This window comes from Cryptomeria japonica, chromosome 11 (genome assembly GCF_030272615.1).
Source record: "Cryptomeria japonica chromosome 11, Sugi_1.0, whole genome shotgun sequence".
NCBI lineage: Eukaryota > Viridiplantae > Streptophyta > Pinopsida > Cupressales > Cupressaceae > Cryptomeria > Cryptomeria japonica.
In genome coordinates, this window is record NC_081415.1 from 386,248,213 (window position 1) to 386,320,301 (window position 72,089).

At 37.0% G+C, this 72,089-nt stretch overlaps 2 protein-coding genes and 1 long non-coding RNA gene across 5 annotated transcripts; 2 read left to right on the forward strand and 1 right to left on the reverse strand.

The window, feature by feature from the left end:
- Nucleotides 1-26,159: 26,159 nt before the first annotated feature.
- Nucleotides 26,160-26,896, forward strand: LOC131071619 (thioredoxin-like protein YLS8). Its single transcript, XM_058007543.2, has one exon. It carries the CDS (start codon nt 26,303-26,305, stop codon nt 26,729-26,731), a length of 429 nt encoding a protein of 142 aa, XP_057863526.1. The 5' UTR covers nt 26,160-26,302; the 3' UTR covers nt 26,732-26,896.
- Nucleotides 26,897-31,915: 5,019 nt separating this feature from the next.
- Nucleotides 31,916-35,400, forward strand: LOC131860217 (uncharacterized mitochondrial protein AtMg00810-like). The gene is made up of 4 exons (XM_059214599.1): nt 31,916-32,118; nt 34,261-34,402; nt 34,645-35,064; nt 35,164-35,400. Exons 1-4 carry the CDS (start codon nt 31,916-31,918, stop codon nt 35,398-35,400), a joined length of 1,002 nt encoding a protein of 333 aa, XP_059070582.1.
- Nucleotides 35,401-36,174: 774 nt separating this feature from the next.
- LOC131071565 (uncharacterized) lies at nt 36,175-51,541 on the reverse strand. 3 transcript variants are annotated; one of them, XR_009359452.1, is made up of 6 exons: nt 50,837-51,541; nt 48,847-48,950; nt 36,967-37,059; nt 36,723-36,887; nt 36,457-36,597; nt 36,175-36,337 (listed from the first exon to the last, which is right to left on the reverse strand). It is a non-coding gene; the product is annotated as an uncharacterized LOC131071565 (long non-coding RNA). The 3 variants fall into 3 exon arrangements; XR_009359453.1 differs by having other exon boundaries at nt 50,700-51,541; XR_009359454.1 differs by lacking the exon at nt 50,837-51,541 and adding an exon at nt 50,253-50,285.
- Nucleotides 51,542-72,089: the final 20,548 nt, after the last annotated feature.

A 72,089-nucleotide genomic window follows, 5' to 3' on the forward strand; every position in this document is an offset into this window, starting at 1 on the left:
ATGATAATGCCCCCTCGGGAGATCGTTCGTGCACACAAAGCATGAATGATCTCTCGAAAGAAGAAGAATGTTGTTTGAAAGATGGAAGAGTAGATAGTGATGGCGTGCATGGGTTTGATAAGATTGATTAGATTGATTGGAATGAGAGCAAGTCTTGTTTCAGGTATGACACCTCCTGTATAAGACATGGATGATCGAGCATCTGGTTTCAAGAATGATACCACCTGTATAAGATATGGATGATCAAGCATTTGGTTTCAAGAAGGATACCTCATGTATAAGACATGGATGATCAAGTGTCTGGTTTCAGGAACGATATATCCTGTATAAGAGCTGATAGAAGATAGTTTGGAAGAATGATGAAGATAGTTTAGAAGAATGATAGAAGATAGGCTGGAAGAATGATAGAAGATAGTTTGGAAGAATGATGGAAGATAGTTTGGAAGAATGATGAAGATAGTTTGGAAGAATGATAGAAGATAGTTTAGAAGAATGATGGAAGATAGTTTGGAAGAATGATAGAAGATATGAAAGTGAAGAAAGATTCCATGATGATGTGATAGATATGCATGCGAGGGATGCAATGATGAATGATGAATGATATTTTGAAAATGAGATGTATGATATGATATGCAACTAATTGTAAAATGATATGCAACTATGTTAAAATGATATGCAACTAATGCTTTTTTTTTAATTTTAATTTTTTTTTAGAGCATCCTCGTCCTGCATTTGCCATCCGATATAGCCATTTGTTTGCTTTCTTTGTAGATATCATCATTGAGCATTGATTTGATTAGGATATGTTGAAAATTTATACAAGCATAATGGTATAATTGAACCATAATGACCTGAGAAAAATTTACATGATATTTGATTTTGCAAGATAGCACAAGCGTCAAGGTATAATTGAACCAGGACGACCTGAGTGCGTATTGCGTAAACATACAAGAGTTAACCTTTGTCCCATACAAATCCGAAACGTCCTCAGCGATATGCCACCGGATTTCTTCATAGGACAAATTTGCATGGTAAAAGACTTCACTCACAGATAGAAGACAAATAAAACATCACATTCCTTCCTTGCTTCTCTAGTCGTAAGACATCCTGGAGGTGCTCAGGAGATATGACGTACAAAAATTAACAACCATAAGTAATCATGCATGCTATTGGAAATGTATTCTTGTCAATTAAAACATCTTGCAAAATAGATCTTTGTTCAATTGAAATCAGTTCAAGTTCGTGATGTTTAGCCTTCTTGCATTGTCGTTTGACATTTGTTGGTTGTTTTGATCCTTGTTGTCTTGCTACGTTTTTGGTCTGATGTTGAAAATCTTGAAGGCGAAATGCCCCTAGCGAGGTCAGGATTTTCCCCCTTATTGTTGATACTAATTTGATATGGATATGTATACTGATCACCAAGCCATGGTGGGATATTATTTGGATAATTGTTTCAGATAAACCAAGGACAGTGACTACACTAAGTATGTCCAAGATTGATAAGCATTTGTGAATTTCTGGTGATGTCTCAGATGGGTGGATATGATATGTACAATATGATTTGTGAACCCTGTACTACCATCAATTGATAAAGATAAGGCTAACTATAATAAAATCCAGCAGTCATATTGATTGATGTCATTGTTATGATGTGGTTGATGATTGATGTATAAAAATTTATTTCTCTTGATGAATTTGGAAAAAACTAGGTTGTTGTTTCTTCAACGTGATGTTACGATAGAGGTTCTTTCTTCTCAGAATAAGGAGATTAGTCATGCATGAGTGATCAATGGTTTCCTTTGATTGGTTTGGATTCAGTTGATTCTTGTTTTTGAAAATTTCAAATCTTACTTTATCAGAGTGAAGGTTTAGCTGTCCCTTCACGACAAAGCGTGTCAAATGATATGGATAAAAGCTTCCCGATCTGGAAACTGGATTTGACAATTTGAAAGTTTTAAACAAGTGTTTTTGAGATAAAAATCCGTAAGATGGTAAAGGATTCTGTTGATACTGATGATGAGATTTTCCGGATTATGATAGGAGAGATGTCCTTTATCGTGCGATTCATTTAGGATTCTAACAACTTTTGTTTTGACACAAATTTAGCTCGAGAAATAGTTTTAATGGTTTGTTTGTCACTCTGCTTTGATGAAAAATGATTTTGATGGATGGATTGATTATCAAGACTTGATGATTGATAGGAATGTCTGGATTCAAAGAGTGAGTACCCCGTATAAGACCGATCTATCTAGTTTTGAGTGTACCTATCCCTGTATAAGACATGTTTGATGTTGATGTTGATTTCAAGTAATGAATTGATTAACAAGACATGTGATAAGTTTGATTGCAGACTTTGAGAGTTTTCCTGTTGTTGATCTGATTTGATGGATGGTCCATGTGTTCATGCTTTGATTTTTATTTTTTTGATTTTGTTGATTTTGTTGATTTTTTTGATTTTTTGGATATTTTGATTTTTTTGAGTTTTTGGATATTTTGATTTTTTTGAGTTTTTGGATTAGAAGAAAGATGTATTTGGTTGCCCCAATGTATATCAAGACAAGGAATGGATGAATGGATGACTGAACCAAAATAGATTTGTTGTCCATAGTTTTGATCAAGATCAAGGATGAAAAAGGGTATATGGATAGAGATAGGATATAGATAGCACTGGATGATGGAAGCAATGAATAGATAGGATAGATAGATATGAATTAGAGTGAAGCAAGATTGTAGAAAGAATTGGATGATAGAAGAAATGAATAGATAGGATAAGGGATATGGATTAGAGGATTTGGATGAGGTGAAGCAAGATTGTAGAAAGAATTGGATGATAGAATTGGATAAGGGATATGGATTAGAGGATTTGGGAGATATGGTAGGAAGAATAGAGTAGATGAACTTTGCCCCCAAGCATAGAGGTTTCCATTTGCAAAAATGTGATATGTAAGATTGTCATAGTATTTAGCACCATTTGAATAAGTGTTCGCGAACTTTTCAAAGATAGAGACCCAACCCACACTTGGAACCTCTGGAAAATTCACCTGAACATTTCTAGCAACTAGGAAGCAGACTCAAAAGGGAAGAAGAATCCCAAACTAGATCAAGGTACTTAGTCTTTGATTACCCATGTGTGTGCAAGTGGGTTCATTCTGGCTCATATGATCATTCTAATCTTCAGAATCCAACATGGCTAGCTACATGAGTTACCTTGACTTCAAAAGCATCCTGGATAGAGCCTCGCTGCCAGCGAGCGTCCATAGCCCCGATGAGGTTATCGCTGTAATCTCATAAATATTGCTCCATTGCCAGCCAGGCGTCCATAGCCCCGATGGAGTTACTTGCATGTTCCCATAGCCAATCATTTTGATATTGCATTTCATTGCATTTTGCTTTTCTTGATATTCATTTTCTTGCTCATGCTTTTGATATTTTTATTTTTTATTTTTTATTTTTTCTCTTTATTTTGCATTGGCTTGTAAGTGATGAAACTTACATGGGTCTGATAATTATAGTGGCGCTGAAGCAAGATTTTAGATTTTTCACTAGCCATGTCTTCAATTTAAGAGACCACAATGATTTTTAGAGCAATCAATTAAGTGTATGAGATATAGTAATCAAAAGATGTCGGTACCAAGATACGATAAGTGGTTCTTTTCTGGATTGAGTGTGTATCCCAACCAAAAGAAAATGTTAAAAAGGAACAACCTTGGATTCTGAAGCATTTCATGAATAGATATCTAGGAAAAGGACTGAACATGAGATTCGAGCATGGGAAAGTATGTGACAAAATGACACAAATGCCTATCTCACAGATGAAGGATGTATGCAAAGGATTGAATGATAGGGATGGAAGGATAGAAAAGAGGTGTTGGATATTCAGGATGAGTGTTGGTACTCGAGAAGTGATGAAGAGATGGAGGAAAATTGAATTTTGGGACAGAAGGACCCAAAATAGATAGAGGAAATGATAGAAGAAGTTTTGGAAAGATGTTTAGATAGAGGATTGAAAGAATTTCAAAGATGTGCTCCTCATTGATCTTTCTGATGGATCATTTGAGGTGATGGATTTGTGGATGGAGGGAAGTAAGGACCCAAGATGGATGAAAGGGATGGAGAGTTCAATTGTGGAATGAAAGGACCTAAGATAGATTTGGAGGATGAAGAGATTCCTTGATCTTGATCTTGACTTGGAGTAGGATCATTTGAGTTTGTGCTTTCCTCGAATCTTGTTGGATGAAAGTCTTTCCTAAAGATAGTTGAAATGTTGATAACCATCTCAAAAGATGTTTTGTTGGATATGGAAATCTTCTCCACTTTATGATTCTTCCTTGTTTGAACTGACTTTTGAGTTTGATTGTTAGATACTTTGCAAGATATTTTAGCATTTGTGACAAGAATACATAGCACACATGAAGACAATGATCATCCTAATGCTAAACATTGAGTGTATATTCGTTTGAGGATGTGTTCAAATCCTCGATGTTATCACTGGTTTGATTTACAACAAAAGACACATCAGATAGACTCTTTATTCAAAGGTCATTGTCAATATCATAGCCCACTAGTCTCGATACTCCGTCAGCTTAAACAGCCTTGTCACCCCCTAGAGGGCGCCCATTTTTTTGCCTTTTGCCAGAAATTAACTCAAAGTGAATTGTTTCACAATTGAGTAGTTATCTTGGGAGATATATGGTGAGTAATCTTGGAGGCGGATTCTTCCCCACCCTTGCACTATGATGTTGCCAATGTTTGGCGACTGACTCAGCTCAAAGTTTCTAATGCTAAGGTTCTTAATCAGGCTTCCTGTTCGGCCGTCAGTGATAAACTCCCTCAGGAGGCTTCCCAACCTTTAGAACAAAGGCTTTACGTATCTCAAGGATACTGGGGGAAGGCTAATCGCTGCGCGCAACCGTTGAAAGGGACTTTCGTCACCCTCCACTTTTGATTATAGTGGGTTGGAACACTTGGCTTTAAAGTCTTTCCCCACTTAGGTCGTTCCCTTCACACCGGCCAAAGAATGGCTTTAAGAGTTTTTCAACCCCTCGGGAAGGCAGACCTACTAAAGGATGTAAATGCTTGAAGTACAGAAAACTTAAGAGTGGTTTGGGTTTTTGATCACCCAGTTATGGGGAGAGCATATACCTTCCACTTTCGAGACAAAGCAATCAATTTGTTCTTTTTAGCCTTCAAGACAATGATTTGCTAACTTCTATTTGGAGATGTTGCTCCAACAAGCATGATGTTCTTTTTAACCATTCATAGCAAAGTGTGTATTTTCAAAACTTTTGTAAAACAAGCCTAGTCAACAAAGTAAATCGCGATGTTTGGTCAACAAAATTAAAGTCGATAGGGGAAAACTTTCCCTCTTTGCCTTGCACAAAATGAAGATGAGGTTCTTTTACTTTGCAAAATGAAATGAATCCTTTTAAACACCAAAGGAAGGTGAGGTTCGTTTTAAGTTTTGCCAAAGTAAAGATTGTTTGTCTTGTTCTTTTTAGAGCTTCCAAAAATGAAGTGTTTTTCCTAACTTGCAGGAATGAAAGGTTTGTTTTGTTGTTCTTTTTACCATGCAATAAAGAAAAGATGAAGTTTCTTTTAAAACACCAAAAAGGAAGGCATGAAGTTCATTTTATGCATTCAAATGAAATGATGAGGTTTATTTTAATTTGTGCAAAAAATGAGAGAGTTCTTTTTAACCAACTTTTGTTGAAAGAAAGTAAAAAAAGAAACTTAAAGCCTCTAAACTTGCTCCTTCCCCTGCACAAAAAATATTAGAACCTGCACACAGTCAGTGATCAAGTGTTAGTGTGGGCTTACACAAGCCTAAATTCTGATCTTGGTTACAAATTTTACAATCCTGATCCTGAAATGCCCTGAAATTTGACTAAGTCTGAAATTTGGAAGATCTTCCAAAAACTAGATTTTGCATTACAACTCCTAGAGGTCTGAAACCCCTCTCAAACATCCTGAAAGTATATATGGAATATAACTTAAAGTATAAGAAAGAAAAAAGATAAGAGGAAATGTCACTTATACTTAAATGTTATATTCCATATATATTATGTCTCCCACAAGCCTAATTTTTGACTCTGTCAAATTTTTTTGGCTCTGCCAACTCTATGCGCTAAACTATTGCATGGATGCGCTAAGAAAAAGCACCCACGCGCTATTATGTGCCTCCAATGCGCTAAGCTGTTTTATGGATGCGCTATTCTGTTTTTCTCCCATGTCGAGACCTACAGAAAAATATTAGTGAAATTTACGCGCTAAAGAAAGGACTCCACGTGCTAGAGTATAGACCCCACGCGCTAAACAGTGAGCGGGATGCGCTAGACTGTTAATCAGATGCGCTACTCTGTTTTTCTCCCGCGTTGATACCTACAGAAAAAACTTAACGGAGGTCACGCGCTAATGTTTGAACTGCACGCGCTAGATGATGGTCTCCACGCGCTGAACAGTGGATTAGATGCGCTACTCTGTTTACTGGATGCGCTAAACAGTGTTTTGTCCGCGTCAATACCTACAGGAAAATTTGTTAAAGATCATCATGCGCTAAGTAAAAGTGTTTACGCGCTAAGACAAAGAGCCCACGCGCTAAACAGTAGGCTAGAAGCGCTAAACTGTTAGGCGGATGCGCTAATCTGTTAGGTTTATGCGCTAATGTGTGTTTCGCCGCCGTCGACACCTATAGGAAAATTTGTTAAATAGTATCATGCGCTAAGGAACAGTGTTCACGCGCTAAGACAGAAAGCACACGCGCTAAACAGTAGGCTAGAAGCGCTAAACTGTTAAGCGGATGCGCTAAAATATCTTTTCGATGCGCTAATTCTAGTTTCCCGCGTACCTGCAAAAGTCATCAAATTCAAAAAACGATGTGTTATTGGGGATCGAGCCCCACGGTGGGCGCCAGAAATGTATGTGGGAAAAGTGGGCAAGTAAAACTAAATATGTAAAAATTATGTTATAAACTAATCCACACACACACACAGGACTTCTTGATGCAAGCTATGGAGTAACGCAGTGTTACTCAGCTTCCCAAAGAGGGTCCCATGGTTCTCTATCTCACAATGTCCCTCAAACCAATGTTTTGCTCTCAGAACACTGAGCAAAATGGTTTAGGGATGACAAATATGAGAACGAGAGAGATTTTTAACTGATCTTAATATGAGATGAATGTTAAGCTATATGTGATACTAAAATGCAATAAACTAAATGATAAGATGACAGGGTTAGTATGAATACTATCCTAGCATACTATATTTAATCTATGATTGAACTAAAATGATAAAGAACTTATTCTAAACATGCATATTCATGATTAATTCTGATCTAAAGAGAGGCTAAATGATGAGCATAAAATGATATGAAAGCTTGAAATAATTTGAGCATAAGTGTGATGCTTCAAATTTGAAAGATGATTGTTTAGAATGGAGGAATGAGAGCTCTATTTATAGCACAAACAGGGCAATGGATGGTCAGGATTGAAAGGTTTAATCAAGGGCCAAGTTTGAAAGTTGGGGATCCATGTGCACAATTTGCACCAATGAAATGGTGACAAATGTCCACACCAGATTGGGTTGAAAGAAGAGGTTGGAGGCATTAAAGGCCTGAGGAGACCTCATGGTTATCTAAAGGCTAAGGGTCAAGTCTAAGTTAGGTTTACCCAATGAATTAGGATCTAATCCAAAGATAAACCTTTTTGCAAATGATTAAGAGATAATCATGGTCAAAGCATTAATGACCCGATGAGACCCTTGGGTTGGATAGAGGTTGAGTCAAAACAAATGTTTTAACCATGTGGGAGGGTTTGAAATAACCATTAATGGTTATTGGAGACTTTGGGGATTAAGTGGTTGAAGGTTGGAAGCCTTCAATGGTTTTCAAAGACTTTGGGGTTTTTGGTGGTTGAAGGTCGAAAACCTTCAATGGTTATCCAAGACTTTGGGTCATTTGAGAAGTGACCTCCCTTTGCTTAGGGATGTGACAAAGTTTAGAGGGGGTTTAGGTTAATTAGAATTGGTTAGAAGATTCTAGAAGGGGTTAGGAAGGGGTTTGGGATTTTGCAAGTGGATGGGGAATTATAGGATTAAATTGAATTATTTGATTTTCATTCAATTTGGTTGCAATTAAATAAATTTGATTTATTCAATTTAGGATAACTATTTAATTAAATTTGAATTTAATTAAAAGTGGCTAGGGGGATTTAATTGAATAAAATGATTTATTCATTAAATGGTATAGTGAATTTAATCAAGTGATTTACTTAATTAAATAGAAGAATGTGAATAATTTAATTAAACTGGATTTAATTAAATAGAAAAATGAACATAAAATATTCATTTAGGAATGTGGTCATTTTTATACGTCTACAGTATTGTAAAATGTATTGTGTGTGCAGACCTAGTGTGTGTGCAAGGTCCTTAAATGCAAGAAAGCAAACTAGAGCAACCTAGAAAGTAAACCCTAATTGCTTGTAAATGATAATGTAAATGCTCTAAATCAAGATGCAAAGTGATCTAAAGCATGAATAAAGGATATATTGAAGCTTGTGCAAAGACATGAAAACAACATGAAATCATACCCAACCCTCAAGGGAGGAGTACAAGCCAATCTTCAGTCGGTAATCTCCTATTGTTCTTCAATGTCTCCCAAGCCCTAAATGAATGAAATTGATGAATGCTTGATGGATGGATGTTGAATGTTATTGAAGTCTTCAAAGATCTGCTCTTTCGCTACATAGAAGGTCCTCGAAAGCCAAAATTCTGATCCTTTCAAATGAAGAAAGAGAGCTCTTATGTATGAAACCCTAGGTCTTAATTTCAACTTTAGGCCGACTTAGAGATTGAATCTCTCGCTAATTTCTTGGGGTTAAGCTTTATTTTATGATTGGATCACGCTCTTAAAATTTCGGGAAAAATGTCTGGGACCATGTTGCACTCCGGGCGCCATGGTCCCGACAACTTTTCACCAAATTTTCAGGGCCGTCGGATATGATGATTTTAGAGAGAATCTCGAAGTTACAGCTGATTTCGAGATGTTTTGACCCCCGAAATCAAGCCCCCAAGTTCAAAATAGGACCTAATTAGGGTTTTTGATTAAATGATGTATTGGAGGAATAAAATGAAAAGGGCACGCTTTAACGAAAGGGCCCAACTTTATGATGTGAAAGATGATGAAATAGAACCTTAGACCTAATTAATTTGATTAATTAAGTGCTAAAGGGGAAATGCAATGCAAAATACAAAATGCGCCAAGGCGGGTGCCAAACTAGGTGTGAAATTGTACCACCCTAGCAAGTGCGTACAATTTACGACGCTACATGTATCATTGTTGTTTGTAGTCTCCATGTGCTCAACATTTGGAATGTTTCTATAGGCATCCATGTCAAGTAATGTAGTATGATTAGAATTGAAAAAGATATCATTGTCATACTCATAGGAACTCATGTTTGCGGACTCTTGAGCCTCTTTAATTTCTCTCCTAGATTTTTGGGAACGGGTTTCAACCATGAACTAGGTATTGACCAAGATGTGTGAAACTAGGTGAAATATGGAAAAAGTATGGAAGACCAAGAGTTTGGATGGAATGTAAATGAATATGAGGTGTACTTGCAATGTCCAAAGTGTAAGACCAAGTATGTATGTAGTAGAGTAGGTGTGACTTCCAAAGAGATGATACTTTCTCTTGATGAGGTAAGTTGACCTTGACTCTAAGTAAGACCAAATAAGACCCAAAGGTGATAGACCTTGATGAGGGACCACTTAACAAAATGTTGTTTGTATGTAATGTGTTGACAAAGTATGATGAGGACAAGCAAGTGACCTTTTGACTCAAGTTTAGACAAATGTGAATGTAATGTAAGGTGTAAAGCAATGATGGACTTTGTGAGACCCAAAGATAGGTTGAATGCTAGATTAAAACCTGAAGAGATAACTTAGGAAGCTCAAGTATTTTGAAACTGATTGCTCTTGTTTGTTGGATTGTAAATTTTTCCAATTTGTGAAGTTGTTTTGTTGTGACCAAATCTGAATTTGTTTGATTGTTTTTCGTGACAAGAGGACACAATGTTGATGAGGACTCAATGTTTGCAAGTGTTTAGACTCAAAATGACTCAAAGAAAAGTGTGTTGTTTGATGTAAAATTGTTTTGCATACACTTGAAGACACAAAAGACACAATGTTTTGGTGTTTGGTCTTAAATTTTTGATTGTTCAAAATAAGACAAGCACAATTCTTATGGTTGGCCAGGACAATAGTTGTTGATCCCACATGGAGTTTTCCCCCGAGGCTACACTATTCAGAGTGGATACTTAGGTCCTTGACCCCACTGGCTCCACCCTCGGCACTCACTTCTTGGGGCAGCCAAGCATCAGTCCCCACAAAAACTCCCTGTGGCAAAATTTGTATCTCTACTAAGAACCGTATGTGTGTGGGCCGCTACCAGAGGTCCGACCTCCTGCCCCAACAACTATAAGGATTTTGGCTTCTAAAACAAAAATGTGCTAGTAAGGGCATCCGCTCGTGTGGCCATACATGCGACACTTTCAGCTCTGTAAATACAGAAGGCTCTCAGCCGGTAGGGGTTACGCCCTACAAATGATCAAATAAATTTGATCAAACGGGTTTATGGGGAGACATAGTGTCGGTATGAACTAATCAGCACACGTTATCCATAGTTTTCACCATGAATACAGTTGTTTATAGTGGTTTGGAAGAAGATGGCTTTTCTTTTACTACCACTTGGGTCATTCTCTCCTCACTAGTAGTCCTAATGACCACACGGGGAGACAGGCCCTCTAAAGATTAAACAAAAAGAGTCTATTGCCCAAGACACAAAGGACACTAGTTCAAATTTAGTGCACCAATTGAAGTGTTTGATAATCTATGAAAACAAGGCACACAATAAAGATCAAAATAAAATCCTTGTCAAGGTCCTGCAACAAAGATTTGTTAGTAGTTTGGATTGTTTCAAATGATCACCCCTTCCTGCAAGCACACAAGTTAGGTAAATTTTAGATCCAAAAGACTTTGTGAAATAGGGGCCTTCAACAATGTGTTTTGTTGACCAATTCAAATATCTGATTCATCATAAAAAATGACCATCTGTAAAATTTCAAGAGATTTCCAGATTTGTAAGAAAATCCAAAAATTTTGCTAATTTGCTCCAAAAATGAATTTTTTATGAAAAATCATAAAAAAATCATATAAAATGCAAAATCGATCCAAAAAATCTGAAATTTTTACTGGAGAGTCCTGATGGTCTTCCAAACCATCACATGTCCAATAGGGTTTGGATCTCCATTCTTCCTATCTCCATTGATATTTCTTGATATATTTGCTCTCATATTTTATATGTGCACAAGAGCTCAACAAAGAACGGAAATGTGGTTGCAAGTAGGCTTGATTGCATATGCAAGTTCGAAAGCATAGTCGGGCGTGCCAAAATGTTTATGGTGAAAATGGATAAGAACAATGTTGAAAGACTAAATGAATTCAACCACAAAACCCTAGCCTAACAACAACAAAGATCCACCATAACATATGGAGATTACCTAAGACAATGCAAATCAAATGAAATCACAAAGATTATACTATCACATGTCCAATAGGGTTTGGATCTCCATTCTTCCTATCTCCAATGATCTTGCTTGATATATTTGCTCTCAGATTTTATATGTGCACAAGAGCTCAACAAAGAACGGAAATATGGTTGCAAGTAGGATCGCATATGAAAGTGCAAAAGGCGTAGTGTCATCAATTGATCAAATAGTTAGGGTTTGATAATGAAAGAAGCATCTCCTTATATAGAAGACACTATATGAAATGGAGGGATAAGATTGAGAGGTATAAAAGAGGTTGGCTATGATTAGAGGGTAGGTAGAGGAAATAATAAAATAATGAGAGGGTAGGTAGTGTAGGAATTAAGAGATGAATGACATGTGTCATGGGTAGAAAAGGTTAATGAATTAATTAAATAAATAAAGATTTATTTAATTAATAGAAGAAGTGGGATCAATTAAATAAATAAAATATTTATTTAATTTAGGAAAAGGATAATTTAAATGAGAAATAAGGCTAGAAGAGAATAAATGAATTAATTAAATAAATAAAGATTTATTCAATTAATAGAAGAATTAGGCTAAAATAATTAAATAAATAAAATATTTATTTAATTAGACTGGACAATTTTAGGTGTCTACAATAGTAAGTCATATAATAATTGAGCAGCAAATTAAATGCACACCCTGTGAACATGATAATGCAATGGAACCAAACATAGTCATGGCCGCCATCATTCTCTCGTCGGATGAGCGATCATGGCCGTCGTCAGAAGAGTCCTGGGTGCCATCAGAATTTTGATGTCAGCTAATAAAACATTTGACGAGGATGTTGTATGTCCGACGACATTCTGTTGTAAGATGGGAGTCCGAATTCCGACGTCCACCCAGGAAACATCCGATTAGGATGTTGTATGCCTAACGATATTCTCTTACCGAATGAGTGGTCATGACCACCGTCGGAAGAGTCTCGGGTGCCGCTGGAATTCTGACGTCAATTAACAAAACATCTGACAAGGATGTTGTATGCCCGATGACATTATCTCGTTGGCTGAGCCACCATGGCAATTGTCAGAAGAGTCTCGGGTGTTGTCGGAATTTCGACGTTGGCGAGCACCGTCAGAATGTCCAATTACAAGTTTTCGATGACTGCATTTATCGGCAGTCCATCGAAAAATAATCAAAATTCTGACGAGCGATCGCTGGAATTGAGCCCCAAATGTACTAGTGTAGGCTAGTCCTCCATGCATGTGACTGCCTTGACCATTTGGACATATGACTAGTGCCACTATAACAATCATCAATCTCCTCACCAATGGACATCACCTGTCAGTTGTAGTAGCCATCGGATAAATATTTGACCCCTCGTCTCTCTAGGTGTCGCTCTCCTGATAGTATATTTGATCTCTCCTCATATCTACTTGTGATCGATGAGACTTATATCTCACAGTCCTCCCTCTCATTGGTTATTGCAAGATGTGATATATACATCCTTTAGCATGACTACCATCTCTCTAATAGGAAGGTAGAAAGTATATGTATCAGGATCCCATCTCTCCATTAAGGCCATCAACATTGGGCCATGAAATTTGATTGTTGATATGCAACATAACCACCATAAGCCAACTACATAGCGAAAGCCTATGCTCATCCGATGTAAGGTGATGGATCTTACTCCAAAGATGGTTGTATATGTGATCTGAGGTATGCTCTCATAAATACGGTAACTCCTGGAAGAATCAAATGTCATGTATTAGTATCATCATTATCAAAAATTTTCCTATCCCCATGAGTGCCACTTGGTGCCCCTTCTATAGGACCATGGCACCCAAGTCTAGGACCATGGCACCAATTCCAGGTGGCCCATGTCAAAATTAGGGCTTTGGACAACTAATCTAACCAATCAAAAGACAACAAATCAATAGAGTACAGGTTGGTCGTCCTACCTCGTCCAGTGGGATGTCCTTTTGGATTGATTGCCTTAGTTTCTCGATCCCGACAGGCACTTTAGGTCATCGACACAACATTTCTTACTCTGTGGGCTCCTCTTCTACACTATGAGCCGAAAAGGTGAATAAGATAAATGAATAGTGTTCTTATCACCATTTAAAGTTAAACTCTTTTCAAAACCCTAGTTCTGCATTTGACTCAATTTTTGCTAGAGAGCTTCTATTCTTGCCCCTTTCGGTTACGTTGGAATAGTGTTTCAGTTCTCTTTCTTACCAAATGATTCTCCATTAGTTTTGAACTTGTATCGAACCTTGTTGCAAGCATTTGTCATCAAATTTCTTTCACAATTTCGAAGTGGTAAACATGATACCCTATTTCACAATACTAATTAGCAAGCCAAAACGAGGGGGCATATAGCTACCCTTGAATTTCATCACTCTTAGTAAGCATTTTAGGGGATTTTGTGACTTCAACTAACAATGTGGTTTTGTAGAATGTGGTTTCTAACATTGTGCTTCATATACTGCTGGGGGCTTCACTCGACATCTTATGGACATATCATTTTTCCCATGAATGTTTACCTTTTTGTACTTTAGCTTGCATATGCACGTAGTATCACATGACCACTAAAGTGGGGACTAAATGTAGCATCATAAATTGTACACCCTTAATTAGGTTGTCCAATTCCATGCTTAGGTTAGCACCTATCTTAGTGTGTCCCATTACATTTTGCATTATAAAACTTCTTTAGACATTTAATTATTGATTTAATTAAACCTAAGTCCGTTATCATCAATTTGCATATCATAAAATTGGGCCCTTGATCCTAAGTGCAACCCTTTTTATTTAATCCTAATCTTACCCTAATTTTAATCTTCAAGCTATATTTCACACATCTACACATATTGGTTTGATCCATCAAGCTAGATTTAGCATTAAAATCATGCTATCTCACATCCCTAGAAAATAAAATAAAAATTGATATGACTAGGTAGTATACCACTTGATCCTGAACTTTTCCCCCCAAATTTCATGAGAATATTAAGGTGGTCTTATCCTATTCAAATCATGTTTGGTGTCAAATTTCATAAATTCTAAGTCGACCTTTTATCAAATTTAAATTTAGGGTTTCATATATATAGCAATTCTTTCCCTCGTTTGAGGATCCATAATCTAACAATTTGGTAGGAGATTCTTGTGAAGTCTTAGATATGCAAATTCATCCATTAATCAAGTCTTCAACAACCATGGAAGCTTTAGGAGATATTGGAGAATAATAAGGGAATCATTGACTACTGATTGTCTTGTACCTCTTCCTTAGGATTTGGTATGATTACATGTTGTTTTCATATCTCTATATTGAGCTTCAGATCCACATCACATTAGTTTTCAGATTTGTATTATTGATTTATATTTGTATTTACAATCGTGATTTAAAACATTGTCATTACAAGCATTTAGGGTTTGCTAAAAAACATAGGGTAGAACTCTACTTTGCATTTAGCTCATAGCAATCTTACAAACACATAAGATTCAAGAGAACATGCATATTTTTAGCTACAATATCAACTATTTGTGGTGGTGGAAAAATCACCAAAATAAGAGGGTTGACTATGGCAAACCCCTATATGGCCACAAGACCACCATTTTTTCAGATTGTAGGTACAATTACAAATTTCCGTCAAAGCAGACAATTTTTAGAAGATCTCAACAAACATGTATAGACCTTTTATTAGATTTTGGGTTTGGTTTCCAAGGACCAAGGTGCCCCATACCCTAGTCCTCCAAAACCAGGGCACCCCATGCCCTAGTCCTTGTTCCGCACTAGATTCCCAAGATGAGCCTCCGAGATTGGACATCTAGTTTCCAGCTCATCACAATTTCTTAGACCAGGGCATACAATGCCCTGGTCTTATCAATTCAAGCTCAATTTTTTATCACAGGTGCACAACAAAATTCCATTCTTAGATTTGTACTTACTGTCTTAGTTATGTTGTCAATCAGTTTATTGTTCTTGTTGTTATATTCGCTTGCATTCTCATCAGAGTTTTACATTCTCTTATATCTTATATATTCTCTTTCATAGAAGTGAAGGAATAGAAAATCTAGAAGTATCCCTTGACTATCTTTCACAAGAGTTAGTCAAAGAGGATCACTCCTCTAAGTGCTTCCTATTCCAATGTTTGAATGAAAGTGGAGTTAGGTCCTAATACTAACTGATTCCATTTTCACCTTAAACAATGACATAATACCCCTAAGAAGAATACATCCTCAATCATAACATAGTTTATGTCACGAGAATATCAAGGATTGAAGGGAGTTACAAAAGATAAGAACATATTAAAATTAGAAATGTATGCATACATATCAAACAATGAAAGTGACCTAGAAAGAGCCATAATAATGGGTTATCCAAAGGTAGGACAGTGAGATCGAATATGTATATTACTATGTATATCTAAACCCTAATCAAAGTAAGATAATCATATTAAAAGAATAGAAATAAATCCAAAGACTAGGTAATGATAAAATCAAAATGATGTCAAATCTAAAAACTGTAAGAGAGGTGAAGGTATAGCACTAAGGTCAAATCCTAGGGGGTGTAAGAGTAGATGTGCTCAGCAAAAGAAAGTAAAATAAATAAATATCATCAATGTTAATCTAGGAAAATTAAATGAATGCACATTAACAAACATAAACCAACCTCAATTGATTATTATTATTTTTTGAATGATAAGTTGAAATGATTAATTATAAATTAAATAGGAATGACCAGAAAATAATAATACATAGATTCTTAGAGGGCTATAGAAAAGCTCGGATTGGTTGGAGGGCGCTGCCATGGGAGTGCTAGGGTTTGATCATGGAACCCTTATGTTGCCACTGTTTGCTCTGTATACTCATTGATATGGTGAATACATCTGCAGGTTTTATGTAAGATTAAGGGCTCAAAGAAATGAGCTTTAGCTTTCAAGATACATATCTGTCCAGATGAGGATTAGGAGAAATTCCTACCAAGTAATATTAATTTGGCATTCGATTAAACAGGTCATGTGCAAACTCCAATTTTCCCTCCTGAATATAACCTACAAGCATCATGGTCCATGAAACCACATTCTTCTCAGGCATTTGGCTAAACATAATGCAAGCTTCTTCGATCCTCCCATTCTGTACATAGCCAGATAACATTGTAGTCCAGGAGATTACATTCCATTAAGGCATTTTGTCAAACAGATTGCGCACATCATCCACCCTTCCATTCTGTGAATACCTGGAAACCATTGCACTCCATGTGATCACATCTCATTCAGGCATTTGGTCAAACAATTTGCGGGCATCTTCAATCCAACCCTTCTTGGCATAATTTGTAATCCTTGCATTGCACGAACTCAGATTGGCATTTATCATTCCTAATCTGATGTTATTGTTTCAAGAGGATGGCAGACGGTGATGGCTTCCAGGGATATTCAAAGAAACCCCTAGGAATGGCGGATAGGCATATGCGATGGGCAGATGAGCCATTTGATGACCATGATTTGGCTCAATTACAAACTTCTAATCATTCTCCTCAATGGGTTGTCAAGGATGATCACTGGCGTGACTTGGCTTATGACAAATTCCTGCCAGCTTCGTCATATTTTCACAAATTTACAGGTAATTCTGTTCCAAAACCTTCACGTTCTTATTATAAATCTTTTGTTCCCAAGGCATTAATATTTCAGGGCATTCTGGGTCCTTCTCCTGTTGATCACCCAAAGACTCCTTTTAAGATTTTTCATTCCTTTTTTGGTTCTAAAAAACCTAGGAAGCATAGATATGTTTCGCCTCAACTGCCATTCAACATTTGTGATGGCTCCCCGCATTCTGATGGTTTTTCCCCATTAGCTTCTTCTGGATCTTCCTCCCAGGATTGTAATCCTTCCCTCCCCTCTTATGTCACCTGGCCAAATAACACTTTGGTTTCTAACCCTCACTTCCTTTCTTCCCCGAATGACATTCATGTTTCTAAACGAGCTCCCTTCCATCCAAATCCACTTCCCCATAACTCTCCCTCTGCATTTTCCAATTCGATAAGGAGTAATTCACATTCTTCTGTGCAGTATAAGGTTATATTCCTCGATTACATGATTCAGGACTCTGTGAAGTTATTGCGTTCTACTGCCCTCATTGGTAAGCTTCTTTCTCCAGTTTCTTTTGGTAAATTGTTAACATGGGCAAAGTCTAACTGGGATGGTATGAAGGATTTATTTCTATTTGATAAAGATTCTCTATATTTCACTGTGATTTTCGATTCTGAAAAGTATAGGGATTGTGTGCATAGATTTAAAGGGTGGTTTTGTTTTGGGATAGGAATATTTACCTATGCTTGGTCTCCTCATTTTGATGTTCAATCAGCAAAGCCACAGTTTATGCCCTTTTGGGTAACTTTCCTGGGTCTTCCTTTGGAGTATCGTGATGTGTATATAGTTGAAATCCTGGCAAACAAATTGGGCATCTTTATTAAGCATGATTTAGTTCCTTTCGAATGACCTCATCTTCCGGTTAGGGTTTGTTTGTTATTAAATCTGTCTAAACCCATTCCCTCTGAGATTAATATTTGCTCCAAATATGGTGCGTGGATTCAGCCTGTGGTAATTCAAGATTCAATCACTATTAATTCTTGTGCTCCATTACTTGGCCATTTCACCTCTCAATGTTGTGGTGATTCTGATGCACCTTTTCAAGTTTGTTCAGATTTTTCATTTGATTTTCGCCATTGTTCCTTTTTTAAAAGTAAGGATCGTCAGTCTTTGAAGGATCATAATGTTAAGGATTCTGCTCCTTTACCTCTTTCTGTTACATCTCTCGTTCCTTTTTTTGGATATACAGTATGTGATGTGCCTCTGATGGATTTTACTTTACTCTGCTCTTTGACCGTGTTCTTCTTTGTTTTGTCTGCCATTCATCGGTTTTGTTCCATTTCTTCAAACTTGGTTAAGTTTCTTCCTAGTCCTTTCAAGGATTATTGGTCTTCTGAATTTCGTTTTGAACCATTTTTGTTCTCCTCTGCGAGTTTTTTTCAAATTTCTTGTCCTTTGGTTCCGTTTCCATTTCCAAAATTGTTGTTTCCTTCGAATGGTTGCACAAATCATTGCTTTGTTAATTCTTCTCCTCGTTCTTCTTTTGTGGGTCTGGCAGATGATACCAAAATTGTTCATAGTTTGATTTTTGATAGTGATTCTTTTTTGCCCATTCCAAGGTCTCCTTCTTCTCTTTCTGCTTCTGAAAAGAAGATTCAGCTTATTGCTTCAGATATTTTATTTTCAGTTTCTTCTGATCTATTTGATGAGATTGTTGCAAAGGAATTTCCCGAATTTTCTTTTTCTTCTGCATCTGCCTCTTCGGGGCCTGTCCATGATGGTTGTCATGTTTCCTCTTCTCAACCAAATTCAGTTGAAGGTGTGGATGCAGATCTTATTGATAGTCCTTCTTCAACTGTTTCTAATGTGTATGGATTTGATTTCTCTTAGAAGTTAGCCTTGGAGCAATCTCCTTCTGTTTCCCCCCTATTGTTAAAACTCCTAAGAAGAGGGGTCGGAAACCAAAATTGGCTAAAATCAAGGAGGAGATTGTGGCTGGTATTCAATCCACTACTGTAGAGAAATTTTCTTCCCAAGTCAAAACAAGGAGGGCATGTTTCTCTCCTTGTGATAAATGAAGATTTTATCTTGGAATGTCAGAGGCTTAAATGCCCTTGACAAAAGGGGATGGATCAAGAAATTTCTTGATTCTTCAAAAGTGGATATCATCTTATTGCAAGAGTCCAAAATTTCTCAGGATTCTTTTGATAACATAATTTCCAAATGGTCCCTTTGGAAAGCTATTCATGTTCCTTCTTTGGGTGCTTTTGGTGGTCTTATAACTTTATGGAATCCTAAATCAGTCAAAGTTGAGATGTTATCTTTTGCTTCTCATTGGCAATTGTTAAAGGTTGACTGGTTTGAAGTCTCTTTTGTTCTGTTTAATATTTATGGTCCGACTTCTCCTTCAAATAAAACCAACTTATGGGATTCTTTCTCTGAATTTTTTTTACGATATGATGATTTTTTTATTGTGCTTGGGGGTGATTTTAATGCTCTCCTTTCCTCGGATGAAAAAAGAGGGGGTAATCCTACAACTCAGAAGGTTATTGATGACTTTTCTTCCTTTCTACAAGACAATGCGTTATTCGATATTTTCCCTTCTAATGGTTCTTTCACTTGGACTAATAGGAGATCTAAATGCCAGATTGCCTCTTGCCTTGACAGATTTCTTATTTCCCTAAACCTACGTTTGAGCAACTTTTCCTTTTCTTCTGAGATTCTTACCTCCTCAAATTCTGACCATTTCCCAATTTTGCTCAATTTTGATAAATTGGATCATGTTCCCTCTGTTAGACCTTCTTTTAAGTTTGAGAAAATGTGGTTCACTCATCCTCATTTTCTTTCTTTATTAAAGCAATGGTGGATAAGTGCTTCGTTTTGCAAAGGTACTAAGATGTTTCAATTTTATTCCAAACTGAAATTTGTGAAATCTCAAATTATGGCTTGGAATAAATTGGTCTTTAAGAATATTTTTCATGAAAAAGAGGCAATTGCCAATGATTTGAAGGTTGTTAATGAGGAGATTATTAGACATGGCACTAATTCCTCCACTAATGATGCTCAAAAGAAATTGCAAGCTTACTGGGAGATCCTTTGCTCCCGGGTTGAAATATATTGGCAGCAAAAGTCTCGTGAGGTTTGGCTTAAAGAAGGTGACATGATTACTGCCTTCTTTCAAGCTGCAGCCAAGCTTAAACAAGCTGCTTCTACAATTTTTAGTATTAAGGATTCTAAGTCTGGTTATGTCCTTGATTCAGATCAGCAGATTAGAGAAGAGGGGGTGTCTTTTTTTAAGGAATTGTTATCTCCTTCTTTTTCTTCTTCCTCTATGGATCATCATGTGGACTTGCTTTTAGAATCTATCCCCTTTTAGAATCTATCCCCTCCCTTGTTTCTCATGAGGATAATGACTTGCTTATGAGGCCTTTTTCTTTAGATGAGTTTCATTCTGTTATTTTCCATGGCCCCTGACAAAGCTCCGGAAACTGATGGGTTTACTATCTTGTTCTTTCAGAAATGTTGGGATTTTATTGGTTTTGACTTATTAATGGCTTTGGAAGAGTCTAGAAGGGGTGGGTATATCCTTAAAATTTTTAACATCACTTATATTGCCCTTATCCCAAAATCTAAGAATCCCCAAACTTTTGTTGAATTTAGACCCATTTCTTTGTGCAACTCTATTTACAAAATCTTCACCAAGGCTATTTATTTAAGACTTAAAATTCTCCTTCCTCATATCATCTCTCCTCAACAAGGAGGTTTTGTTCTAGGTTGGGAAATGCATGAGGGAGCAATTGTTGCTCATGAAACTTTACATTCCATAAATTCGTCCAATATCCCAGCTTTTGTGGTTAAACTTGATATGATGAAGGCTTATGATATAGTTTGCTGGGCTTTTTTGCTCAAAGTTTTGAGAAAATTTGGTTTCTCTAAAAGCTGGTGTAAATGGATCAAGAGTTGTATTTCTACTGCTTCATTTTCTGTCATCATTAATGGAGCTCCCTTTGGATACTTTTCTTCAACCCAGGGTGTTAGACAAGGAGATCCTTTATCTCCTTTCTTATTTATCATTATGGCAGAAGCTTTTAGTCGATTGGTTATTAAGCAAAGGGATCTGGGCTTTTGGCAAGGGGTGTTAATTCTTAACTCTGATATTTCAGTCACTCATAACCTTTTTGCCGATGATACACTTTTATTTGGGTCCTCTTCTATTCAAGAGGCTACTCATATTAAATTTATTCTGGATACTTATACTGTTGGATCTGACCAACATATTAGCCCCCATAAATCCAAGATCTTCATTTTTAATACTCCTCAGTTGGTGGTTGATAGACTTGTGAATATCTTAGGTTTCCCAGTAGACTCTCTTCCTTCTACCTATTTGGGGATTCCTTTCTTTATGGGATTTGTTAAGTCTTCTTTTTGGAATTCGGTTGTTGAGAGACTTAAATCTCGTATTTCTGCTTGGAAGGCTAGGTGGTTGTCTCTTTCAGGTAGGATACTTCTCATTAAAATGGTCCTATCTGCCATTCCTAATTACTATATCCCAGTTCTTCAAGCTCCCAGATCAGTCATCTCCCAAATTGAAAAGATTATTCGATCTTTTCTTTGGAAAAATAACATGACAGAAGATAAAAAGATTCCACTGATTTCTTTGACCAAGATGTCTCTTTCCAAGCAAGTTGGTGGTGTTGGGATTTGGGACTTATCTAAAAGAAATAGGGCTTTTGGGGGCAAACTAGTTTGGTCTATGTATACTAAGCCCCAATCTTTGTGGTGCCAAATTATGCAGGCTAAGTATTTGGATTCCCAGAATCCTGCTAGGATCTTCACAATTTCTAATCCTCCACAGAGGTCTGCTATTTGGAACTTTATGATCTCATGTAGGGAAGTGGTCTCTAATTTTCTCTCCTGATAGGTCAATTCGGGGGAGGATATTCTTTTTTGGAAAGGCTCCTAGAATGGCTTTCCCCCCCTTTCACAACATGATTCTCTTGCTTCTGTTTCAGTTGTTCTTTCTCAATCATTGGGAGTTAGATTGGTTGATTATGTAGATAGTGTTGATCTGTTTTCTCACAAGGTCTCATGGAAGGATCCCTCTACTCTTCCACTGTCCTTGCAGTAAAGTTAAAATTTTAAAGTTGTTTTGCAAGACCAAGTGGCTTTCCTTTCTAACATCAAAGATCAACTTATCTAGTGCCCTTCTAAATTGGGAAACTACTTTGTAAAAGAAGGATATTTTGTTGTTCAACAAATGGCCAATCAAAATGCTCCTCATCATGCCTTTTTGTTCTATTGGAATAATTCAGTATTACTTAAAGCTGGTGTTTTTTCCTAGCTTGCGCTGCAAAATAGAATTTTGACTAGTGACTGTTTAGTCAAATTTAATATTGCAGCCTCCTTTTCTTGTGTCTTATGTGGTAAAGCTCTTGAAGATGTCAATCATCTTTTTCTTCATTGTGAGTTTGTGAGTAGTTGTTGGCATTTTGTCCTCCAAAAGTTATCTCTTTCATTCCCTTTACCTTTATCTTTATGGGACATGTTTCAGTCTTGGCCAGTTTTGTATTCATCTTATCTATTTTCTTGTTTGTAGTTTATAATTCCCTCTTCAGTCATATGGGCCATTTGGTGGGAAAGAAACAAGCGCATTTTTAGATGTGACTCATCAGATTTATTGGTTGTTCTTGGGATTTTGGAAAGAAGTATTATTGAGCAAGTTAATGCTCATGTTCATAAATATTTTAATATGAATTCAGAGTTCTCTTCCTGGGACAATTTTATGATCTCTTCTTGGAAAAGTATCATTATTCCTGTATCACCCGCCTTTCCAAGGATTCGGAAAACACCTGTAGACAGAAATTCCATAAAATGGCATCCTCCTAATGCCCCTTTTTGTAAATTGAATTTTGATGTTTCCTCCTGTGGAAATCCTGGTGATTCAGGAATAGGGATAGTTTTTCGTGATCATTTGGGTTTTTTATTAGCATTAAAAGCTATGCCAATTTCTTCTGGCACAAATAATATGGCCGAGGCTTGTGCTCTTTTAGAAGGTCTTGTTATGGCTAAGGATTCGAATTTCAAATACCTTCATATTGAAGGTGATTCAACTATTATCATTAATGCTTGCAAGGCAAGAAAAGCTGATAATTGGCATTTCCGGTATATTCTTGAACAAATATGGACTCTTCTTGATACATTTGAGCACCTCATCATCTCACATGTTTATCGTGAAGGTAATGCATTGGTTGATTGCCTCGCTAATATGGGTTGTGACAAAACTGTTATTGATTCCTCTCGATTGGGGTGTGATTTGATGAGCTTCCCAAACCTATTAAGTATAGCCTGTAGAGAGTCAAGTATTTAATCTTTCTTATTATATGATTGCTCATTTATACGAGTTGATATTCTCTTCTCTTGGTGAGGTATTTCTTTTCATAATTCCATTTGGTTTTGATTTGAGGAACTTTGCTTTACTCGATCATCACTTGGCATTCATTAATGATGAGTTGGTTGTTATTGATGTTGTTCGTGTATTTGGTACTCTCTTCTGGTGCGAAATCTAGAGATATTTATTTTCACATTGGGAATGCGTCCTTCATATGCCATTTAAAGTTTGGCGTGGCATTGTTTTCATGATTATCTCTGTATGCCGCTTCTTTTGGTTTGTCAGATTTTTTATGATATATCTCCTCTTTCTTTTCATTTACGACATAAAAACTTTGGGCTTCATTTCTCTCTAGCATTTCCGCATTCACCTCTTCTCCTTTGGCATTTGTCTATAATGGCAGACCGCAGATCTCATGTCGTTGGTGTCAGTCATGTTTTGGACCCTTGTGTTTCTTGTAAATTCTTTGCGTTCTGTAGTATATATATATTTTGGTTGCAGGCATTTTTTGGTGTAGGGGCATGTCAATTTTGGTTGTAGGAGTTCTTTTTGCAGGGCCTTCAAGATATCCCAGGAACTTATTTTGTAAATAAGCTTGCATGCTCCTATTTTGTAAAATGAGCTTGCATGCTCCTATTTGTAAATGAGCCTGCATGCTCCTTTGCTGATCTCTATTTTGTAACTAGCTCCGGCTAGAGGATTGTTAACTACTTCTCTTCTATAGCCATGTTGATGAGCAATGACCGGAGTTTTTCTTGCTGGTTCTTTTCTCTGGGAGCTCAGTTTGAATCAGTTTTTAAATATATTGTAAAAATTATATATTATTAATAAAATATATCAAATGGCATTGCCACCTTGCCAAAAATAAAATAAAAATAATGCATAGATTCTCATCATTGATCATACACAAAAAAATGCTTAGTCTACAAAATGTCTTAAGAAATGTTGAATGTTAAACTACTATATATTTAAATGTTATTTGGGTTTGGCTAAAATTAAGGTTAAATGAAGTAAAATTAAATAGAAAATAAAATTTATTATTTTATTTAAGAAATGGAAATAGAGTAAATAGGCAAAAAGCATGTTTTAATTTTATAATTTTTTTGGGGGAAGAAATTGGTTGTGCAAAGACCCTCTTCTTGGGCAAATCTTGTTTTGATGACTTAGGAAACAATTATGGGAGAAAATGGATGAGTTTTGAAGCATTAAATTAGGAAGGAGGAAAGGATCATGCATGTAAGTAGTTTTGTGCATTTATGAAATGTGTTTAAAGAATTCCTCATTTGAAAAATTAGCTAAATTTTAGGTATTTCATTGATTTCTTTTCCTTTTCTCACTGTTTTCCATTTTGAAAGGTTAGAATAAGATTAAGGGAGTGCTCATAACAAATGTAGAGTTCTATAGAGACTAGATTCTTGCGTAAGATCAATTTTGCTCCATTGAAGTATCTTGATATGCAAAAGTGATCTATAGCTCATGGGATTGAACTAACTCATTTTGGATTGTTGGAAACTATGTCACCTAGAGCTTTGATTTCTAGTAGTTTGTAAGGATTGGTGGTTTGAAAAATACCATGGAGAGATTGCCAAATCACAAGGGTCATGTTCTCTTTGGTGGAGCCCCTTGATTAGATTGGATTTATGATTGTGAGAGAATTAAAAAGAACATTCTTAGGCATGTATGTGTTTTATATGAAATTGATGTAGATTTAGGTTCCTTGTAGTGCTCCAAAGTTAAATGTTCATAGGATTAACTAATTGTACGTGTTTAATGCCTTAAAATACCAGACATAACAATGAATTGCACAAATGCGTATTAATTTGGCTTATAACAATTAGTGAAATAGGTAGAAGTAAAAAACATTTACATTTTAGTGATCAATTATGTGTGTGTGAGATCAAGTTTACATGCTTTTGAAATCGACTTGAGATACATAAGAGTGGACTCAAGATGGGGAATGTGTGTATAAATCTAAATACAATGAACATATAATAAATGATGAACACAAAATAATAAATATAGATATGTGTAAAAAAACTAAAGCGCATAAGAATACATGTAAATGAAAATAGACAAAAAATATAATATGAATTCTTCTTTATATAATATATAATTATATTAACAAAAATAAATCTAAAATTAAATATAAATTAACATATACAAATTTTAGGGTTCTTCCTATAGTGTGTTGGTCAAGTGGTGATTGTGTTGTTGTGATCACCAAGGTTCAAACTTCCGTTGGGCCATTGTGATCATCAGCTTGTGCCTTCGCTGATCTAAAATGCTCAAGAGTTTGAGCCTCAACCTTGTTAATTGGGGATGAGGTCTCCCGTTTGTGACCTTACCTTACCAATTCATAGCTCTGCTTCCTTGATCTAATGTGCTTGCAAGTTTGAGCCTCAACATTGTTAATTAGGATATGAGGTCACCGTTTGTGACCTCACCGGTTCATAGTTATGGGTCAAAAGTATCTCATGTGATACCAAAAGGCGTGACATCACTAATCATGTTAAAAAGTTTATCCAATATTTGAAAAAACATATACAAATTTTACTATTACAATTAGAAGAAAAAAGACACTATCAATAGACCACTCCTAATGGAATAGCTAAAACGATTCGTGAAAGAAAAATCCCCATATAAAAAGAGAAAGAGAAGGAGAAAAGAGAGTCCGAGCGATTCCGAAGAAAGAGTAAACGCTTGGAATCATAAATACAGTTGGTGCTCAAGGCGGCGGTCACAGAGCACGCAAAGCAATTGGCAAAAAGGAGAAGAGCAAGGGCAGAAATGTCTTACTTGTTGCCGCACCTGCACTCGGGATGGGCGGTGGACCAGGCGATACTGGCGGAGGAGGAGCGGCTAGTGGTAATTAGGTTCGGCCATGACTGGGATGACACCTGCATGCAGATGGACGAGGTGCTTTCGAGCGTGGCAGAGTCCATCAAGAATTTTGCGGTGATATACCTGGTGGACATCACGGAGGTGCCCGACTTCAATACTATGTATGAGCTTTACGACCCTTCCACTGTGATGTTTTTCTTCCGCAACAAGCACATAATGATTGATCTTGGGACCGGCAACAACAACAAGATCAACTGGGCTCTCAAGGACAAGCAGGAGTTCATCGACATTATCGAAACCGTGTATCGCGGTGCCCGGAAGGGCCGCGGTCTCGTCATTGCCCCCAAGGACTATTCCACCAAGTATCGCTACTAGTTTTGCATTTCTCTTTCTATTCGCATATTACCTCACACATTTCACACTAACTGTGAATTGCTATCCATAATGGATTACTCTTCCTGATTGTTTAAGATTTCAATCCATTTAGGAGGACAGTGCAGTTTTGTGTTTATATTCTTAATTTAAGAATTTTATGCTTTACTATCAGTGTGATTTTGCGATGAGACACTTCGGAACATATCATGTGTTTAGACTATTCTTTGCAATTTAATTTAAGCCTTGATATAATTCTGCAGCTTAAAATAAATATTTTAGGCTTTCACGACAAGCAATTTTGTTTCGATATGCTTTCTGTCATGTAATTTAAGTCTATTAGGCTTTTATGAGGTGCGATTTTTTGCTAATCGTTGTGTCGGATAGTAAATAAGTATTTCAGACATTGATGCGGTGCAATTTGTGTTAGAATTTCACCATGTGGAATATTGATTTAGGGTTTCACTATGCGTCATTTTGTTTTAGGCTTTTGCAAGTGCAATTTGTCTAAATGTTGCACTAAGTGAACTTGACTTGGGTTTTCATGACTGCGATTTTGACTTTTGGCTTAATTTTGCTTGGGTTTTTGCAACTGCAGTTTTGTTTTAAGCCTTTGTGTAGGATAGTGAATAAGTATTTCAGGCTTTCCGGAAAACATTGTTTCCACTTAAGTATTTGTGGATTTTGTGGTATGCGAATTTAGTTCTTATGATTTTGTGCAATTTAATTTTAGTATTTAAAACTTTTATGCCATGCAATTTTTGTGTTAATATGCTTATATGAAATTTAATTTAAGCGTTTAAAGCTTTTGTGTTGTGCAGTTTTGTGGAAATACTTCTGTGCAATTTTACGTTAAATCATGGTGTAGGATAGTGAATGAATATTTCACTTTCGAGTCATTTACAGCATGCATTGCTTGAGTTTAACTATTTCAAATCTTTATATTGTCCAATTCTATAGTGAAACTTTTCTGTGCAATTTACTTTTGTGTTGATACTCTTCCTTGCACTTTTGTGTTGATGCTCTTCTGTATGATTTGGTGTTGGTATTCTTCCATAAATATTTTAGGCTTCCATGGTATGGAATTTTGTGTTTAACGCTTCAGTGCAATTTTGTGTTAAATAACCGTGTAGGATACTGAATATGTATTTCAGGCTTTCATAACATGCATGTTTTCCATTTAACTGTTTCAGGTTTTCTCTCAATGTTTTTGTGTTGACATGCTTTTGTGCTATTTGATTAAAGCTCTTTAGGGTTTCAAAAGATGTAATTTTGTTTTAAATGATTGTGTAGAATTCTGAATACGTATTTTGGGCTTTAACATGCATTTTTTCCATTTAACTGTTTCTGTCTTTTGCTGCATGCGATTTTGCACTGATATACTTTTGTGCAGTTCAATTTAAGTATTTTAGGCCTTTATAACCTGCAAATTTTTGTTGATGCTTTATGTGAAGTTTTGGTGTAAATATTGTTGATGCTTTATGTGAAGTTTTGGTGTAAATATGATTGTGCAATTATTGTGTAGGATGGATAATACTTATTTCAGATTTTTGTTGTGGAAATTGTTTCAATTTAAGTATTTCAGGATTTTGCACCATGTAATATTGGGTTGATATGCTTTTTGGGATATTCCCATAAGATGTTAAATTGTGTGGATCATTTTGTCTCTTTCATACATATAATGCTTGAATATTTATTATAATTTAAATACATTGAACCATCCATTGCATTTAATTTTAGTGTTTAGCCTTGAGTGCATTTAATCTTAGTATTTCAAGCCTTCACAGTGAGCAATTTTGGATGGATATGGAAACTTGATTGTTCGTAGGTCTTGCCTATTTTCAATAAGTACAACGGTGACAGTTTTCATGAAGCATATTCCAAATAATGGTGAGCAATTTTGAGCAATAGTGCATGGATATGGAATCTCAATTGTTGGTAGGTTTTTATTAGAATATTTAATTATATTTTAGTCACTTATATTTAGTTACTTGTTTAATGGTCATCTAGCTTTTTAATTAATTAGCTTTTAAGCTTTATTTAACATTTAGCTTTTTCTTTTTAGTTAATTAGCTTTTAAGCTTAATTTAGCTTTTAAGCTTAATTTAGCTTTTAGCTCTTTAATCTTTTACTTTAACGTTATGTTCTAATTATAGAACATCGTCTTGTAACCTCTATATATATGTGTGTATATCGTTCAATGTAATCATCCGATTATTGAATCATTCATTCAATTTATTTTTCAGGGTAACACACCGTGGAAATTAAAAATTTCGAAATTTTTTGTTATTAAAATTATTTGAAGTTTTTTATTGAAGAGATTTTTTTTTAAAACTGTTTTTTTTTTTTAAAAAAGAGCAAATTTTTTTCTCTTCTTGGGCAGATTTTTTTTTGTAGGTTGAAAATTTTCCTAGGGTTTCTGCAATTTTCGACTAGGGTTTTGACCCTTCAGTTCAAGTCAAAATTTTATTTTGGTTGTAGATTCTTGGTGGGTTTTTTGTGACCTCAACTGGGTCATTGTCAGATTTTTATGGGTGTATTGTTTTCCATGCCTCAATTTTTGAGCCGTCAGATCTGCATTCTGTTTTCAGATTCTTGGTGGGTTTTTCGAGAGATTTTTTGGGTTGGTCTTAGATTTTTTTGGGTGCCTTGTTTTCCGCACTTCGAATTTTGTGCCAACAAATTTGCCTTGGAATTTAAAAATAGTTCACAATTTTTGCTATTTCTGTGGACGTTGGGATTTTTGCTTTTTTTTGGGCACCATTTATGCTGTTTTAAGTGCAAATTTTTTTTAATTTTTGGGTTTCTTTCAAACCTCGAAATTCGTGCCTTGGAATTTGTGCCAGAATTCTCCTATAGGGTTTCAATTTTTTCAGCAGCTGCTTCTATTCTGATTTTTCTTTAAAATCAGATTCTTCTGTCTCTTGCTTTCACTCAGTTGACCTTGATCAACCTCGATTTCCGTGATGGCATCATTAACCAACACCATGTTGGAACATAGTCAGAAGTTCAACGACCGCAACTACAACACTTGGAAACAACGTATGCTTACCATCTTTGAGTATCGTTGCCTTGATCAACTTGTTTTGGGCAAGAAATCTCGTCCTACAATAGCAGGTGAAGATCAAGACAAACATGATGTGAAGAATCGAGAGGCTGTCATGCTTATCAAACTCTCCGTCACAGATGATCAACTCCCACAGGTGCATTTAGGTAAAACAACAAAAGAGATCTGGGATCTTTTGAAGGATCTTCATGAAACGTCCAACAAGAGCCGAGCTTTCTTTCTGAAGAATATGTTGTTTTCTATCATGATGGATGAGAAGTCATCTATCCAGGCACATCTTACGAAGATCAAAGACATTCGTGATCAGTTAGAAGCTATAGGCCGAACCATGGTGGAAGAGGCTATGCTAGTGATCACGCTGAAAAGCCTTCCCAGATCCTACGAGCATTTCATTGATACACTCAATATCTCCTCTACTAGTGTTGATTTGAAGTTTCTTGATCTTTGCAACAAGCTGTTACAACAGGATCGATGGAAGCAATAGTTTGGAAGCAGCGCTAGTTCATCCATTGAACAGGCTTTCACAGCCTCAACATCGCATAAGTACAAGGGTAAAGCTCCGTCCTTCTGGCAGAAAAGACAAGGTCAAGGTCAACCTCAACAGTCTTCCAAAAAGAAGAGCTTATAGTGTTCCTATTGTCATATATATGGCCATTTGGTGAAAGATTGCCAGAAATTGATAGCATCCCAACAATCCAAACAGGGAGGGTCCAAGCAGAAAGCCAATTCTGCCACGCATCCTGATCAGAAGGAATCTGCCTTCTATGCGTTCATGGCCCAAACCTCCTCTGATGATGTTCAATCATTAGCTTGGTACATTAACTCTGGAGCCTCTCGACATTTCACACATCGTCGAGATTGGTTTACAGAGTACATGCCTTTCACTGATTCAGTGATCTTTGGTGGAGGCGAAGAGTATACTGTTGTCGGCAAGGGCAACATTCAGATTTCATCTGGTGGGAGGGATTTAATATTCCTCAATGTATACTTTGTACCTGGTATGAAGCTCAATCTACTGTCAGTTAGTCAGATTATGTAGCATTCACCACAGCTGGATGTCGTCTTCGGGTTGCACAAGTGCAGCATTGTTGACAGGGAGACTCGCACTCCAGTTGCAGTTGGTATTGAGGATCATGGTCTTTATAGACTTGTTGATTCTACTGGTTCTCAGGAGCTTGCCATGGCAGCTAGGAGTACTTCCATCAGCACTCTTTGGCATTAGCGATATGGGCATCTCAATGTCCACTATCTCTCTCAGTTGGTTCGAGAGGATCTAGTCGTAGGGTTACTTGAGATTCAAACTCAAAATCATGGAGTTTGCGGAGCGTGTCAAGCTGGAAAGTAGCATAGGACTCCGTTTTCAGATGGAGACGCTTGGAGAGCATCCAAGGTCTTGCAGCTCGTTCATGCAGACATCTGTGGTCCCATGAACACTCCATCCGTCACTGGATGCAGGTATTTTCTATTATTTGCTGATGATTTCAGCAGACGCATGTGGGTTTATTTTCTTAAGCATAAATCAGAGGTGTTGACCATGTTTCAAATGTTTAAGGCCTTAGTGGAAAAAGAGTCTAGCTATCAGATAGTCACTCTTCGGTTCGACAATGGAGGGGAATTTTGTTCTATAGAGTTCACCAACTTTTGTGCATCACATGTCATTAAGCATCAACTTACCACACCTTACACCCCACAACAGAACGGTGTTGTTGAGCGCAGGAACCGTACAGTCACTGAGATGGCTCGATCTATGTTGGAGCATAGAAATGTTCCAAAACACTTTTGGGCGGAAGAGGTCTTCACTGCAGTCTACCTTTTGAATCGGTCTCCCACAAAGGCCGTTAAGAAGATGACTCCAGAGGAAGCTTGGTCTGGCAGGAAGCCCAAAATCAGTCATTTGAAAGTTTTTGGCTCTACAGCCTATGTTTGGATTCCAGATGCCACGCGCACCAAACTGGATCCAAAGAGTCAGAAATTGATGTTCATCGGCTATAGTGACAACCACAAGGCATATCGGCTGGTTGATATAGACACTAATCACCTCATATTCAGTCCAGATGTAGTATTTGATGAAGAAAGAGGGCCTTTTCAGCATTGAGGATCACCCTCCAAACCCTGTAAGTATGGGTGTTCGTCTTCCCTTAGCTCCACCTGATGGGAGGGATTTAGTTGACTCTGAAGTTGTGGGGTCTCCCAAGCATGACATTGCACCCCTTGACTTTCCTCAAGATCTTCTCAATCCACATCTAGAGGAGCTTGCTCCAGATATTCCAGGCACTCTTCATCCTGTAGCAGATATTGGTTCTTCTACTCTCCGGCCTAAGTGGTGGGCCAAGACCATTGGTGATCTTCATGATGATGAGCTCATTGAGGGTAGATCAATTAGAGGTAAGAGCAAGCAACACAGTTTATTTTGCTCTTATGGCCAACATTCACAGTATTTATTAGCCTCAAACATATACAGAGGCTAAAGGTGTACCTGAATGGGAAAAGGCTATGGCAGCGGAGCAACATAGTCTTCTGAAAAACAACACTTGGGTATTGTCCGATCTTCCTCCAGGAAAGAAGCCCATTGGCTGCAAATGGGTGTTTAAAGTCAAGTATAAAGCTGATGGGAGCCTTGATAAGTACAAGGCTCGGTTGGTGACAAAAGGGTTTTCACAGAAGGAGGGCATTGATTATGAGGAGACGTTTGCTCCCACAACCAAGATGAGTACCATTAGACTTGTCCTCGCTCTCTCAGTTCAATTTGGATGGAAAGTCCATCAAATGGACGTCAAGGGTGCCTTTCTCAATGGTGATTTGCAGGAAGAAGTCTACATGACGCAGCCTCCAGGTTTCAAGGTTGCCGGTAAGGAACGCCAGGTATGTAGACTAGTCAAAGCACTCTATGGCCTCAAACAGGCTCCTCGTGCATGGTACATCAAAATTGATAAGTACTTGATTGATCAAGGCTTTCAGAGGAGTCCTTCAGATCCCAATTTGTATGTCAAACATACTAGTGATGATATTCTCTTTCTAATATTCTATGTTGATGATCTCACAATTACTGGCAATGCAACACATTTGATCATGCAGGTCAAACAAAATTTGTGTCAGCATTTTGATATGACAGATTTGGGACTTCTCCATTATTGTCTCGGTGTAGAAGTTTGGCAGACTGATAGCCACATATTCATTTCTCAGTCAAAGTATGCCAAGAGCCTACTAGGTAAGTTTCGAATGCAAGATTTTAAACGTGCATCTACACCTATGGAGATAGGGCTCAAATTATCAGCCAAATCAGATTCACCTGTATTGGATGAGTCTTCATTCAGGCAACTAGTGGGCAGCCTCATCTATCTCACCGCCACTAGACCTGACATCAGTTATGCTGTGAGCTATATTTCTCACTTCATGTCGGCCCCAAAAGTTGAACATTGGGTTGCAGCGAAGCGTGTGCTTAGATATGTGAAGGGCACTCCTGATTTTGGCATTCTGTACAGCAGAAGCAAAGATCCTAGGCTGGTTGGTTTTACAGACTCAGATTGGGCAGGTTGTGTTGATGACAGAAAGTCAACTTCTGGGTATGTTTTCAGCTTGGGTACAAGTGCAGTCACATGGACCAGCAAGAAGCAATTAGGGTTTGCATGTAATCAAGGCCGAAGGCCTATATAAAGGGGTGACCCCTTTATTTCTAAAGGAGGGAGTTTTTTATGAAATTGGTGTGATAAGTTATTGAGATAATAATAGTGATGCATTGTTCTCTGATGGTGTTCACTTAAGTTATTTTTCAAAACTTGCATGGTTTCACCTTCCTCACTTAGCATAGATTTATTTCAAGCATTTAGATGAACAAAACTGATTGTAGTATTTTAAGGTGAAGATCAATAGCTCATACCTTTTGTTGATAGATGATTTTTATCAACAATGCAAGGTAGGACTAAGCTATTTTATGTGTGCACTTAATCTTAATCGTGGGATGAACATTGTTCTTTGATGGTGTTCATCAATGATTTAAAATCCTTCGAGAACAACCTTTGAAGATTGCACCCGCTTCATGTAGTTGTCTTCTAGTGGCGAAGTGAAGTGTGGTTGATCTCATCCAAAACATTGCTATCTATTGAGTTCTTAGATTTAGCTTTTGCTTCCTAAACCACCCTTTCTCCTTTAATTTCAAATCATTCCAATTGAGCTCGTTTGAAGCAGAAGCATCACATAATTGCTATATCCAATGATGAAGTTACAGCCACAACACAAAAGTGAAAGAACGATCCAAACGTAACTCCCCTTGGATTACCAGCAACATCACCATACAAGCCTATATCCACATAGAGTCTCTAGTACGCAATCAAAACATTGGAGTCTTAGAATACATTTGACTTTGATCAAGAGAGGATAAGGTAGCCGTTGGGAAACTTTATTCTGTCTTGGGTGTGGTCACAAAACACACGTCAACAAGACATATGCAGAGGCTAAATGGGAACAGGCTATGGAAGCTGAACATCATAGCCTTCGCGAAGAACAACACTTGGATTCTCTTTGATCTTCCACCTGGGAAGAAGCCCATAAGCTACAAATGGGTGTATAATGCTAAGTATAAGGCTGATGGAGCCCTTGATAAGTACAAGGCACGTTTAGCTGCTCGGGGGTTCCCTCAAAAATAGGGCATTGACTATTGAGTACAATTCGGCTTGTCCTTGCCATGTCAGCCCAGCTTGGTTGGAAAGTCCATCAAATGGACGTCAAGAGTGCATTCCTCAATGGTGAGTTGTAGGAAGAAGTCTATATGACGTAGCCTCCTAGTTTCAAGGTAGCCAATAAAGAACACCAAGTATGCAGACTGATGAAAGCACTCTATGGCTTGAAACAGGCTCCTCGGGCTTGGTACATAAAAATTGATCAGTACCTCAGTGATCAAGGCTTTCAAAGAAGTCCTTCTGATTCCAATTTGTATGTCAAAACTACTGGTGGTGATATTCTTTTGCTTGTCATCTATGTTGATGATTTGATTATCACTAGTCGTTCATCACTTTTGATCGAGCATATCAAACAAAGTTTGTGCCAATCCTTTGACATGACAGACTTGGGACTTCTGCATTACTGTTTAGGTGTTGAGGTTGGGCAAACTGATAACAATATCTTTATCTCTCAGTCGAAGTATGCCAAGAGTCTACTTGATAAGTTTCGGATGCGGAATTGCAAACCTAGCTCTACACCTATGGAGAAATGGCTGAAGTTGTCAGCCAAATCAGATTCACCCGTGGTGGATGAATCTTTGTTCAAGCAACTAGTGGGTAGTCTCATCTATCTCACCGCCACTAGACCTGACTTGAGTTATGCTGTCAGTTATCTCTCTCGCTTCATAACAACCCCTACCTCTGAACACTAGGTTGCAACAAAGCGTGTGCTGAGATATGTGAAGAGCACTTCTGACTTTGGCATTCTGTATGGCAGAAGCAAAGGTCCTAGACTCATTGGTTTTACAGACCAGAATTGGGCAGGTTTTGTTGATGAGAGGAAGTCTACATCTGGGTATGTCTTCAATCTGGGAACAGGTGCAATCACATGGACCAACAAGAAGCAGCAAGCAGTAGCTCTTTCCTCGACCGAATCAAAGTATCAATAAATTGTTAAAGCAACTTGTGAGGCAATTTGGCTTAGAAGGATACTTTCGAACGTGCAAATGTCTCAAGTAGGTCCTTCACACCTCTAGTGTGACATTCAAGGGGTGCTCAAACTGGCCAAAAATCCAGTCTTCCATGAAAGAACAAAGCATGTTGAGCTTCATTGTCATTTCATCCAGAAGCTTGTTGAAGACAAATCAGTTCAGTTGCAATATGTTCCAACTGAGGATCAGACTCCAAGTCTCTAAGCCTGGACAAGTTTGCAAAATTTAGGGGGCAACTTTTGACCATTAAGGGAGAGTATTAGAACATTTTAGCGTATCTATTTATATAATGGTCAATAATGTATTTTAGGTGTAATATTAGTTTAGTTAGGTTGTTTCTAATTCTGTTATGAGACAATCGTCTTTGTAATTGCCTATATATGTACATTCAATTCCTTTAATAAAACATGCAATTACTTCAAAACTTTTCTGTTTCAAGGATTCACATTGCTGTGGCAACCTGCTACTTGTCCAAATTTAATACTTTCAGGATCATGGTTCATTGATTACAGATTAATTTATCCAAACTAGGTTCAACTGTTGTAAAGGGAACTTGGTGAAGATAGAAAATACCATACTAACACAAACGATATCTTATATTATGATCTAATTGAAGTTTGGTTTTGAGAAAGCATGAGTTATAGGATACAGTTTATTAGCCTTTAATCATTGAACATGCTTTCTAGAATGCTACACCATTTCATCTACAGTGTCTACTAATTGTATTTGAAAGAGAAAACACAAGGGTGAGGATTGCTATATAAAATGGCATTTATTGTCCAGACTAAAACTAGATATGGAAAATGAACAAACTTACACGTGGATTTCAAATATTTATTTTTTTGTGCTTAACACCTACAGTAATTCCTAACTCCTCTGCAACATCAGAAATACCCTGCATTAGAAGACAATTGTCAATTAGCTTGAAAAAAAACATCCTGCTCTTGAGAAGCAAAAGAAACAACAAAGAAATTTGCAAGGGGTGTTAGTTGATAAAGAACACTCGTAACATACATCAAAAATTTGTTTTATGTAAACATTTTCAGGAGGCTTGGAAACATGAAGCCAGAGTTCATTATTCCATGATCCAACACTGTTGAAGCAAATAGCATAATCAATGCTTTCCTTAAGTCGTTGATCAAAACTCCCCAGCCACTGAAAATAGAACCACAAAACTTAAGTTCATTATTGTCAATTTGGATGAATAAACAGTACTTTTGAAAGGTCAATAGAATAGAGGGAACAATGCAAACTCGGGCATCACTCAAAGATTAGCCAACCTTGAATGTCCCATTGTAATTATAAGGTCCACCAGAGGTCAATCCGAACAACAAATTATATCTTCCTCTTGTTTTTGGATTTGAATAGAGACGAGAAAACAATCTGGCCAGTTCTAATATAGCTACTGTTCCACTGCCATTGCTGTCAGTGCCCACAGACAAAGCCTGCAGCCAAAATAAATGTTAAAAGAATTACAAAACATTAAAACCTAAATTAAAGATTAGAATTTTGAACAAAACATACTGGTGCTGCACCAAATGTATCGTATGACGCCACAATAGCAATAGTTGGAAGTTGAGTTGAGTCTCCATCTCCTCGAAGTCCTGGCAACCATCCCTGCATTATAAAGGGTTCGTGGGATTCAAGTTCAATTCAAGTTAAGATGTTCCAGAAACAAAGATGTAACTTTAAACAAGAACTACCAAAATTGTCAAGCTAAACTATTAAAAGAAAAACAAATACAAGAAAATATTTAAAATGCTTCAGAAATTAATCATAAAATAATGTCAACTATAATTACTTCTTTAAAAAACAGAAGCAGTTTTCCACTACCATCAATAGATTGCCATATATTTGAATGTGAACTTTGGAGCTCAAACTGTAGAGATAAAATAATAAAAACAAACAAATCTATGTTCTTCACCTTCTGGGAATGAAAAGTGGCTAGAACCTTTAAGAACGAACTAATAGAAGATAAAGCATGTTTGGAAGGCCTTTTGAGATTAAAAAGAAATTTACTGTTCTTTGGAAAGAATGTAAAATATATTTTTAGCAGATTGTTCTCCACTTCGGCTTAGGCAAGTTCAATTCCCTTAGAAAATATATTGAATTTTTACAAGTGCAAAAGTGAGGGTCCCAACTCTCCTAGCATGGATTTTGAGAGAACATGGTATCAAAAGCAATTCCGAACAGAGAGTCCAGGTATCATGTCGACAGGTGCATGAAACAGTAAGAAAATTGTCAGGTGTATTACTTAAATAAACGTATCATAAACTAGGTTGATGGGGCTAGAAAGGAACTGAGCAACTACTCGACAAGGCTTTATCATAAAGCAACACACTGCTTTCCTTTGTTTTCGCAAGGACACAATCAGATTTTAATGGTGTCTCATTTTGGACCAATAAATACTAAATTAACCATGGTGTGAATTACCTAACACCTATCTAAGGCTTAGAAATATTGTAAAAATAAAATGAAAAATCTAATATAAGAAGTTGGGATAAACAAATTGAAAAGAGATGGGAAGTTTAGAATATTTGAAGTTTATTTTGATTCTTAGTTAGAAAACAACAGATTTTATCTACCTGGGCATTTAACTCACTGTGACAAGAAATTTAACCTCCCATAATAGACATGACAAAAGTCCAAATCTTTAATAATCACTGGAAGAATCTAAATCAATGCATGAATCATTTATTTTTATCACTAAATAACAGAAATTCAAACAATAATTGCAACTAAACTTCTCAATTGAATCACATATACTAATCCAAATAGCAAAAGCTGAAATGGTTAAAACTGTAAAACCCAAAAGATAAATGCATTGATTTACATGCTATGTTCCACAGCGTTTCAGGGATGGGGGGACGACAGCGTACGACTTTCGAGGATGGCAGTCCAAGGGCCATTTTTGGGGGACGGGGGAACGGCAATATATATATATATATAGAGAGAGAGAGATAGAGAGAGAGAGAGAGAGAGAGAGAGAGAGAGAGAGAGAGAGAGTTATAATGATGCCCAACAATATCTGTAGAAACCTGTATGCACACAATACAGCACTATACCAGACTATGGCAAATACACCTTTAATACATATCAAGAATTTTGAAGTTTGCAACTTTTTTAAACGATGAAATCAGAAATCAAAATTATGCTTCACTGGCAGGTTATATCGTTCACCGGCAGTGATGATAACTTGTTATCATTTGGAGATTTTTCGGATATGTCGACGACATGGATTGGATGTTTGGATCTATTGTTTTGCTTATTGGTCTAATCAGGTTGACAGATTTGCCTTTACCGGCAGATAGGTCTAGGTTATGGACCGGTACATGATATCTATTCCAAATCAGCACGACACGTTTTGGAAATGGTTTATTGATTGGATAATGTGTAAATGTATTGAGCCGACATATTGTATCGCATCAAGACTTATTTGTAATTGATTTAATTGTAATATCCTTAGTGAGCCGACCTCATGTATAGGTCTTAGGTTTTGTATATATGATTGTAAGATCTTATTGAAGATTGATCATGATGAGTGTGTGCGAATATTGAAGAGCGAAAAAAAGCAGATCCTTGTGCGAATCACGCACACATTATCTGAAGGTTGAAGGAAAGGTTATGAAGGTGTTTGACACTCATGTTTAGAGCTTAAACCGGTACTGAATCCAGCATTGCAGATGCTATTCCAAAGCAATACGTTGTTATTGGATTTAACCATCCAACTGTAGTCAGTGTGACTCCTATTTTGTGATTGAGCAATGAGCTCTAGGCAGTTGGTCTTTTTGCATGTGTAGACCTCATTTGTATACACTTACTATCTGCAGTAGTATCATCTGATTGTGGGTAAGGTTTCCCACCATGGTTTTTCACCTTACAGGATTTCCAAGTCAAAATCTCTGTGTCATGTGTTGTGGATGTTGTTTCTCTTTCTGTTTCATGCATTAACTTAAATCGGTACTGCTATAACTGTTAATCTGTCTCACTGGCATTTAAGTTTGGTTTACTGGCACTAAGTTTCAAGTTGGATTAATTGGTTTTGATTTGTAATTTATTGATAACTTGTTGACAACTGATTCACCCCCTCCCCCCCCCCCCTCTCAGTTGTCCTTCCCGGTTCCTAACAATGAGTGGCCACCATGAGGCTCTTTGGAGGACCAAGCTGAGCTTTCTCAGATTCTTGCTAGAAGAGGTTGCAATTCCATGAGGAAAGATCTCCTGGCTTGGAGCCTTGATCCTAGGAGGGTTTGTTCTGTGACTATTGGGTATCAAGAATTGAATAGGCAAAAATATGGGAAGAATGAAGTACCTCGGTAAAAAAGTGTGTAGAACAAGATCGCATAGCCGGAATGCAACTTTTTCCTTTGGCTTGCTACTCATAATAGGTGCCTCACCTAGGAGAATCTTCGGAAGTGGGGCTTTCAAGGGCCATCTATTTGTGTCCTCTGTGGTAAGGATGAGGAATGTGCTTCCCATTTGTTTCTTCAATAATCTTTTTCTAGATTCCTCTAGCACCAACAGTGCAGTGTTTGTTAGCAAGTTTGTGTTCGGGTTTCCTCTCTTATTCACCTTTGAAGGAGTCATGGAAGACCACCTGCTAAGTCTTTTTTTCTTCAAGTGGCTTGAATTATCAGTCGGGCATGCATCCTTTGGTACATCTGACTTGAGAGGAACAGTAGGATCTTTTAGGATAGGAAGATGGGAGATCAGAAGGTTTGGCAGAGAATTGTTGGTATGATTCAAGATACTATCCAGACTAGATGTGAGATGGATATATCCTTGGAGCCTTTGGAGGTGGAGGTGATGCACTGGTTGAGTTTATCTGAGAATGGGATGGGGTCTTCTTCTTTGAGGAGGCGGCTTCTTAACTGAAAAACTCAGAGAGCTGACAGATGGTCTTCACCTCCTACTAGGATTTTCAAGATCACTCTGATTTTTTTCAATTACTATTTGACATCTTGCTGTCCATGTAAATATATGTTTTGCTGATTGTATGATTTCAGATTTATGTTTTTCCAACACAATTCAGAATTGCCAATGCAGGTAATATTTGAAGAGTACTCAGAATGGTAGACCGTAGAAATAATATATGCAATAACTTCGATTCACAGAAGACATACAAAGAGCAGATTTGATTTAAGTTCACCAGTTTATTAATCAGCAAAACTCATAATTTACATAGATCAAATTATAACCAGTTTGCTGCAAGCAGATGATTACAATGTGCACCTTAGCTTGTGCTGAGCTCAAACCTTGAATGCAGAACCTGAGGAAGGATTTCCTTCTCAGGTCGAGCTATAACAGCAAACAATACGCCTTCTTTAAACTTCACGCCCCCTCTCAGTCTTTCCAGCAAATAAATAATGCATCCAAGGGAAGATTTCCAGCTAAGTCCAAATGATCTGATACCACCTTATACCATCACCAATCTACTACCGGAAGCTGAACATACCACAATGAAATAGCTTTAACAATACAGGACTTTTATTTGCCAAATATAATCTTACACAAATCTGACACCAGCTGTAGCCATATATAGATGTAGCAACTGTTGGCATTACGTGAACTGATATGAAGACATAATGATATTGTATGTTGTCATTGATGTCAATATGTGACATGGTGAGAACCGGCACATAAGATAAGTGAAAAGAGAGAGGAACCGGCATATGTATGAACCAGTTTATATGCCAAAGTGAAGCGGCATATTTGTTTAAGATGAACCGGCATGCAGTTACGGGAACCGGCACATGGAAGCATTGTGTGACTACCGGTTGGTAGGTAGTTTCCACTTCAGAATTTCCGGTTGGAGTACCTCAAGCCTGTGTAACTCAATCGGTGATCTTTGTGTGATGAGTTAGCAGTATAATGGAGAACAGATCGTGTTGCCACGTAAGCTCTGTGCGCGTGAAGGATCTTGCATGAAGAAGACTATTCCTATCTACCTCGGGGTTGTGCGAAGTCTGTCAAACAGTGATAACGCGCGATGGGTTATCAGCCGCCATGAAATCGATGGATAATGGACGATGGAGAATGTCTTGAGATTGATTCAAGACTGTTGCATTTAATGCAGTATGATTCAACGGTCAAGATTGAACCGCTTGAATTGCCTAACCTAACAGGTTTAGGGTTTAGGGTTTTTGCTATCGACCTGTCTGTTTCCTATAAGGTCGATGTTGTGTTTCTTTCTAGGGTTGTTGGCAAAAAGGAGTGTGTATCCAAGGGAAGTGATACGTAATACTTGCCAGACCAAAGGAGAGAAGAGATACCTGCAAAGTGAATGTGCAGAAGGAGAAGAGGAGCCAAAACAGATCTGCATTAGCATTGAGTGCTGTTACCAGATCATTGTAATTCCTGTTGATCTCTAACCACTTCAACAGTTGTGAAATCCCCTAACAGGGTAGCCTTAACTAGCTTGATGCAAAATCCCTTAACAGGGTGGTCTTAACAGGCTTGACTCAAATCCCTTAACCGGGTAACTCGAGGTTAATGAGTTCTGAGAAGGGTGGTCTTAACAGGCTTACTCAAATCCCTTAACCGGGTAACTCGAGGTTAATGAGTTCTGAGAAGCTATAGAGCTCTGGAGATCCTTTAGCTATTGAGTTCTTGAAATCCTCTAACAAGGTAACCCTAACCGGGTTTAACCCTTAACCGGGTATTGTAGCCATCCCTTAACCGGGTGATCCCTAACAGGATCGGTTCCTAGCAGGACCTATTGTAATGTCTTTAACCGGACAAGGCTCCTAACAGAGCGGACTTCAAAAGAGTTCAAAAGCAACTTGTGGGTATTCATCCCCACCGTGGTTTTTCCCAGTTGGGTTTCCATGTGAAAAATATGTGTGTCATGTGTAATGCTTTTATCTTGTGATGCTTTATTTTTACCTGTTGAGCATATGATGGTTCTATGTTTTATGCCTGTCTATAAAACATATTGAACTCACTGTTATGAAGATCTGATGTTATTTTACCTGTTCATGCATGAGAGCGTAATGATACTATAGTATTGAGCTAAGAGGAAAGCTTAGTGAGTGACCGGTTTATGACTGTTCGAGTTATACTGGATGTTACCGGTTGCACTCTGTTTTAACCAGTATACCTGTTTGTTAGTCATTTGGAGTATTTGCTGTCAAACCGGTTTTGGACTGTATTTGTGCTTGTACTGATTCACCCCCCCCCTCTCAGTACCGGTTTGGTACTAGTGGTTTATCATTGAGTTATCAGCAACAATACTATCAATGGTCAAATGCACAGATTTTCAGAATTTGACAGCAGCTGCACCCTTCTGTTTTCAGATGGAAGAATCCCTTAATCACTGAATCCATACTTCATTTGTTACAGCAGCAAGCAACTTCTTTTCATTCCAAATCAACTTAATTTGAGAACTCAAGGAAGCCTACGCATAGATGGAACTTGTGCCAAGAGAACTCCCGTCCAAGAAGGAACTCCCTTCCACTTTCCACGCCAAAGCTCAACCTTTTCTCACACCCATTGCAGCAGAACACCAAAATATAGCAGGTATTGCAATGGACAGGCTTAGAGAGCAAAAATGATCCTTATTCTCCTTCCACATGAAGTGAAAACACTTTCCACAACAAGCTTAGTATCTCACAACTTCAAGAAAAATACCATGGGTCCCTCAACCACTGCAGCCATACTTTGAAAAGCAATTCGCCCAAATATAATTCTCCAATATATTTTGAATTGAATTTCCCGGCTGTGCCCAGCAATGTCTTATTATATTTGAGTCTTCTTTCAACTATTAGCGCCCATATTAAAATATTGATCTTTGATTGAAAAGCTAAACATAAATAAATGGCCCAATATTTTGGCCTCCATCAAATAACTAATATTTATTAAGTCCCACAATTTTTCCATTGTCCATGGCAAATATATTTGCCCAGCAATTTAACCTTATATATCCTTCATCCCCGATTCTTATTCCAAAATACAAGGTATCCACATAAAATAATATTGCCCCCAAAAATAAAATCAATTCAAGTGTTCACTGGCAAACTGAAGTATAAAAAAAAAGTTAACCACCTTTCCTAAATAATTTTGCAAATAATCACAGCCCCACAAATTTGTTTCTAAGAGAGACACCACAAATTTGACAAAACTTATCTGTTAAAACCCCTATGTTAGATCTTCGGTTGAAACCTCCACAAACTGAACAAAAACGTGCAACTGTGAATCCTGAATTGAATCCACACCACAAATGGAATTGATTTTTCGTCCAACCCACCAAAACCCAAGGGTTTCCACCCTAGGCTTGCTGAGCCGAAAGCCAAAAGCTCTCAAGCCCTCATAGAGAAAATAGCAAAACCAACCATATCTGAAATGAGCATATCATTGCTCTTTTATAGCCAAGTGAAGAGAGACTTCAAATTCTCCTTTTAATTTCTTTTCACATTTCCCTCTCCTTTAAATTTCAACCTTAGCCAAGGAGATAATATAGTGGCCCTCTTATTATTTTCCATTAGCATAAAAGAGGTCACTTAAAAGATTAGGAATTACTTAATTTTATGACCTCATTAAATAATTAAAATTAGTCGTCATAACATTTACTTATTTTCGACAACATAATTTTAATCATTTAATTATATTAAGTCAAATAAAGGGGTACATTACAAATCCTAGTGTTGGAGGTGTTGGAAGGGATAGTTCTGGTACTTCTCTCTTCTTCTTCTCCATCTATAAGGGTTATCAGAGCAATAATCTTTTGGAAGTTTTGGCTATTCTTATTGCTTTGGAAAGGAGTTGTGCACTTGGATTAATTATATTTTAATCAAGATGTTGACTAAGCAAAATCTTGATGATGTAAATTGGCAGTTCACTTTAGCGGCTAGGCAGATTCTTCGCTTGAGTAGTTATTTGGACTTTGTTTCCATTGTCCACATCCCAAGGCAATGGAACAGTGTTGCTCACTGTCTAGCCAAATGGGCCTCAGATCGTATGGACGACTAGAATGTTGATGGTTGGGAGCAACTTTCCCTTGAGTGTTCCCATAGGTTGGAGAGGATGATTCTTGAGGATACGCATGGCTAATGTAGGGTGGGTTTGTTCTCTTGGGTGTTGGTTCTTTCTTCTTGTTTGGTGGGTTTCCCGCTTTGATTTAGGTTAGTTGGTTGTTAACCTGTGCCCCCTGGTGGCTGGAGGATGGTACTCTCATGTAATGCTGGTTTCTTTCGACCAATAAAGTTTTACCCTTTTTTCAAAAAAAAAAGCCCCTGATGCATTATTTTGCCCTAATTTACCCTATTTGTTGTTTGCAATTCATTTCACAAACTGAAAACACCAAGAACACCATTTTTCCCCCAAGCTGCCATTGTTGGGTTTTGAAGGTTGCCTCGTTTCTTTTTGAAGGTAAAGGCTATGAAGGAGTAAGATGCACACCAAAAGTTTAGAAATCATAGGACAAGGAAGATTTAGCCATCAAAGGTGAATAAAATCTTTCATTTTTTTCAAGTTTTGAATAGTTTTTTCAAGGGTTTTTTTTATAATTTTTAGGAAGTTTTGAAAAAAAAATGAACCTTTTTTTGCATAATAAGGGGTTTCAATGCCATTTTCTTTTAATATTTTCACATAATGGCTGGAACTAGAAGTTCTATTTCAATTGCCTGAGGCCGAAATGAAGAGACTCTTTTTAGAAGTCATTCAAAATCGCCTCTTTGGCAAAAAAAACAATGATTAACAAATGTCTGGTGGTAAGAGTTACTATGATGGTGGGATCTCTAATTACTGAATTAAAAAGTCTAACCAAATATTACTCAACATACTATTTACCTTTCCATGCATCCAGAGATTCTGCCCAATCCTTTAATATCTCATAAGTATTCCTCCTATTTGACCACTGCTTGATAATTACACTCATTTAATTAAATTTAGGACCAGTTGAAACCTAGCAAATTCCTAAAAAACTGAGCCTGAAAATTCTACTATTCTTATGCCATTTGGGGAAAAAAGGATTCTGGAATCTACCAAACATTCTTTACACAAATCCTTAATGGTATTGGAGCAGAGAAATACTTCTAGGTATGCTACAACACAACATGAGGATGCTCTGAAATTGACAACTTGTCGTGGAGTACAATTCTTGAAAGAGAAATATCAGTTGTTGTAGTTCTTGGCCGCAAAGAGATTAGGTAAAAATGAAGTAATTTTGAAGTATTGTTGTAGTTGTAGGCTTTGGGTGCCATGGTTGCTTCTTGTATGATTTGTAAATTTGATGCTTCTGAAAATCAAAAATCTCTAGAATCTAAAAATGCAAACTTTTCACAATGCCTGATGACTTTGAATGCATACAATATCATAATTGAGCCAGACTGTACACTAACATCTCCTTTATATTTTATCCATTTAATAAGTTAGCACATCTGAAAACTTGTGCTCACCTATGCTTCATAACTCAAAGAATTAAATTACTTCGTCAGGAAATCATTACTACAGTGATTTATTGGTACCTGTGTTAATATTAGAATTTCAAGAAATTTAAGCTACCTCAAAATTTCAAGAAAATAAAAAATAGTTCCTGAGATGATGCCACATAGTGAAATCTCAGACACTTGGGAAATTGGGAATCAGAGGTTTAAGGAATTGGAATAGTTTCAAGCTATATCTTGCAACCCAATGAAACAAGTGCTTAGCTATTGGTAAGCATTTTGCTATTTAAGACAATTATTTAATCATTACTTCAAAGAATGTGATAATCATATGTAACTCGGGAATCAGAAATAAGATACTCAATGGAAAAAGAAGAAACACATCATGGGTATCAAAGGGTCCAAGAAGCAACTGTAGCAAGATGACACCACATAGCAACAACTATAGAACATAAAAGCTCAGAAGAATGAGTTAAAGACTGCTAGTTATTCTCCACCTGATCATATTTTGGATGAACAGTCAATGTCTTATATTTGTATTTGCAAGCCCAAACACAAGCAATGACTTTGTCATTCATATCTTCTATGATAGAAGAGTCAGCTACATGTAAACCAGTGGAAAACAATGCAAATTCCATGTCTTCTTATACTCAAGTTTAAAGCGGAGTTGACATGTTAAAAAAACTTGAGGATTTGTTATTACTGAATATAAAACTGGAATATTTTTGATAGATAACAATAAATCTTTTCATGTGCTAAAGAAACATTGGCAAAGGAGTGGTGCAAGCAATCATAGTCAATTGTCAGCCAACTCTTCCTAACCAACACCAGCCATTATATAAATCCATATCATTGTTTCAGACGACGGTACATCTGTGTCACTGGTCCCACTACCAATAATTGTTAATGTACATAGAATTTCACAGAACAATAAATCATATTTCAATTTATCCATGATAACCATGTATAATGTGTATGTGGTTCCTTTCCTTCTATCACTTACAATTGTGCAGTACAACACAAAATTAAAAAAACATTACATTGATCTGCTACAAACTAAAAAGTTCTTTATCCTTGTTCTGATTACTAATGCTGTCATCAAATACATAGTTGGCTTGCTTCAGTAAGCCAAAGCCAAAAGGTGGTCAGACAATGAGCAGCAAAACAATAAATCTATAGAAGAACCTCAGAATAAGCACATTCTTTGCATGCCTTTTCTCCAGACATTAAATGCAATCACCATACTCATCAGCACGCATTATATATTAACAAAGTTACAAGCAGTGTCATATGCAAATTACGACCAATCAAGATAATCAAAATTCTCTTAAAATAACATAGCTGTTACATAAAATTTGATTTGAAGTTGAAAGAGCTGATTAAACATCATAACTATTTAGAGCACACAAGGCCAAAATTAAACTCCTCCAAAGGGGCCAATGGCCATGATGATTTCACATTTTAAAACAGGCAGCACATTACAAATATCTAATCTTCAATGCATTTAATTTTGAAGAAAGATATTGATGGAATTGCTATTTTGGAATAGAATTACCATACAAAGTCCATTTATGACTGCTGAAGTCATGCATGATAGAATCAAGAGGATAATGATGTAACCTGGATGTTTCTTAGTGTGGGAGATACCAACTTTCGAGGTTCGTGAGTTGGCAATACAAGCTTGTATCGGCAACAAATATCCAATGGATAAAAATCATTGAGTCAGACACTAACAGTAAGGATACATGTACATTTCCCAAATTCAAGATGAAAAAAATTATTTTAGCACACTCTGAGATGATGAACCTTCCATAGATATATAAGATTATTTGTATGTTATAAATGCAAGACTACAGCGTCTCCATCAAAAAGTAGAAATACAAAAATAGAAAGATGTCTCAACAAGTAACTAGCATCTGAGAAGATGAGCCCGGAGAATAAAATGCCATGCATCCAGGAATACTAAACATTAAGACTTTGAAGCTACAAGAAACATGAGAAAACATGCCTACTATATATTGACAGACATATTGATTTTACCCTCTTCTATGTGGGGTGTGATCTCAACTTATTTCTTGGTCTTTTACACTAGCCATTAAACTATTGTCACTCACCCACCATTGTCCATATTACAACAAGGAGTAACAAACCACAGAGAGCTTGATCAGATTCAAACAAGATTTTGTATACATTTAAAATTGAGAGATCATACAAACTGCACACAGTGATTTTTTAAGATGAGCCATAAGAAAGATCAGGTAATATAATTATATTGGTAATGTGTCTCAACAGAGAGGCCGCTTTCTCAGACATTAGGAACCATACCTCAGAAGTTAGGAAATAAATCCAAAGAGTGGAAGTCTAAGCCCCAGGCACATCAAGAGATATACAAGCTACTTGTATATGGTTTCCTTGAAGTGGAGCATGTAATTTTTTCAGTGATCCCATCAAATGATAACTTAAAAGTTAAACATTCAGTAGGTACAAACTATTAAAGTGCAAAAAACAAATGTCATCACTTCTATTCAATAAATGCCAAAAAAACTAACCAAATAAATCCCTCCTTCAAGACCATACAGCACCATGAGAAGGTTCCAGAACCGACTTTCTAAGACACATACATGATACAACAGCTCCAACAATAAAAGCGGCAGTTCTATTGTGAAACAATAAAAGTCCACTGAGCTATAATTTGCATTTATGAATATGCGCTTCCAGTCATGTCCAAATTCAATATTTTTACGAAAAAGATAAGTAATTTATTTAACAAGAAGCACAGCTTCTAAAGAACCCATTATATAAGATCAATAGATTGAAAGATCCCACACAAAATGCAGGAAGTAGTTCCCAATATTAATTGATGTTAAATTCAAATATAACTAATTCCAAGTCCAAATACCATAATACAAGCAATTTTAGTATGCATTACACTCCACCTGAATGCCTTGTCATAACTTAAATTTATCGTGATCGAAGGTAAACAATGTATATCTAAAAACAATAAGACAAGTAAACAACTAACCCTCCAGTTGTTGCAGTTGCAACCTGTCCAATAGCATCATTCTGTTTGATATCGGCTAAAATGGCATTCAGCTTCTCCTCTTCAAATGCAAAATAAACAGGATACTGCATTTATTTTAAGAATGATATTAGCAAAACCCAAGTTCCCTTGCATTATCAGTCACCAAGATGCCCACAAAACTAACTAAAACTACCAAATGTTTAATGACAAAGAAGAATTTGGTAGAACATGGTAAGATTCATACATAACTAAAACACATAGACTGCAAAAACACATAGATATACAAGTCCTATGGCAAGTTCCAGTTGAAAATACTGTCGACTCCAAAATGGTCGATTCAAAGGAAAGCTGACTTGAAAATATATTACACATGAAAAATGTTTATGATATGAAAAATATTTATGCTGCAATCTCATTAATAGCCTTTGCTCACCTAGTTATCTATAAAAGGATATTAATTGGATTGAAGTGTAGCTATTTTTCATATCGTAAGTCCATTAGTGCATCTTCAGTGAGGAGTTTTCAAAACCAAATTTTATAAAATTACAAAAAAAGCTTAGAAATGGAGATATGCCATCTGGCATTTAATGTTGGAAAAGAAAGTGCAAGTGAATATTTGTAATCTTGTACATTAAAATAAAACAAATAACCCCCTGAAGTATTGTGAAAGGACATTATGGTATCAATTTCTCACGTAATAACATTAACAACTCAACTTGCTATTTTGATCTTACATGAAGTGGCAAGAAATGAGGCTTTCCCTACATACTATACAGTATATCCAATTCAGTTAAATTGACTAGGGGCCAGCATATATTCACAAACATAAAATATAATCCCCATTCAAATATTTAACATGAGTCAAGGTATACATACACATATATGGTCAATACATAGACATAAATATGTAAGTGTACATCTCTTGCTTTGTTTTGAATGTTTGAATGAGGATTATCTTATGTATATGAATATTTATTGCTTTGCTCATAACATGTGAATGGGGATTATCAGCATTATAAATAAGATAATCCCAATTCAAAGGAAAGCAAGACATTAATTTGAGTGTGTGTGTATTCAAAAGCATAAGATCATCCCAATTTAGAGATTCAAAACAAGCAGGGAATATACATATTAAATTTTCTATATCATGGTAAACAGATTCTGCACTATAATTTGATTCCTTCACAGGAAACAATAAAAGAACAGAAATTAAAAGCCTATCAAGACAGTTTTGAATGATAAATGCAAGAATCTATAAATGTATACTATGGAAAACAACAAACAGCACTCGTTGGATGACTGTCACAACCTGTCACTACTTTTCATTAACTCTGAACATAAAAATCTGCTACAGAAATAAACTAAACTGCTATCTGCTAGACTAAAAACTCCACATAAATTTGTACCTCTGCAAGACTAGAACTGAACCTCAGTCTTCAGCATTATAAATAAGATAATCCCAATTCAAAGGAAAGCAAGACATTAATTTGAGTGTGTGCGTGTATTCACAAGCATAAGATCATCCCAATTTAGAGATTCAAAACAAGCAGGGGATATACATATAGAGACATATACATATTAAATTTTCTATATCATGGTAAACAAATTCTGCACTGTAATCTGATTCCCTTACAGGAAACAACAAAAGAACAGAAATTAAAAGCCTATCAAGACAGTTTTGAATGATAGATGCAAGAATCTCTAAATGTATACTGTGGAAAACAACAAACAGCACTCTTCAGATGACTGTCACAACCTGTCACTACTTTTCATTAACTCTGAACATAAAAATCTGCTACAGAAATAAACCATACTGCTATCTGCTAGACTAAAAACTCCACATAAATTTGTACCTCTGCAAGACTAGAACTGAACCTCAGTCTTCATTAACTGATGTTGTACCTTAATGGAATTGCTCAATCTTTTCACTTGCCTTTGCTTCATTGAATCCTATCTTAAGCATTTAAACCATTTGAATGAGAATATTCACCTGACCCTTGAGAATGCACAAAGAGGAATTTCGCTTGGATCTTAATGCCAGGGACCTGAATCTAATGAAATTCAGTCAGATTGCTCTTGTTTGTATTTAGTGATCAGAATAACCTCCTTTGCACTTCTCAACTTGATCAGTTTTTGAACACACCCCTTTGCAACACTTGATCTAACTTTGTTTTTTGGAGATGGTTTTTCAACTTTGTTTGTAGATCAAAGCCTAGCCAAGGTTTTAGAGAGACCATTGTAACTTTTGATGTGATTGGTTTTCTGAGCCATCTCTGCACCTCATGGTATGATCAGTCATTTTGGCTTCCTTTGCAAACCATAACTTGGATTGGTTAAATTATATACTTGTCGTCTTGGGTCTGATTGACTGCTTGTAGGTCTGATTTTGAGCATCCATTTGTTCTATTGTTGGAGTTGTCTCTCAATCTGCACTATTTGATGTTTGAAATGAATAACCTATTCTCCTTTTCCTAGCTAAACATCAAATCAGAACTTGGAAATTCTCATTAATGTCTGATCCTTGCTCAAACTTGCTGTTGTTGCTCCATATCTGACGATACAATGAAATTCCTGCCCTTTTGCTTTTACCTCTAATTTTTTGTGATTCTTCACTAAATCTTATCAAGAGGAGGATAATATCATTCAATAAATTCACTGTAATTGAAGAGATTCTGCTCTGTGGAAGATGAATATGCTGCTTTTTGGAAGAGTCTGGGTTGTTCAATGATGTAATTTGCATTGTATATTAGGGTCTTTCTTACTCTATCCCTATCAAAGTGACACATCTGCACTCAAAGTCCAGTAAAGTGACACATCTACACTCAAAGGCCAGTCTGTATCCTTTTATTGCGACACCTTGCCTCATGGTTTAACATGGATTGAAGGGGCTTAGGCATGTGCTGTGGATGGTGAGGTGGATGCTCTCTATTTTACCTTTTAAATATGCCTTAAGAAACTTTTTCTCCACTCCAAAATTTCGGTGGGGCCATGCAATGCCAAAGACCCGAAAAAAAATTACATTTTCAGCCAGTGGATGGTGGGTCCCAGCAATGATGTGGCAAAGACATGTGAAAACTTTTAAAATTTCCATCTCTGATTTTGTGGGGCCCAGCAGGAGAGTCCTTAAAAGACTTATTTAATTCCCCATTTTGGAGTGTGTAGGGCCCAGCAAGAGAGTCCTTAAAAGACTTATTTAATTCCCCATTTTGGAGTGTGTGGGGCCAAGTATGTGTGAAAGAAATGTGAGAAAAGTGGCTACGAAATGTTTAAGGGGAGCAGCTACGTGGAGAAAGAGGGGGGAATGGGATGTTTGAGGAAAGGGGGACATAAGGGATATAAATGATGGAAGTAGGAGATACGTGGGGGGGAATGAGGTTTAGGACGTGGGAGGAAGTGTTGGAGTTAGGATATGTTGGGGAATAAAGTGGAGTGGGAGGTATAAGGGGGTAATGAAAGGGTAAAAGGGATGTGTTGATGTGTTTTTTATGCACATGTGAACAAAGAATAAAATACCAAGGCATCTTATCTTCTTTTGAACAAAGTTTCCTTGAATGCTAAAGATTTCGCGTAAGGATCAATTGAGGCAACTCCAAGGTTCTGGTATGTAGGTTCTCTACGTGTGGATGAGCTCAATTTGGTCTGATGTGATTATGCTGGAATCACAAGGGGACTTACATTAGAATGCCTGAGCGTTTAATCTGTTGGAACTTAAGTCCTATCAACTCACTGGGAAATAAAGAAATAGTAAAAGATTGAGGGTTCAGGAAATCTATTCTAGGTCCTAGAATGTAAGAAGATAGATGAACGACTAGGTGGAGTCCTACTGGGCTAGGTCTCACCATCAAACTGAACAATTCAACACCAGCTCAGTGCGATCTTTTAGGGTAGTTCTGAAGATGTTCAAATCATCACTGTCAACCAATGATCACTATTCAAGTTAATGCATGAACAATAGACGCATAACAATTCGAGATTAAGCTCATTCAATGCCAGTTGACCACGTAGGGCACACTTACAATCAGTAAGAGGCTAGTGGTTTGGACTAGGCGGATTCCACGCGAGTGCATTTAGTAACTTCATTCATTCAATCTAATCATTTACCATCTAAAATAAAGATTCAACAAGAAACCATGCATATTGCAAAGAAACAACACACTTCACACCATAACTTCAATGAAAACGGAGTTCATTTACAATCAAGGCAACAATTTCTTGCCTTCTCTTCCTAATCTACTCTAATTGCTATTTACTCTCTATTGATCACTAGCTATTCTAACCTCTATTTACTAACTATTAAACCCCTATTTATTAAAATATTTAATTATATTTTAGTCACCTATATTTAGTTCATTGTTTAATGGTCATTTAGCTTTTTAGTTAATTAGCTTTTAAGCTTTATTTAGCATTTAGCTTTTAGCTCTTTAATCTTTTACTTTAACGTTATGTTCTAATTATAGAACATTGTCTTGTAACCTCTATATATACGTGTGTATATCGTTCAATGTAATCCGATTATTGAATCATTCATTCAATTTATTTTTCATGGTATCAGAGCATGGAAATTAAAAAATTTGAAATTTTTTGTTATTAAAATTTTTTGAAGTTTTTACTGAAGAGATTTTTTTAAAACTGTTTTTTTTATTTTTAAAAAGAGCAGATTTTTTTTTTCTCTTCCTGGGCAGATTTTTTTTTTGCAGGTTGAAAATTTTCCTAGGGTTTTTGCAATTTTCGACTAGGGTTTTGACCCTTCAGTTCAAGTCGAAATTTTATTCTGGTTGCAGATTCTTGGTGGGTTTTTTGAGACCTCAACTGGGTCATCGTTAGATTTTTCTGGTGGGAGGGATTTAATATTCCTCAATGTTTACTTTGTACCTGGTATGAAGCTCAATCTATAGTATCAGTTAGTCAGATTATGCAGCATTCACCATAGCTAGATGTCGTCTTCGGGTTGCACAAGTGCAGCATTGTTGACAGGGAGACTCGCACTACAGTTGCAGTTGGTATTGAGAATCATGGTCTTTATAGACTTGTTGATTCTACTGGTTCTCAGGAGCTCGCCATGGCAGCTAGGAGTACTTCCATCAGCACTCTTTGGCATCAGCGATATGGGCATCTCAATGTCCACTATCTCTCTCAGTTGGTTTGAGAGGATCTAGTCGTAGGATTACCTGAGATTCAAACTCAGAATCATGGAGTTTGCGGAGTGTGTCAAGTTGGAAAGCAGCATAGGACTCCGTTTTCAGATGGAGACGCTTGGAGAGCATCCAAGGTCTTGCAACTCGTTCATGCAGACAATTGTGGTCCCATGAAAACTCCATCAGTCACTGGATGCAGGTATTTTCTATTATTTGTTGATGATTTCAACAGACACGTGGGTTTATTTTCTTAAGCAGAAATCAAAGGTGTTCACCATGTTTCGAACGTTTAAGGCCTCAGTGGAAAAAGAGTCTAGCTGTCAGATAGTCACTCTTCGGTCCGACAATGGAGGGGAATTTTGTTCTATAGAGTTCACCAACTTTTGTGCATCACATGGCATTAAGCATCAGCTTACCACACCTTACACCCCACAGCAGAACGGTGTTGTTGAGCGCAGGAACCGTGCAGTCTCTGAGATGGCTCGGTCTATGTTGGAGCATAGAAATGTTCCAAAACAATTTTGGGCGGAAGCGGTCTTCACTGCAGTCTACCTTCTGAACCAGTCTCCCACAAAGGTCGTTAAGAAGATGACTCCAGAGGAAGCTTGGTCTGGTAGGAAGCCCAAAATCAGTCATTTGAAAGTTTTTGGCTCTACAGCTTATGTTTGGTTTCCAGATGCCACGCGCACCAAACTGGATCCAAAGAGTCAAAAATTGATGTTCATCGGCTACAGTGACAACCACAAGGCATATCAGCTGGTTGATATCTACACTAATCACCTCATATTCAGTCAAGATGTAGAATTTGATGAAGAAAGAGGGCCTTTTCAGCCTTCCTCTCCTGATTTGAGCACTGAGGATCACCCTCCAAAGGCTGTAAGTATGGGTGTTCGTCTTCCCTTAGCTCCACCTGATGGGAGGGATTTAGTTGACTCTGAAGTTGTGGGGTCTCCTAGGCATGACATTGCACCCCCTGACTTTCCTCAGGATCTTCTCGATCCACATCCAGAGGAGCTTGCTCCAGATATTCCAAGCACTCTTCATCCTGCAGCAGATGTTGGTACTTCTACTCTCCAGCCTAAGTGGTGGGCCAAGACCATTGGTGATCTTCATGATGATGAGCTCATTGAGGGTAGATCAGTTAGAGGTAAGAGCCAGCAACACAGAGTTAATTTTCTTCTTATGGCCAACATTCATAGTATTTATGCGCCTCAAACATATACAGAGGCTAAAGGTGTACCTGAATGGGAAAAGGCTATGGCAGCGAAGCAACATAGTCTTCTGGAAATCAACACTTGGGTATTGTCCGATCTTCCTCCAAGAAAGAAGCCCATTGGCTGCAAATGGGTGTTTAAAGTCAAGTATAAAGCTGATGGGAGCCTTGATAAGTACAAGGCTCGGTTGGTGGCAAAAGGGTTTTCACAGAAGGAGGGCGTCGACTATGAGGAGAGATTTGCTCCCACTGCCAAGATGAGTACCATTAGGCTTGTCCTTGCTCTCTCAGCTCAATTTGGATGGAAAGTCTATCAAATGGACGTCAAGAGTGCCTTTCTCAATGGTGATTTGCAGGAAGAAGTCTGCATGACGTAGCCTCCAGGTTTCAAGGTTGTCGGTAAGGAACACCAGGTATGTAGACTAAGTCAAAGCACTCTATGGCCTCAAACAGGCTCCTCGTGCACGGTACATCAAAATTGATAAGTACTTGATTGATCAAGGCTTTCAAAGGAGTCCTTCAGATCCCAATTTGTATGTCAAACATACTAGTGATGATATTCTATTTCTAGTAGTCTATGTTGATGATCTCATCATTACTAGCAATGCAACACATCTGATCATGCAGGTCAAATAAAATTTGTGTTAGCATTTTGATATGACAGATTTGGGACTTCTCCATTATTGTCTCAATGTAGAAGTTTGGCAAACTGATAGCCACATATTCATTTCTCAGTTAAAGTATGCCGAGAGCCTACTAGATAAGTTTCGAATGCAAGATTGTAAACTTGCATCTACACCTATGGAGATAGGGCTCAAATTAGCAGCCAAATTAGATTCACCTGTATTGGATGAGTCTTCATTCAGGCAACTAGTGGGCAGCCTTATCTATCTCACTGCCACTAGACCTGACATCAGTTATGCTGTGAGCTATATTTCTCGCTTCATGTCAGCCCCAAAAGTTGAACATTGGGTTGCAGCGAAGCGTGTGCTTGGATATGTGAAGGGCACTCCTGATTTTGGCATTCTGTACAACAGAAGCAAAGATCTTAGGCTGGTTGGTTTTACAGACTTAGATTGGGCAGGTTGTGTTGATGACAGAAAGTCAATTGCTGGGTATGTTTTCAACTTGGGTACAGGTGCAATCACATGGACCAGCAAGAAGCAACAGACAATAGCTTTTTCCTCGACCGAAGCAGAGTATCGGGGAACTGTTAAGGCAGCATGTGAGGCAATTTGGCTACGTAGGATGCTTGCAGACATGCAAATGTCTCAACCAGGACCTACTCCCTTGTTTTGTGATAATCAAGGGGTTCTAAAATTAGCCAAAAATCCAGTCTTCCATGAGCGGACAAAGCATGTGGAGCTACATTGTCATTTCATCCACCAGCATGTTGAAGATGGATCAGTGATACTGCAGTACATTCCTACAGAAGATCAGACTGCAGATATGCTCACCAAGTCCTTGAGCCCGGCAAAGTTTCTCAAATTTAGAGGGTAGCTTGGTGTGATAGATAGCATGACCATTAAGGGAGGGTATTAGAATATTTAATTATATTTTAGTCACCTATATTTAGTTCCTTGTTTAATGGTCATTTAGCTTTTTAGTTAATTAGCTTTTAAGCTTTATTTAGCATTTAGCTTTTTCTTTTTAGTTAATTAGCTTTTAAGCTTAATTTAGCTTTTAGCTCTTTAATCTTTTACTTTAACGTTATGTTCTAATTATAGAACATCGTCTTGTAACCTCTATATATACGTGTGTATATCGTTCAATGTAATCATCCGATTATTGAATCATTCATTCAATTTATTTTTCAGTTTTGCTTCTTGGGACTCACCTAATCATAATCAGTGATAGAGGCCTTGTTTTCATAGTCATATTTTTTTTTGGATAACGAAGTTGTGGGTTCCATAGGACCCTACACCCATAGATATATGACAAGTACACAAGGCTGAAAGCCGGAATAAGTGAATACATACAGGATATAAGCCCAAAATGACTTGGATAAGACACAGGTACATTAAACTCCTGAAAAGAGGCACTGCAAAACTAGCTAAATATAAGGATGATCTGCCTAAGTTTCTTTATCTTTGTTAGCTATCATAACACCTGGTTAAAGAACATTTCTGTGTATGGCCTTGATGACACCCCTTTTGGAAAGCAATGGATGTAAAAAGAGTAGAAATAACCAAAGTTAATCCCTTAGAATGATTGTAGTGTCCCCTAATTGGGAATGCCCTAATTTAGCCCTAAATCTCAATTTCCAAATAAACAAGCTGGGTTAGAAATACCTTTCACCTGATTGAAGTCGTGGAAGACAGGTTAGAAACCATTTACAACAATAATTCAATAAGCAGAATATTTTAATCAAGCATCATTAAGTTCATAGCAAAATTATCAATTTAATCATAAGGTATTTTAAATATGTTTGGAAAGCTCAACCATAGGAAAGCATAGGATAAGGTGACTTCTCTAGGGTGTCTTGGATCCTCTACCCTTGGCCCAAGAGCGGATATACCATTCCTCTTGGCTTCATGTGGCTCGTGCTATCCATATGAGGAGGTGTACCTAGTGACATCCCACTCCTCATCTTGCCATCCATTTCCCACTCCCTATGATTGGACTTCTTGTGCTGATTCACCATGATAGAGGGATGAGGTTACAACAGAGTGCCCTAGAAGCCCAAAGGCAGTACCCCTTGTACCCCCTTGGCCTCGTGGGACCATCTGGTCACCAGCATGAGGTGGCATACCTAGAAGAGTACCCCATCACTGTACCCCTCTTGCAATCCTTCATTTCCTCTACCATGGTTGAAAACATTCAGAACATATGAAGGATCTGAGTATTATGCTGTAATGTCCCCTTTTGGAATCTCCTTTATTCAAGCCCTAGAATAACAATTTCAGCTTAAGTCTTAAGGGGATAATTTATTTTTAACTTAAATTATCACATATAATACATGTTTCAATGTAATCTTGGTTTAGGTCCTATTAATATTAATCAAAATTTAAAACTCGGACTCGCCACGGACTCGACAAACCAAAAATTTGGACTCGGCAAAAAAAAAAGCCGTAGTTTTACAAAAAAAACATAAAAAAATTAATGCATTTAGAGAACATAAGAGCCATAATTGAAACATTACACATGTCATATGATCTACAAACACACAATATTTGAAATTTCATCATTCATACTCATAGTTTCAACTCTAAAATGTATAATAGCAGCATAAGTTTATAAATGTTCACAAAATTACATATAATGATATGTCCAACTCTAAATGTGAAAAACAACAATGAACAAACCAAAGAGAAGACTACGTCCTTGAGCTCAATTTTTTAGGCCTTGAGCTAGAAGTAGTAGCAGTGGGTGTTGCAGTTTCTAAATGGCGAGATGATTCTTCTTCAAAGTCAAAGTCCTCATCCTCGTCCTCATCTTCATCCTCCATTTCATCCAATCTTGCTCCTTCTGCATCTTGTGTTGCTCCTCTCTCTATTTCTGCTATTTCTTCTTTAGTAAGGAGGACATCATCACCATCATTTTGTTAATTCACAGTCCAATCACCATATGGATCAATTTCATCCAAGTCAATGGCCTCATATGAAACACTCTCCACCTGTCTAACTCGAAGGTGAAGGTTGTACCGAACGAAGACTAGATCATTGAGCTGTTTTTGTGTCAATCTATTTCTCTTCTTTGTGTGAATGCTTTCAAATACACTCCAATTTCGTTCACACCCAGAAGCACTGCATGGCTGAGACAAAACATGAACGGCTATCTTTTGAAGATTAGGTGTGCCAGCACCATAATTCTCCCACCATAAATCTACAAAAAACATTTAGAAATATTAGAATTGAGAAAAAAATGTAACAATCAAGTTTGTAGTTTTTTTCTTGCAATATTGAACTAAGTTACTAAATTTTTTACCTGGTTGTTGTTTTCCTCTCCCATCAATTGCTAGTTGTGATGAGAAGAGTCTCCCCTCTGCACTCTTGTAGATCTTGAACAATGAACATTTCCAAATTCATAAATAGATAGTCAAAGTGTCAAACTCAAATTCAATAATGAACATTTCCGAATTCATAAATAAAGATAGAGCAATTGTAAATGTCAAATCTCACCTCCAACTCATCAAGAACCTTGTCTCTCAACTCAGGATCAGGTGCCATGTTATCAATGCATGCAATAACACTTGCCATGACCTCCTCATCAGCCCTAAATGAATCAGAGAAGTAGAATTTCGGGTTCAAAAAGTAGGCGAAGGCATGTATCGGTTGGTGGAGTTGGTTTGTCCATCTACGATCAATGATGCGCCAAAGGATTTCACATTTTCTTGTTTTTCCACGATAGTAATGTGAAATAGCCTCTTTGGCCCTATCCATGGCCTCATAAATGAAACCCATTGGCATGCCTTCTCCATCCACCATACGAAGAACCCTTACCAAAGGTTCTGTCACCTAAAAAAATGAAAACCAATTTTAAATTAGTACAAAATTAACCCCTAAAAAATAAAATCAGCAAATAGACAAGATTGTATAAAGTTTACTTTTGTGTTTGTTACTTACTGCAGTCAACTCCTCTCCACTTTTGGTGAACCCTTCATCAAAAACAATTCTCACAATCTTCTCTGCTTCAAGTCTTTTGGAGTATGCAGACCCCAACCAAGCATCAGACACAAACATTTGCTTAAGATGAGGAGTGGCACTAAGAATGCTCTGCAAAGTGATGAAGTGGCTAGCAGATCGTGTCACTCTAGGTCGCACAAGGTCCTTGCCATTTGTGTTTTTTCTCATCAAAGCAAGCACCCAAGTATGGTTGTAGATGAATTTGGTGACACTTATTGCATCTTCAACCACCTTTTTCACCCATCCAATCTTCCCAATGTCCTCTAGCATCAAGTCCAAGCAATGTGCAGCACAAGGACTCCATGTAATCGTAGGATGCCTCTCCATAAGCATTCTACCTGCAGATACATATGCAGCTGCGTTGTCCGTGATATTTAGACAACATTCTCAACTCCAACTTCCTGAACCACCCCATCCAACATATTACACAAAGTCTCTGCATTTTTTATTTCACCATTGCACCATTTGAAGCCACCAAGAAGTTGAGAAGAGTCCTATTCCGTCCATTTGTCCATCCATAAGATAAAATGCTGCATCATTTTCTCTTCCAATACCTTTTCTGATCATCAACCACAATTTGTGTATTTTTTACAGCTTTCTCTAGCAATGGCCCGTTGAAGTCATGACCTATTGGGGCCTTAAACCCCTTACCCACAACTGTTAATGCATTAACCAAACCTTCCCAATACACATTGTTTGCTGCATTGAAAGATAGATTATTGTAAAACCAAAAGTTTGAAGCTGCTATCCTTGCTTGTTCATGCTTCTCTCTATTCCATCCTGTACCTTCAAGTGAAGGTTGTGCACCTGGAACATTGCATGGTACAAAAAAATTAGGGTCTGATCTAACAGGAGTGCCACTAGCCTCACCCTCATTGTCACCAAAAGATGAAAGTGATTGACGACCATGAGTGTGACCAATGGGACCCGAAGTGGACAATGTGGGATTCATTGCAGCTACCATGGCTTCTTTTGTTTTTTGCCTTTCTTCCTTTTGCATATCATTCTCAGCAAGAATGGCTTTCATCTCTCTAATAATTTCAGGAGTTGATTTGGGGCATGCCTCCACACCATATCTAGGTATTTGTGCAAGGTGGTATTTTAATCTATTGATTCCAAGGTGGTATTTTAATCTATTGATTCCACCTGTCATCCATTTTGTACATTCGGTGCAAGTGACCTCCCCCTTTTTGCTTCTTGGAATCCCATATTTCCATGCTTTATCTCTTTGTCTTCTTGACCTTGGGGTTGCCCTTGGAGTTGAACTTGCCATTGCTGATTTAACATGAAAAAATAAAAAAATCAGCAGGGTTTTATGGAAAATCAATAAAAAAAATGACATTGAATCATTTGGGAAAAATAGCATTCAAAAACAAGAAAAATATATGAGGAAATAACTTAGGAAAGGAAATAGAAATTTTTTTGGTAGCATATCCCCTTGTTTTTCAAGATTTTTTGGATTTTCAAAACATGGAAATGATTCAAATGAAAAAAAAAGAAGAGAAAAAATCCTTACCTAGATCTCTTTTGCTGATTTTATCTTCTTCCCTCTCCTCCTTCAAACCCTACAAACCTGCTATAACCAATAAAAAATGCCAAATGAGGTGAAAAAATAAAATAAAACTAAGTTTTATTGGTTGAATGGCGTGTAAACTGGGCTGCGCGAGTCCATATGAAAGACTCGCGAGTTCGAGCAAAAGACTCGCGCGAGTCCTTGCGAAAGACTCGCGAGTCTTTCATATGGACTCGCTAGGACTCGCCTCGTGAGTCCTTGGTGAGTCGACTCGTGGTTCCCATGGACTCGCGAGTCTGTGGCGAGTCCACGAGTCTTAAAACACTGATATTAATAATCATTGAACTTATAAATATTAACATTAAACCCCAATTTCCATGATTCCATATAATAGTGTAATGCCCTAAATAGAGTAGAATGAGATTAGAGATACCTAGTATTCTAAATGAAGCCTTGTAGGCAAGTTCGAAGATATAAAATTATAAAAATTCATGATTTTAATAGATCCTAAAAACTTATCTGAGTAAAGCATGAATTCATTTTAAAAGAACTTAGTCATAGAATAGGAATTGGATCGGACGACCAAGTATGGCTCCCAAGAAACCCTCTATCCTAGGCTCAAGGGGGGCTTAACCCCCTTGACCTCATGTGGCCCGTACCATCAATGAGGTGGCCTACCTAGCGAGGCATCCTATCACTATTTTCCTCCACTTGTCATACCTGTCCTATAACCCATGGTTTACATATTCATTCAGCATGATAGAAGGTATGAGGGCTGTTACAGTAAGGTGCCCAGGAAGTCTATTCTTCATAGGCCCAAGGGCAGCATCTTTGTACCCCCTTGGCCTCATGGGACTCCCCAGTCTCAAACCATGATGTGGCATGCCTACAAGATAGCCCCAACAATGTTTTCCTAACTGTAACTTCTATCCTTTTATCATTTTCAGTAATACTTAGAATAAGCCCTCAGAAATATATCATATATCAGATTTATCATAACAGATATGGACATATTGTATTATCTATCATGGATCTCAGAATCTCAACAGTATACAGTATAGATATGCAGAACATAAGTATAATGGATATGCAGAAATATATACGTATTTATATGCAGAAATAGTTATAGCATTGTTGCCGAGTCTAAACGTATGTGCACAGGAACTCATACCAGAATATCGTCCTAACTTAACAGTAGCTGCAGATTTGATCTCTTTATTCTGTTTTCTCCTTCCAAGATTGTTCCATCTTCTACCCTTCGATGCCTTGTTGTTGTACCTGAGATGGCTTTATGTATCTTTCATAGGTGGTGAGGAGACATGCCTCTCCATTCAGTCACAACTGTTTTGGGAGACACGACCCTTCTTGTTTAATTGCTGTCAACCATAACTAATGACTTGCTTTTTTAATTAGTGCTAACTGATCTTCCTTGCTAATAATATTAATAATGCATTAATTAATTAATTGTTTCCACTCAACATAAGATCGCTGTCCCTAGAGGGAGAGGGACAAACTTGTAAGATAATTTTCTTGCTAGAAGGAATTCCGATCAGGGGTACGACACTGTCATACATAAGTGCAGTCTATATTAATATTACTATTAAATTCTGCATAAGAACATTACTAGGTTTCATATAGTAAACATACATATTAAGCACATCCCCATGCATACCATCAAGAACAAGGATGTTACTGCCTGTAAGTTAATAACAGTTCTGATCTGATCTGATCTGATCAATGGTGATCTCATTGGTTGTTTTTGATTCCTTTCCTTTATATCTCTCAATGTGAGGGAGAGGTCACACCTCTTCATTATGTATGCCCTTTTGGCAAGAGACACAACCTTTCCATCATTAACACTTGAAAGAGTGCAACTCTTCATTATATCCACCCTTTGAAAGGGACACAACCTTTCAAGATCAGATCTGCACTTCTTATTTAAATCAGATCTGCACTTTTGATTCCCAAATTATCCCCTCAAATGAGGTTCTCTTCTCCCTTTTATATCTCATGTTTGAGGGGGTCACAACTTTTCATTACATCTCTTTGACCATTCATCAACTTAATTAAAATTTAATTATTTTTAATTGTAATCTTTAATATTTTAATTTTAATTTTATTATTATCATTTATTATTAAATTGTATTTCAAAGTGGGGACATTACAGCCCGCCCCACTCAAGATTGCTTGTCCTCAAGCAATGATCAATTTAACTAAATTTTCCCAATGCAAGGATTCCTAACTAACCCGTGAAGATTTGTAATCTTAAGACAAGTTCTCTCTCATCAATTGTAATCGTAAGAACTATGTTTGGTTGTTTCCTTGAGACAACAAAGGTGAAATTCTCATTCATTGAGAAGAGGATTAGAAGCATGATACGCATGTAAGACCTTTATTGCAATATTCTTTCCTAAATAAACTCATCTTTCTAGGTCAACAAAAAAATAGAATTCACAATGACAGAAATCAGTAATCGTAAATATTCATGTAGTAGTAGATATGCCCAACACGGAGTATACACATAAAACATGGAGCATACACATGAAAACACAAAGTATACATGAAGTAGACACATGGATACATTCAGATACAAGCATACACATGTAGATATAGTTCACCTTAAATCTCCATAATATTCTCACTTAATCACAAAGTATACATAATAGTAGATTGTCTTCTTTGCACAATACACGTATTTTCAACAATCTCTCATATTGTCTTGCCATTTAGTTGTTGCCATATTTTTGGATGGAGTTAATACATCCCTTCTCATTGATTAGAATACATAAACGATTCATCCTTACCCTATAGGTTGGCAAGATCATGCTCTGATACTACTTGTAATGCCCCCTTTTGGGATTGCCCTGAATCTTGCCCTTGTAAATATCAAAGTCTGCTAATTTTCACCCTTATTAATTCTGATATTAGATATTGATCCATTGACTTTCTTGTCTTATTTGATCTTATGGATGGTTCCTCCAATTCCCCCTTCTCCAATTGAATTAATCTCTTCTTTATATCTTCATTTGTGGGAAGTCACACCTCTTCATAAGAAATGAGTCATCACTCTTCATTGCTGCCCTTTGAGAATAATAAATTATTCTTCAAATTGATCTGCCTTGGATGCCCTCCTCAAATGAGACTTTCTCCTTTTTATATCCTCCAATGTGAGGGAGAGGTCACACCTCTTCATCATGTATACCTTTTTGGCAAGAGACACACCCTTTTCATCATTAACACCCTTTGAAAGAGTGCAACTCTTCATTATATCTGCCCTTTGAAAGGGACACAACCTTTTATGATCAGATCTGCAATTCTGATTCCTAAATTATCCCCTCAAATGAGGTTCTCTTCTCCCTTTTATATCTCATGTTTGAGGGAGTCACAACTTTTCATTTCATGTCTTTGACCATTCATTAACTTAATTAAAATCTAATTATATTTAATTGTATTCTTTTATATTTTAATTTTAATTTTATTATTCATTTATCATTTAATTGTATTTCAAAGTGGGGACATTACATATGCATACATTCTACATATAATAAATAAACTGCAGAAAGTCATTAATCAGATACAATATGTAAGCAATCATAACAGCAGTGCATTGTTAATCATTAGTATGCAGAGATATATGTATATTGATACAGCATTTAGTATTTTATGCACAGGACACTCATACTAAACTGTAATATTCAGTTGAACTGCCGAGTGTTCAATATCTCATAAAATACACACTCTGATTGATTCGATGTACCTTCCTTGGGTGTTGGAGTGGTTATTTGTATCCTTCCATCAGTGATGGGAAGTCATGTCTCTTCCCTGCGGTTGCACTGCTAGAGGGAGACATGACTCTTCATTGTTTAACCCCTGGCCCTTTCATAACTAAACGCTTACCTTTGGAGTAGCCTTAATTATATGTTAACCAATCTGCCTAGTAATAATGCATTTAGCCAATCATCTTGACTAATTGTGTGCTTTCTGTCATTTAGGAGAGGAAGCGATTCAAGTATTATACTTCTCAACCATGAATGTTGTCATCCTCTATAGCCAATCAATCCTTTGTATTTCTATGGTTCGAACAAGGTTGCCAGAAAATTGTGAAGTCTCATAAATGAGACAATTTTCTGGTCATTGGTGTCTCTTTGATTTATTTGTTTACTGTTTTTCTCCTTGCTTGAAAATGGTTAAGGGTTGTTAATATACAGGGCATGACAAGGATCCTGAGATTGATGGCATAGAGAGAAAAAACTTGACACTATAATGCCACATCCTTAAGGCACTTGGCAAAGTGAGCCATGAAACTGACCAGAGAAAGAACATACATACTTGCCAGACACCTTACCATATCCAGAAGTGAAACCTCTTCCTCTGAGCTTTCCTCTGCACACAGAATCTCCTCTAGAGACAATGAGAGGGCATGAAAAATCTAAACATAAAATCATACTTTCCAGCAATATTAATGAATATCATCTCTTTGAAGATTGAAAAGTAGGAATTGGAGATGGAAAAAGAGGCATTGCCTTGGCTGCATGAAGATCCTCTAATTGCCATTTGCTAGTATCCACACCGATCTCAGCCAAAAAAGGATGTGGGAAGAGGCCTATTAGCCAAACAATCTGCTATATGATTGCACTCTCCACAACAATGGCTGAACACTATGACATCAAAGTTGCCTTTAATCAACTTCACTTCCTTAAATAATACTTCTAATTTTCTAATATTGCGAACAATCTTTGGGGCAACCTAAAATTACAGCTTGAGAATCCCCTCCTACCTCTAAAGTCTGCACTGCAAAGAAATAGTGAGCTTCAAATCTTAAAGGAGCGCTAAAGTCTCTACTTCATTGTGTCTTGGTGCCAAGGAAGATAGAACCACCTATAAACAAAGGAACCCAAAGAGTTCATTATATCATCCACAATCAAATGGAAATATCACGAGTGTAAACAAATGTCTAGAATAATAGTTCTGTTATTTTGCATTAGATTAACAATACCAGTGGTTCAAATGAGTTCCTTTTGTTGTGTGATGTTGTAATGGTTTTTTAAGAGCAAAAGCAGGATTTTTAATAAGCTTGCAATCTCTATTAATCAATTCTAAAGAAAAGGACTCTTTGTGTTGGTTCCAAACTTCTTCATCAACAAAAGCCTCATTTGCAGTTCCAAAGGATAGAAGCTTTGACACCATGTACAATAATTTGAACTTACAACATTTTCATAATTTAGTTTGTTAATTGACAACTGTTGCATTCTTAGGTTTTATTTTCTTTGTTAATCAACCTATTTAGGGACTTGTAGCTTGCCTAAATCTTATCACACCTCAAATAGGGAGTAGGTCTCCTATTGGAATTGTCATTACGGGATTCATCTCTGTCATTGCATTTGGTGGTTGCCCTCTCAAAGTGGCCTTTCTTTCATTACTCAAATACTCAAAATTTTAAATTTCAAAGTTTTAAATCAACAAATACATTGTATTACTATAATTATTAAAATTATATAATATTTGTATAATTGTTAACATATGTATATTTGTATTACTATAATATTACGGGATTCATCTCTGTCATTGTATTTGGTGGTTGCCCTCTCAAAGTGGCCTTTCTTTCATTACTCAAATACTCAAAGTTTAAAATTTCAAAGTTTTAAATCAACAAATACATTGTATTGCTATAATTAATAAAAATTATATAATATTTGTATAATTGTTAACATATTTACAATCTACTCTTCCTCTTGGTACTAGTGCTTTCAAGCTTTAAATTGCTCAAATATGTTTTTCTTTAATCCCTTTGACATTGCTGCTTCTCTATCCAATTTAATGATCTCTTCCTTGATGAACATGGCATCTGCTTTGTTGGCAGTACAACAAATGGATCAATGCCATCCAAGCCAATGACATTATGAGAAGGATATTCCACCTTTTTGGTTCAAAGACAAAGGTTGTGTTGGATGAAGACGAGGTTGTTTAGGCACTTTTGGGTCAACTTGTTTCTTTTTTTGGTGTGAATGCACTCAAATAGGCTCCAATTATGTTCACACCCATAAGTGATATAAGGTTGGGACAAGACATGAATAGCCAACTTTGAAGATTTGGTGTGTCAACAACATAAATCTCACACAAGTTTTCAAATAAAACATTTAAAAAAAAGTAATTTTTAAATAAAATTTAAAAAAGAACTTCTAAGTTTCTGGAATCAAGCCAAAAATTGAAGGATTGATTTTTTCACCCGGCTGCTGGTTTTCTCTCCTTCAAATGGCTTTGAATTGAAGAAAGCCTCCCCTTCTCACCCTTGCAGATCTCCAACTCATCCAAAATTATGTCTCTAAGGCCTTTGTCTGCTGTCATCCTCTTTATGCATATAGTAAGGCCTGCGATGACATCATCAACCTTAAATATATCAGATAAGTAAATTTTTGGGTTTTGGTAGTATGCCAAGGCATGTATTGGTTGATGGAGTTGGTTTGCCCAGCTTTGATCGATGATGTGCCAAATGATTCCATGTTTTATTTGATTACCACCATAATAATTCAAAATGGCCTCATAGAGGAAGCTCACCAGTATGCCATCCCCATCAACCAATCATAGAAGATTGCTGGTCCATAAACATCAGTTTTATAACTCTAGTAAGTACTAACCAATGGATCACTTGTTGTCAATTCTCTTTCAAATCTTCTTAACATCGTCCACTATTGCAAAATACATGGAAACTACATTAAACATGTTTCATCAACATAGCGTGGAGACAACATTTTCAATCATCACACACATTGCAAATACAACAAGACCACTAGTTGGAGAAAACCCATGAATGGGTGAAAAACCTTAGGAAGAGTGTGCTAGAGCACGTCACTCAGAATATCAGGTAGCTATTAGTTATTACAAAAATTGCATTGCTCATAGGCTAATTGGTGTCTATACAGTGCGTACAAATGGTCTCTTCATCCCTACCCTATCACATGCAATCATAGAAACACTTCCTCCTCACTTAAATCTCACCAAAATGAGTATGAAGAATCTATCAACCAAGAGCCAACACTCAATGCATTGAGCTTACAAGATATATAGACTCCTACTGTCCCTCAATAGCATCAAAATTGAGAAGAGTACATAAATTATGCCCCTAGAACTTCCAAAACCCTTCATATTCTACTCTTTGCCTGCATCAGAATGTGTTTGTTGTGGCTAACTTGCTAAATTTAGTTTTCAATATAGGTCTGACATTTGTGACTTGGCTGGAATTTGATCTATGTTCTAGACCACCCTTACCTCTAAATCTGCCATTCATCTAGTTCTAACCTTTTGGTGACTAAAAGGATTTCTACATTGCTTGATAACGTGTACCCTAATGACAATTTCAGAGGATCTCTATGATCTAAACAAGTGATCTACTTTTTAAATCATTTATCAAGGCTTTTGTCACCCAAAAAACTGAAAATAAATGTGGATTCCTAGAAACTAAAAAAGAAAAAGAAAAAGAAATTCCCTATAAAACTTATGTTTGTAATTGTTGCTTATATTGAGTATCTTTGTCTGCATTTTTGAAAAAGCACCTGATCAAAAACTATCTTTTCAGGCTTTTCCTTATTTGTTTTTATTTTTTTGGAATAAGGAGTGTCCATCCAAGCATTGCTCATAAACATGTGCTTGAGAGATGGAATTGAGGCTACAATACTTTGCAAAGTGAGGGAGTCTTTGGCAATTGGTGTCACTTTCAATTACATGAGCTTCTTGCCTTTCATGTGATCTCTTATCAACCTAAGGAACCACATATGGTTGTGGAAAAACATGGTAATTTGTCTAGCTTTTCTAAACCCCACTTTTGACCAATATCATCTTCCTCATTTCCACAAGCATTGAGCAGCATAATTGCTCTAGAATGGTGGACTGCCTCTCTTGAATAAGTTGGCTTGTGGCAATGCAAGCTGCTGCATTGTCTGTGATCATTTGGACAACATTTTTTTACCATAACCTCCTAGATCACCTCTTCAATAGATTGCACAAATTTTATACACACATAACTTTGTGTGAGGCATCTACAAACTTCAAGAATGCCGATATGCAACTTGAAGCTGCTAAAATGCTTATGAACATCATGTTTTTGTGATTTGCCCATCTATTCAATAAAATGTTGTAGCCCTTTTTCTGCCATATAATATCTACTACAAGTCCTGCATTTTTGATGGCTTCTTTTTGCAATGGGCCATTAAAATCTTTATAAATTTGAATTATAAACCCCACATTGGCAACTTTTAATGAATTTACCAACCCTTTTCAATATGGTATACACACCACATTAAAGGTTATATTATTGTAGCACAACATGTTTGCAATCCAAGCCTCATGGTGCTTCATTCACTTCCAAATAGTATCTTAAAGTAAGGTTGTGCCCTTGAAACATTAGGAGTAATGAAGAAATTTGGTCAATAATGTAGATGGTTAGAACTCTCCTCTCCTTAGTGGAGGAATGCTGAATGCATAGGCCAATAAAAAAATCTGTGAGTTCATCACCTTTGGCATTGCTTCCTTTGTCTTCTACCTTTTTGTTTTCATTTTTACCAAAAGTGGTAAGTAGGGCATCCACTTCTTTTCTCACTTCCCTTTACATCCCGATGGGGAGGGGTTCTCAAAGAGAGTCTCACCTTGCTCAATAGGAAGTTGAGTGATATGTTAGTGGGCTCCTTTCACTCTACACTGGTCATTCAACAAACCAAAAAATACTCAAACTCTCTAGAAGTGCTCCCTATCAAATTGTGCTCAATAGTTGATCAGACTTGGTTGAGATTCACAAGGGTAAATCCAACCTCAAAGCTATGCAATCTTCTAACATATACTTGCAAGGGTTGTAATAGGTGTTCTAAAGGTGTTTCCATGCCAATCAACTGGTTTTGCAATTGGCTTCCCTTCATTTCTTCATTGCTCCCTCTTTCTCCTATTTTCTAGGACTAGTAGCCCTAGAGCCCCAATTAGCCCTACCTTACCGGTTTTTGGGGAATTGTTCAAAAACCACTCAAAGAACTTGGCAAAATCTTTTGTGATATGGATACCCTTTTGGATGAACTTTTGAATCCATCAGGTGAGATAGTTAGGTCTGTCCGTACAGGTATGGAACCCAAAAATGGCATTTATGAAGGGTTTTGGGACTTTGTTGTCTTCCCTGCTCTGTCACACCTCCAACCTTCCACATAGGCTCTGCCACACATTACTTACTCATGCCAAACACTTGGCATCTTCATAGCTGATCATCCTTGCAAGCACATGCAACATTTCACTCATTTTCCTAACCGGGCTATGACTAAGCTCGCCTAGGAAATGTTGACAAATTGTCTTTCAATGACTTCCAGGCCAAAACAAAACTTATTTACACTGTACAAGGGTTCCATGGCTCGAGTCCCAAGGGTTATTGAGCAAAACTCAAGGGATTTCAAGTTGGAACCATAATTGGGCTCTTAAACCCTTGCTCAGGCTGAGAGCAATATAAAATCAATAACACACTTCAAATCTGCACTACAAATAATCACAAACACCTCCTGAGCACTACAATGTCATCCACAAAGAAATCATGAAAGAACAGTAGAATAATCAATCCATTGCGTATGGACTTCTGCTAAAAAATTAAGAAAATGCAAGGTAAAATCTGGAAAAAGTCTTCACAATGTATTCAAACTTTCTCAAGGCCTTTGCCAACCTGTTTACATTCCTTCTCAAAGCATTTTATATGCCATATGGATCCTAACCAACTCTCCATCGGTTGCCTAACCACCGATGTGCTCAAAGATGCAAAAAGTTGCTCAAAAGTTTTAAAATGTTGTCGAGCAACAATGACAACTTTTGCCAAAATGTGCATTTTTACATTTTATGCATTGCCACTCGTCCTAAACCACTTAGAATGACCTACAAACACTAAAATGACAGGTCTAAATGCCAAATGAGGTGTTACAAGACATTATACACCAAAATGCAAGTTTGTGCCATTTTAGGCTTACAAGGGCTCATAAGCCAAATTTGAGAAAGTACATGATCTAGTTGACATTCATCCTTCAAATGCATATCCAACACACATGTAGACCTCTGAGTAGTCCATTATTCACAAACCTAATCCAAGATAAAGACTAACACACCAAAATCTAGAAGATGCATTAAAAACTAGGATTAAAAACTAGGTGCTCCTGCACCACATCCTGACCAACAATCTGAGCTGGGTGGATTTTTAACCTATCGATACCTCCAGTCATATTAAACCGACAAAACTTGTAGGTCACCATGCCCGTGTCCTCACCTAGCATCTCATGCTTCCATGCAAGGTCTTTCCTGTTGCTGCCTTTCATTGCCACTGCTAATTCTGTACATTGAAAAGAAAAAGAAGATAATTGTATCAGGTTTAAAAAAGAATCAAAGGAAAAACAGTAGAAAAATAAAACAAAATGCAGCGTTAGTAGGAAGGTTTGGGGAATTTGAAATTTAGAAACATTGAGTAGCATAATTTGCAGAGAACTAGTGTGTACTTGGCCAGACTTGACTCATGAGTCTCGTGCAAGCTGTGGGAGTCCTCACTAACTGATGAGTCTGGGTGATTCCACATAAATGACTGTGAGTCTGAGCCTGAGACTTGCAGAGTTTTGTGGGGAAAATTCCTGGAAAACTCATGCATACCTGGCTAGACATGACCTGCAAGTCATGCAGGGTCCTTGCTGACTTACGAGTATGGGTGATTCCACATCAGTCTCCACAGGTGTTCCATTTATGGTAAAACATTTGTT

What these genes read in the sequence shown, in the direction of transcription:
- LOC131860217 (XM_059214599.1), top strand. Translation starts at nt 31,916, where the DNA reads ATGGGTGTTCGTCTTCCCTTAGCTCCACCTGATGGGAGGGATTTAGTT. An exon ending in TCTACTCTCCGGCCTAAGTG is followed by an intron (nt 32,119 to 34,260) that starts GTGGGCCAAGAC and finishes AAATGGGAACAG; the next exon opens with GCTATGGAAGCTGAACATCA. An exon ending in GAGCCCTTGATAAGTACAAG is followed by an intron (nt 34,403 to 34,644) that starts GCACGTTTAGCT and finishes GGCTTGAAACAG; the next exon opens with GCTCCTCGGGCTTGGTACAT.
- LOC131071619 (XM_058007543.2), top strand. Translation starts at nt 26,303, where the DNA reads ATGTCTTACTTGTTGCCGCACCTGCACTCGGGATGGGCGGTGGACCAG.